Source organism: Saccopteryx leptura, chromosome 4 (genome assembly GCF_036850995.1).
Source record: "Saccopteryx leptura isolate mSacLep1 chromosome 4, mSacLep1_pri_phased_curated, whole genome shotgun sequence".
Lineage (NCBI taxonomy): Eukaryota > Metazoa > Chordata > Mammalia > Chiroptera > Emballonuridae > Saccopteryx > Saccopteryx leptura.
In genome coordinates this window covers 118,785,779-118,852,817 of record NC_089506.1, presented here as the reverse complement: position 1 = coordinate 118,852,817, position 67,039 = coordinate 118,785,779, and the positions used below count along the sequence as shown (strand labels likewise).

The window sequence follows — 67,039 nt, the reverse complement described above, 5'->3', positions numbered from 1 at the left end:
AACATGTGGAAATGTTTATCAGCTACTAAATGCCAGAACAGAGTGGTTTTCCTGCTGCCAACAACCAATCTATCAGAGTACTTAGCTCTTCGTGCTCTGGGCCCACATGCCATTTAGGAATTATGAGAAGTGTAAAAACAGTTTAAGATGTCATCATTTCATAGAGGCTTTTGATCTGACTACAAGACAAAATCAGCATACTTGAAGTAATTTAAAAATCAATAGCGCTAATGCATATGATATTGGTAATAAGTATCACAGAAATCTCAAGAAAAGAAAGGATTAAAATAATAATACTTACCATTTGAGTGCTTAGTATTTGCCAATTTGTTATCATTATTTCATATAATTTCTCCTCAAATCTTATGAGCTAAGCATTCATATTTTCATTTTACAAATGCAGAAGACAAGGTTAAAAGATTAGGTAATTTGTCCAAGTTCTTGAAACACAGGTAGAAAATATTGTCATTTATCAGATGCATTTCTGATCCCTGTGGCACTGATTCCACCTCTGAAATTGTGAATTGTTCCTCTGCACACAACTTCAGTAGTTCTTGACTATCTCAACTTCTGCATGTGGCATTCATGGCCTTCCACAATGTGTCTACAGCAATCTGCCCTTCCAGCCTGATGGCCAAGTACTTCCTGTCTCTTACTCTAGTCAAAGAGGACACCTCAGGCCCTGTCGTGTGTGTGTGTGTGTGTGTGTGTGTGTGTGTGTGTGTGTGTGTGTGTGTGACAGAGACAGAAAGAGGGACAGAGAGAGGGACAGATAGGAAGGGAGAGAGATGAGAAGCATCAATTCTTTGTTGCAGCACCTTAGTTGTTAATTGATTGCTTTCTCATATGTGCCTTGACCCAGGGGGGAGGCTACAGCAGACAGAGTGATCCCATGCTCAAGCCAGCGACCTTGGGCTCAAGCTGGTGAACCTTGCTCAAACTAGATGAGCCCACGCTCAATCTGGCAACCTTGGGGTTTTGAACCTGGGTCCTCTGCATCCCACCCAGTCCGATGCTCTATCTACTGCGCCACCGCCTGGTCAGGCCTGGTCCTTTTTATAAATTCCAACGTTTAGGCTTCTGTGACCTACTTATCTCTTTTGGTTATAAGTAACTGAAACCCACACACAAGCAAAAGAGGGAGAGCTTATTATAAGGATAGGAAGAAATCTCATAAAACCCATAAGCAGAACTTCTGGGCAAGCTTCATTAAAAATTGGAACTTGGACCTGGGAAACGCTGGCCCTCCCAGCAGCCCTGTGGTCCCATCTCCTCCTCTCTAAGCATCTGTTTTATTCTCCCTCTTCTCCTGCATGTTGGGTATATGATAAAGGATTGCTGTATTACATTTCCAAGTTCAAAATTCTCTGTTGCAGAGGTAGAGATTAACCAGTACCTATGAAACCTGATTTCAAATTCACAGGCAAGAAAACTGAATGGCAGCTTGTGTCAAGTGTCGTCTGTGGCCAGGGAAGGTAGGGGGGTCTCATTGTGCAGACACGGCTATTGCAACCCTGCATGTGGGGCTGTGGTGGGGAAGGGGTGCTTCTTGAGTAAAGGTAACTAAAAATTAATCCAGTCAAACCAAATCCATTGCATTTTACCTTGCCTGCCTTGCCCTAATAAAAACCCTAACCTTCCTTCCAATCTCGGCTTAAATGCCACTTTTTGGATATTTTTTCCCCTAGAAAGACAGAAGCTACATACTTTCTCTAACTTTATGGCCTCCTTGCCGTATCACAGTTCCTTACACATAACAGTTACTCAATGACTATGAGTTGAATTGAGTTAAGCAAGAGGGGTAGAAGAAGCTTTTGTGGCAAGTGGGATTTAGCCTGGGCCTGAAAGTCAGAACAGGGAAGTCATCGTAGTCTGGGGAAGTAACAAGTAAGACTCCAGGCACAGAAGAGCAGTGAAGAGACCTTACTGAGTGGACTGTCCTATGGGCTGTAGGGTTGACTCAGGAGGCTGAGACCTATGGGAAGCCTTGGAATGCAGAAGAATTGTGCTTCACACCGTAGGCATCCGGCAGGCAGTCTGAGAGCAGGACAGTGCATGGCTTTAGTGAAAGAAGAAAGTGACATGTGGAGCTGGAAGAGGGGAAGGCAGTGCTGGGGGCGCAGGGCCCGCCTAAGGCTGACTGTCCCGTTGGAAGGCTGCAGCAGGGACTCGGGCTTGGGCAGGCGAGGGACAGACCAGGGGAGGCTCCTTGGCTGTATGAACAGAAAGGGAAAGTCAGAAAGGGGTTTCAAAGAGAGAAACTGTAGAACTGGGTCTGACAATTTTACTGCCACTATTACGGATTATGCAAGTGCAAGGCATATTTTCTCATCTCCTATTTGTAAGTAAGATAACTAAGGTCACACAGATAAGAAAGGGTAAAGCCTGGATTTGGACCCTTTCCTGTCTGAAGCTAAAGCACCTGCCCTAACCACTGTGCTCACTGCCTGGTTATAGTGACTGAGTTTTCTGAGCACTGTTGACTTCAGCCAGTGAGTTGGAGCACAGGAACTCTATCTCAAGGCCTTGAAACTTCATCCCTATCCTGCAGAAGTCTCCAGAAAATGGTCAGGCCAGGTCTACAAGGATGAGATGGAGGCAGTTAAGTAAATTACCTCACCTTTCTGAGCCTCCAATCCTTCATGCATGAGAGGGGCATGAAAATGAGGGGATGTTACTTCTTTCCTTTTCCTTTTCCTTTTCCTTTTCCTTTCCTTTCCTTTTCCTTTTCCTTTCCTTTCCTTTCCTTTCCTTTCCTTTCCTTTCCTTTCCTTTCCTTTCCTTTCCTTTCCTTTCCCTTTCTTTCCTTTCCTTCCTTTCCTTCCTTTCTTTTTAAGTGAGAGGAGGGGAGATAGTGAGACAGACTCCTGCATGCACCCTGACCAGGAGCTTGAATCAACTGAGCTATCCTCTTCGTCTGAGGCCGACGCTCGAGCCAACTGCACCACTGGTTCTGGGAGAAGATGGAGAGCAGGGGGAGAGGGAGGGGACGGAAAGCAGATGGTCACTTTTCAAGTGTGCCCTGACTCGGAATCAAACCTGGGATGTCCATAAGCTGGGCCAACACTCTATCCACTGAGAAAATTGGCGAGGGCCTGAGTGTTACTTCTAAGATTAGACTATAGCCCTAGCTCACACCCTGACTCCAGCCTAATGAATGACCCTGAGCCAGAATTGCCCCCTAAGCCATGCTTGGATTTCTGACCCTTAGAAAGTGGAGAAAATAAACATTTATTGTTTTATGCAGCTTGATTTCAGGTAATTTGTTACACAGCAATAGATAACTGATACATTCCATGAGTTGACAAGATTGATAAGAATGTGACAACAATGTGGACAAGGGCCGTGAAAAGTCTCCTTTTGGTCTCTGTCTATCATAAATGTCAGGGCACATGAGAGAGGAAATAGCCTTAAAGAGTAACCTGTCTAAGGTCCTGCAGCTGGTGACCAGTGGGTCCAGGATTCAAACCAGGCAGTCTGACTACAGAGACAAATCGTGAACAGTGTAAATTAATGCTAGTGAGTGGCCCTAGCCATGTTCTTTTGGCTGATTGCAGAGGAAAGAAGTCAGGAAACCCCAAGAAATCAGGGTGGGATTTGTTCATTCACAAACATCAAGGCTCCCACTTTTTTTTTTTAGCGGGGGGGGGGGGCGCGGGGGGGGGGAGAACCCACAGGAAGGGAGAGAGATGAGAAGCATCAACTTATAGTTGCAGCACTTTAGTTGTTAATTGATTGCTTTCTCATATGTGTCTTGACACGGGGGGTAGGGGGTTCCAGCCGAGCCAGTAACCCCTTGCTCAAACCAGCCACCTTTGGGCTCAAGCCAGTGACCCTAGGGTCATGTCTATGAGCCCGTGCTCAAGCCGGCGACCTGGGGGTTTTGAATCTGGGTAACCAGCATCCCAGGCCAATGCCTATACACTGCACCACCTTCTGGTCAGGCTTAAACAGGCACAATTTTTATTTGCCAACTAAACCTCAATAAAGCTGGAAAAGAAGCGAGTTTCACAGATTTGGTTAATTATAGAATCATAAGTGTTTTAATCTGAAACTGATTTTTAAGGCCCCAAGTTCAATCTCTCCATTTCACAGAAATAGAAAAGATAGAAATAACTTGGTACAGGTGGCACGGCAGGTCTGGAAAAGGATTTGTGTTCCCCTGTCGCAGTTGAGTTTTCTCGGCTCAGTTACTTTGTCTTCTTGCTGCAATAGCTTAGGCTCTTCAGCAGTTTCCTTTCCCTCCTGCCCCTCAGTTACTAAGGCATGGGATCACCTTTCCAGAGCTGGGCAATGGGTGAGATTTCTCCTGCCCGACAGATGTGTGGTTCTGAACTTGCTAGGATGGAAGAAAAGTAAGAGAGCCAGATGACCTGTTTTAGGAAAAAATGAACTTTGAAGCCTGCAGCCACAGAGCACAGTGTGGCTGTATATTGCACACCCCGGTCTTTATAGCTTGGCCCAGAAGTCTGAAGAAATGACCCTGTCTCTGTTTGGGCTGCTATAACAAAATATCACACTCTAGGTGGCTTTTAAACAACAGAAACTTATTTTTTTACAGTTCTGGTGGCTGGGAAGTCCAAGGCCAAGGTGCCAGCAGAATCTGTATCTGGAACGGGCCCACTTTCTGGTTTAGCACATGGCCGTCTCCCTGCTGTGTCCTCTCCTGGCAGAAAGGAGAGACAGCTCTCTTGAGGCTGTTTTATGAGGATACTAACTCCATTCACAAGGGCTCTGGCCTCATGATCAAATCTCTTCTCAAAGGCTCCACCTACCAATACCATCATGTCATGGAGGGGTTAGGATTTCAACCTATGAATTTTGGAGGGCCACAGACATTCAGTTCATAATAGACCCAGTCCCTTACAGCCATACAGAATCCTCCCCACTTTATGTAAGCAGACACAGGTGTGTATGAGTACCACATGCTTCTCTGGTCACTGACAGGGTTACCAAGATGAAAATGTCCTGGTTTCCTAGGGATGTTCAGTCCCGCTATAAAGACAGCAGCAATGGCAGCAACTCATTCTAACAAAAAGAAGATGAAACTTAAGTGTCAAGCAGAGAGGAAATCAATGACGTGCGGAAGAAGCAAGCCCAGAGGAGGAATGGGTTCACATTCACTCCTGGGAGAGGTGCTGGTGTTTGCCCCGACCTCAGAGAACAAGCAGGATTTGGACAGATGTGTAATGTGCTCAAGGAGCCTGGGAGACTCCGGGAGTCATCACATGCCTTTTCAACACCCGAACCTCTTTGCGACACATGGATAATTAAGATCAGTTGAATGTCACGGCCAATTCCCAAACAACAACATGTCCTCTTGTTCCTCTCTGATTCAAGATGCTATCTAAAATTGGGTTTAGCTGGAGAAGTCAAGCTTCTGTGTGAACCCCGAGGTCACAGGTTGACTATGAAGTTAAGCATGCATGCAACTTTTTTTTTTAGGTGAGAGAAAGAGAGATAGTGTGGCAGACTCCCACATGCACCCCAACCAGGATCCACCTGGCAACCCCCTCTAGGGCTGATGCCCGAGTACTGAACTATTTTTTAGCACCTGAAGCTGATGTGTTCAGACCAACTGAGCCATCCTCAGTACCTGGGGTGGCTGCGGGAAGGAGAGAGAGAGAGAAGGGGGAGAGAAAGAGAAAGAGAAGCAGATGGTTGCTTACACTGTGTGCCCTGACCTGGAATTGAACCCAGGATGTTCATATACTGGGCCAACATTCTATCCACTGAGCCACCGGCCAGGGCCATCATGTAACTTCTGTAAAGATTCATTAATTAAAGTTTCTCCAAGTGAAAGAGAAAGAAGCAGCCTAATCCATGGATGATGGAATACCCTCATCTTTACCCTAGGCTTTGGAACTAAGAAAAAACGCAAGGAAAGTCCTTTACACCTGTGTTCCGTAGATATTCCCACCACGATATACCTACTTGCTATGGGCTGAGCAGTCTGCTCTCAGGTCTGCTCCCCTCTGCCCTGCTCTGTTAGGTAGGAAACACCACTTCCCGGCTCCCTCGCACTCTAGCCACTGGGTAGCACCACAGAAGAGAGAAGCCGTGTTTCTCCTACAAGGGCCCGGTATCCTACAAAAGCAGTACCTCCCACATCCTTCCATCTTTGATTGGACACTTCTTACTTCATGGTCCCAGCACTAACTGACCTCCCCCCCAGGCTCTCCTCCCCTATGCCAAACACTAGCAGTCAGCCTGGTTAAATCACCTCGCCCCTGTGTCCTTCTCACCCTAGAGTGGCACTGACAGGTTCATGCTATTGCTAATCTCTCAGTTGATCCACTGTTCCTTGTTTGACTCCTTGATGCTTCCAACACCTATGTAACCAGTTTCTTGCGCTGGAATGTCTGTTTCCCCGACTGGAGGTAGAGGACGAGACAGCAGAGAACACTGTTGCAAAGGTGCAACTTCTCTGTTGTATCATACTTTACTAAACAGTCAAGTGAGTTTTGCACTAAATCCCAGAATATATCAGTGTCTGTTTTAATGTAAAAAACAATGTTTTCTGCCTGACCTGTGGTAGTGCAGTGGATAAAGTGTCAACCTGGAAACACTGAGGTTGCCGGTTCAAAACCCTGGCTTGCCTGGTCAAGGCACATATGGGAGTTGATGCTTCCAGCTCCTCCCCCTTCTCTCTCTCTCTCTCCCCCCCTCTAAAATGAATAAATAAATTAAAAAAAAACAAAAACAAAAAAACACACAATGTTTCCTGCCTGACAGGTGGTGGTGCACTGAATAGAGTGTGGACTTGGAATGCTGAGGTCACTGGTTTGAAACCCTGAGGTCACTGGCTTGAACTTGGGCTCCTCAGCTTGAGTGCAGGTTCGTCAGCTTGAGCCCGAAGGTTGCTGGCTTGAAAGCCCAAGGTAACTGGCTTGAGCAAGAGGTCACTGGTTCAGTTTGAGCCTGAGATCTGATCCTTGGTCAAGGCATATATGAGAAGCAATCTATACACAACTAAAGTGAAGCAACTATGAGTTGATGCATCTCATCTGTCTCTCTGCCTCTTTCTCTCTCTCTCTCAAAATAAAAGTAAATAAATAAATATAATGTTTCCCCCAAATCTCAGTGTGAACTTAAAGCTGCAAAAAATGCCTCATTTTGGTCTGTGGGACTGTTTCTTCAGCTCCTGAGTGTGCTGATAGAGACCTCCCCATGTAGTCACTGACCATCTGTGTTCCTCTGCTTGGGCTGCCACAATAGACTACCACACATTGGGTACTGGCTTACACAACAGAAATTCATTTTCTGACAGTCGGAGGTTGGAAGTCCAAGATCAGGTTGCCAGAGGGTTGGTTTCTATGACAGCCTCTTCCTGGCTTGCATGCAGCTCCCTTCTCTATGTGTGCTCACATGACCTTCTCTCTGCATGCACCTCGCCATGTCTCTTTTTCTTAGAAGGACACCAGTCCTATTGGATTAGGGCCCTATTCTTATGATCTCATTTAACCTTAACTATCTCCTTGAGGGCCTAACTCCAAATACCTTAGGGGCTAGGCGGGCTTCAACATATGAATTCTAGGTCAGCCCATAGCACTGTTCTTGTCATCTTTAAGAAAATTGTAGATAATTCATTCCCATTTGGAAGATTATTTTGACATTTCCAGGCAGAACCATTGTCTTCCTAAAAGCCATTACTAAAAATGGAATGGTAAGCCTTGGCCAGTTGGCACAGTGTATATAGCCTTGGCTGGCTTTATGGATGTCCTGAGTTTGATCCCTGTCAGGGCACACCTGAGAAGTGGCCTTCTACTCCCCCCCCTCCCCCTTCTTTCTCTCTTCCTCTCTCACAGCCAGTGGCTCAATTGGTTCAAGTGTTGGCCCCAGGTGCTGAGTATGGCTCAGTTGATTCAAGCATCAGCCCCAGATGGGGTTGCCAGGTGGATCCTGGTCAGGGAACATAAATGAGTCTGTCTCTCTATCTCTCCTCCTCTCATTTCAAAAAGAAAAAAGAGGAAAAAAATGAAAGAAAATGAAACTGTCATGTAGGAACCTAAGACTATTATCTCCAGTGTTCTCTTAGCCATGAGCAAATTACCACAGGAGGATGATCATGGGAAGAGAAGGGGTTTCAGGGGGTGGAGAAGGGGAGTTGAAGAGGAATTACTCATGAAGCAGACAGCAGGCTGGGTTGAGCTGGGGATGTGACTGTGAGATATCCTTTTCTCCATTTTATCCTATGGTTTTTTCCTCTGTCCTTCTTTTTTGTCTCAGTTACCTCCCGGTATGATGAGTGCACCTGAACAGGGAGAAACCTTCATGGGTGCTATTCCATAGGGGGCAGGTCGCGTGTCTGCTTGCTCTGGGAACATGGTCATTGCCACACACCCCACCGAGTCTATCTCCCTCTGTCCAAAACAGTTACGTACAAAAAGTGCGCACATGCAGGCCCAGGCCTGGGTCTGGCGATGCGGTGAACAAGAGTGTACAACCTTGTTGATGAACTCAGCTCCCCTTTCAGGTATTATAGCAGGGTTCACTTTACCCATAACTTTAGAAAGCCAAGAAAGCAATGTATTGAATGCCTATAAAGAGTGAAATTAACCATATTCACTTTTTTTGAGGGGAAGTATTTAAACCAAGTTGAAAATAATAGAAAATTAAAAGGGCCATGTTAACCCTTTATGGAGATGTTATTAACCCTTAATTAGAGACACTAGGGATAGTTTTCTGTAGAGTATAATTTGTTTGCCCCCATACAAGCTGTTGTCCCCTCACCCTTTGCTGTGTTGTGCTGGACATAAAGAACTTTAGACCTATCACCCTAAACTCATCACGAGTCAGCGGCAACACGTGAACTGGAAAAGACATCGGGTTTCCTGACACCCCACTTGCCATCAAACTTTAAAACACAGTTCATCTTCTGTGGGAGACTGCGAGTTGACAAAGATCCTCGCAGTTTAAGACTTAAGCCAAAAGAATAAGCTCTTCCCCACAAATCTCCGAGTGTTAGATTAAGTTGCTGAAGGCTATGCCTTTCTCCACACCTCGGTGCTAGTTGTGAGGCTGCTGGTTTCCATGTCCCATCCCCCATGTCCTTCTGAGAGACTGGAGGCAGTTTTCCTTTTACCCTTTGTTTTGTGAAGTTAAGATGTTATACGTGGTGGGGGGGTTTTCTGCACTTGGCAGAATTCTTGGTTTGCCCCAGAAATGTGACTTTGTATCAGAAATCTCTTTGTTTTGCTAAAGGCTTTGCTCTTTGCCCTATAAATAAAGCATTTTGAGGGTGGAGACTTACTCTTGCGAGCCTTCAGCTTGGCAATGGGTCCTCCCAGTCCCATCCTTTTTCTTTCTGTGTTTATTTTCTAATCCTCCACCGTTCCCACCCAGACCTACAAAATTATGAATTGCGCTGGTTCATGACAATCTTCCTCACCATGACAACCACATTCTGGTTTTCTGTGTGAATGTTCACTGTGAAGTCAAGTGGCCATGTCAGCTGCTGTGATGGCGCATGTCTCCATACTTCTTTTTTTTTGTATTTTTCTGAAGTGAGAAGCGGGGAGGCAGTCAGACTCCCACATGCACCCGAACGGGATCCACCCAGCATGCCCACCAGGGGGCAATGCTCTGCCCATCTGGGGCGTCACTCTGTTGCAACCAGAGCCATTCTAGCGCCTGAGGCAAAGGTCATGGAGCCATCCTCAGCTCCTGGGCCAACTTTGCTCCAGTGGAGCCTTAGCTGCGGGAGGGGAAGAGAGAGACAGAGAGGAAGGAGAGGGGTGGGGTAGAGAAGCAGATGGGCACTTCTCCTGTGTGCCCTGGCCAGGAATCAAACCCGGGACTCCCACACGCCAGGCTGACGCTCTATCACTGAGCCAACCAGCCAGGGTCTTCATACTTCTTGATAGTTATATTTATTTTCTCTCTTTGTTGTTGTTCTCATGTTACATTTCAAAATATATGTAGACACATAGTTCTACAAAGCACTGTGCAGTAGTTGGTTATTGGCGTAACATTCCTCAACTGTACCCTGCTCTTTCCAAATATCTTATGTATACTCGAGGAGCAGGTTAAATAAACAGAATTTTAATCTGCGTAACCCTTCATACTCTCAGTTAAGTATAACACTTAAGAGAGAGTCTCACCTCTTCCCAGCTAAGGAGATGCTGTACATCTGAAGCACAGTAAGCCTGTGGTTTACAGTGATTACACAGCACAACGGGTTGGAGCACAGAGAGCATCCTTGTACGGTATCTTCATTCTAAAGGTATGCTACTAATCTCATCATTCATTTGTTTTTGCTGAAGCTGGATGAACAAAATATTTAAAATTCTGTCCCACACTGGCCAGTTAGCTCAGTTGGTTAGAGCATTGTCCCGATACTCCAAGGTTGAGGGTTCGATCCTCAGTCAGGGCACAAGCAAAAATCAACCAATGAATGCATAAATAAGTGGAACAATGAATCGATGTTTTCCTCTCTCTCCAAAATCAATAAATATAATAATTTTTTTAAGTTAAAAAAATTAAAATACTGTTCCTCCATAGGAGGAAAACAGCTGACCAACATTACAGCAAGCTGTTGTAAGAAGTGGCCAAAAGGGGCAGCCTCTTCACCACAGGCTGAGAGATAATGTGGCCTTCTTCCTTCCAGGATCCCACTGGCCACTTGGCTGCTAAACCCAGAGGTGGCAGATGGTGTAAATTCACCTGGACACATACTGACTTTGGAGCATGGTGAGGCATTGGAAACTTCCAATGACCCTGGTTTCAAGAAGCAAAACCAAACAACCTTAAAAAACTTATATTTAGCACTGTTTTTTTTGTTTTGTTTTGTATTTTTTTCTGAGGTTGGAAACGGGGAGGCAGTTAGACAGACTCCCACATGCGCCCAACCGGGATCCACCCGGCATGCCCACCAGGGGGCAATGCTCTGCCCATCTGGGGCGTCGCTCTGTTGCAACCAGAGCCATTGGAGCGCCTGAGGCAGAGGCCACGGAGCCATCCTCAGCACCCGGGCCAACTTTGCTCCAATGGAGCCTTGGCTGCGGGAGGGGAAGAGAGAGACAGAGAGGAAGGAGAGGGAGAGGGGTGGAGAAGCAGATGGGCGCTTCTCCTGTGTGCCCTGGCTGGGAATCGAACCCGGGACTCCTGCACACCAGGCCGACACTCTACCACTGAGCCAACCGGCTAGGGCCTAGTACTGTTTTTAAAAGGGAAATTAGGCCCTGGATGATTGGCTCAGTGGAAAGAGCGTTGGCCCGGCATGTGTTTGATCGCCAGTCAACGCACACATGGGAAATGACCATCTGCTTCTCTTCCCCTACCTCTACTCCATCTTTCTCTCTTCCTTTCTTGCAGTTGAGCGTTGGCCTCAGGTGCTGAGGATAGCTTGGTTGATTTGAGCATCAGCCCCAGATGGGAGTTGCCAGGTGGATCTTGGTCAGGGCGCATGTGGGAGTCTGTATCTCTATCTCCCCACCCACTCATTAAAAAAAAAAACCAAAACATAAAAAAAAACAAAAAGGGAAATATATATATATATATATTTGATAAAAGTAAAAAATATATATGAATAAAGTATATATATGACAAAAGTAAAAAATATATATGAATACATACATCTGTGTGTACTTGCATGTGTGCATGAATATATAACTGAAGTTAATGTCTTGTGCCAGGATTAACTGGTTATAAGCAACAAAAACGGACTCTGGCTAACCTGAAGGAGGAAAGAAGGGGAGATAGAGGAGGTGTTGAAGGGACAGCTCACAGAATCAAAAGAAGGATTGAAAGAACAGGTCTGGGGCACTTAGGTGGATCTCAGGCTCTGTTTCCAGATTGCCTTGAGCCCCTCTGTTTCTGCTCAGTATTTATATTCTAAGGAGAGAGTATCTGACTGGCGTGGTGATGGACCCAGTTCCCACCTGCCTGATAGGAGTAGGGAAGGCCTCTGAGGTTGAGAGCCCCACCAGAATTAGATGAAATGGGAGCGATGGAGTGGGGCAGTTCTGCAAAGGAAAGGATGCTGGGCCAGTAAAGAGAAAATTCCCGATGCCCTCTTCTGTGAGTCAGTGCCGTGGCAGTGAGGATGAGTGTTGGTCAGCCTGTGAGACTGAAGGCAGCCTAAAAATGCCTCACAGCTGTAAGTTATTTGTTTTTGTTTGGTTTTTTTGTTTTTTTGTATTTTTCCGAAGCTAGAAACGGGGAGAGACAGACAGACTCCCACATGCGCCCGACCGGGATCCACCTGGCATGCCCACCAGGGGGCAACGCTCTGCCCACCAGGGGGCGATGCTCTGCCCCTCCGGGACGTCGCTCTGCCACGACCAGAGCCACTCTAGCGCCTGGGGCAGAGGCCAAGGAGCCATCCCCAGCGCCCGGGCCATCTTTGCTCCAATGGAGCCTCGGCTGCGGGAGGGAAAGAAAGAGACAGAGAGGAAGGAGAGGGGGAGGGGTGGAGAAGCAGGTGGGTGCTTCTCCTGTGTGCCCTGGCCGGGAATCGAACCCAGGACTTCCGCACGCCAGGCTGACGCTCTACCACTGAGCCAATCGGCCAGGGCCGCTGCAAGTTATTTGTAACTGAACTTCCAAGATATGGGACAGACAGCCTCACCACTCTGTATTGACCTTGTGGGTCCCCGAAAAGAAAGACATAACTTCGGTTACTATCCCCTGGGAGGAAGTTTGGTTCAGTCATTGTCTGTTGAGATTGGACAGGGTGAGGTTACGACTGCCTCTGGCTGTGGGTGGGATTGGAATGACTGTGGAATGGAGTTTTAAAGATGAGGCCAGCCTTCCTCCTTGCTCATGAAGGCTCTGCCAGGCATACCCTGCTTCTGACAGGCCTCTGACAGGCCTCTGACAGGCACCAGGGGAGGCAGTACATGTGGTGGTTACCCAGGTGTCCCCTTTTGCCATTCTTTTCTTTTATCCAGTGAGAGGGGAGGCGGTAGAGACAGACTACTGCATGCCCACTGACCGGGATCCAGCCAGCAAGCCAACTAAGGAGCGATGCTCTGGCCATCTGTGGCATTGCTCCATTGCTCAGCAACCAAGGTCTTCTTAGCACCTGAGGGTGAGGCCAAGTAGTCATCTTTAGCACCCAGGGCCAACTTGCTCCAATCAAGCCATAGTGCAGGAGGGGAAGAGAGAGAAACAAGAGGGGAAGAGGTGGAGAAGCAGATGGGTGCTTCTCCTGTGTGCCTTGACCAAGAATCAAACCTGGGACATCTATACTCCGGGCTGACATTCTACCATTGAGCCAACTGGCCAGGGTCCCCTTTTACTATTCACCTAAAAACCTAGAGATGTTATTTTAAAACTAAGCTGTCCGTGGAGTAAAGAACACACAGGATTTGAGGGCTTATTATGAAGAAAAAACAACAAAATATTTATTAATAATTTTTATTATGTGATGAGATATTTTGGATATATTGAGTTTAAAAAACATTAAAATTAATTTCACCTGATTTTTTTAAAACATGGCCACTAGAAATTTTAAAATTGCTTATGTTGGGCCCTGGCCAGTTGGCTCAGGGGTAGAGCATTGGCCCAGCATGTGGAAGTCCCGGGTTTGATTCCCAGCCACGGCACACAGAAGTGCCCATCTGCTTCTCCACCCTTCCCCTTCTCCTTTCTCTTTGTCTCTCTCTTCCCCTCCCACAGCCAAGGCTCCATTGGAGCAAAGTTGGCCCGGGCGCTGAGGATGGCTCCATGGCCTCCACCTCAGGCACTAGAATAGCTCTGGTTGCAATGGATCAACGCCCCAGATGGGCAGAGCATTGCCCCCTAGTGGGCATGCCGGGTGGATCCTGGGCGGGCGCATGCAGGAGTCTGTCTCTCTACCTCCTTGCTTCTCACTCCAGAAAAATACAAAAAGAAAAAAAATTGCATATGTTGTTCAAATTGTATTTCTATTGAACAGCGTTACATTCTAATATCCTAGCTTGGCTTAGCTGTGAAGGTTGCTTCTTTTGCTCATCTCCCTACGGAGATGTCCTTAACAGAGCAGGTGCTCAAAATTTTTTGTTGTACAAGTCAATAAATTATTAAATTTATTCAAAGTAGTATTTATGCTACATGTAAGGTTCTTCACTGGAGAGATAATAAGAATTAATAAGCCATATAGTCAGTATCTACCTTTTGCTAGTATGAAGGTTAAACCCTTCCCTGAATAGCAAGGCTAATGCACTCCATCTGTGAGACTGGCAAACTCTTGTGCCCCCTTTTTGTTGTCCCCAAAGTTGCTTTGCTTCAATAAGAAGACAAGCCCTTCAAGGTTTAGATGTAGCTTAACTGACATTTTGTTGTGCAGCAAATAAATGTTTACAGAAACAAAGAGTCTCTATAAATGAGGTTGCTGAATGGTCAGGTTGGATGGGACTGTTTTCAAAGCACTCTGAGGTCTGGGGAGATGAACTCTGAGAACAGCCCAAGGCCACACAGCCTGTGACAGTAGAGCTGGAACTAGACTTCCAGACTTACCTGAGATAACCTTCCATGGCACACAGAAGAGAGAGGTTGTCAGGTATGGGCTCCTTTGGCTTTCCTCCGCCAACATCTGTGATACCTGCTTTTTCTTCCTGCCTTACACAGAAGGTGAAGGCATGTCTTGACTCCTTTCCAGGGTTCATCTTGCCACCTATGCCCGAGGCCCCGCCCTCTTCGCCATCATGGGTCTTGCTCCAACAATCATCTTCTGTCCCTGATGTTTCCCTCCCCACCGCGACTTTCCTATTGCCTTGTCAATATGCCCAAGACCTCCTTGCCCTGAAAACCTTGCCTTGGATCTTGGAACCCACCTCCCCTTTCACCCTCCCCTTCAGGTCTGTTTCTGCTACCCCATCTGTGAGCATGATCCTCCCCTACTCTGTCCTCACTTCATCCCCTCATGATCTGACTTTTAAGGTGCTAGCTTCTCCTTGCCATCTCTCCTGCACTGATCTCCAAATTCCTGTTAGTCATTTCTACTCAAATATGTCACAGGGGCCTAACATTTAACATGTCTAAACCAAGTGGATTCTCTGCAGATCCACTACCTTTCACCCGCACCGCCATCTCCTTTACACAGGGACTCCAGTCACATCCTGTACTTCTTTTCTGTTCTCACATTTCTGTGCTCCTCCTCCTCCTCCATCTCCTCCCTGCCAGCAGCTACTGCTTTCTTCACCTTTTCCAGAATGCACTTCTTTATTCCGCATGCGGCACATGGAGCGCTAAGCATCATGCTAGACCCTGAGAATACCCTGGTGACCTAAAGGCATCTCTGGGACCTGAGCTTGAGCTGACCAGATACAAGCCTTGTTAGTCAGGTTAGAGTTTGGAAGTTGTTCCAAGCGCAGTCATGAGCATTGAAAGGGTATAGGGCGGGATAGAAATGTGATAGGATTTGTATATTAGAAAGGTCACTCTGGTCTCTTCTTCATGTAGTGAACAGCAGGGAGAGAGGCCAGACTAGAGATAAAGTCCCAGCTGTCAAGTTGTGGCGCTAATCTAAGAAAGATGCAGTGGAGTCTGAACTAGGGTAAGTAGCACACATGGATTCATTTCTAACCCTGACTTTCTTTTTTTGTTTTATTTGTTTGCTTGTTTGTTTGTTTGTTTGTTTGTTTAGAGAGAGAAAAGGAGAGAGACAGAGACCGGGATAGACAGACAGGAAAGGAGAGATGAGAAGCATCAATTCTTTGTTACTGCATCTTAGTTGTTCATTAATTGCTTTCTCATTTGTGCCTTGACCGAGGGCTCCAGCCAAGCCAGTGACCCATTGCTCAAGCTAGTGATCCTTGCTCAAGGTAGTGACCTTGGGCTTCAAGTCAGCAACCTTTGGGCTCAAGCCAGTGACCATGGGGTCATGTCTATGATCCCACGCTCAAGGCAGCGACCCTGCTTTCAAATTGGTGAGCCCCCACTCAAGCTGGATGAGCCTGCACTCAAGCCAGATGTGCTCACGTTCAAGCCAGCCACCCTGAGGTTTCAAACCTGGGTCCTCAGTGTCCCAGGCCAATGCTTTAGGCCCTGCTCTGTTTTAAATTAATATTTTTCCAAAAGATATTTTAAAGCCAGTTCAATATTAGTAGTCAAATCTTTTTAAATTGATAAAAATACCTTGTTGATTTATTTTCTAAAACAAAACAACATAGTACCTCTAGTTGTCACTTCAGGAAAACAACTGAAATCACATGTGTTTTCTAAAACTGTTGAAATAGGTGCCTTGACCAGGTAGCTCTGTTGGTTAGAGCATTGTCTGATACGCCAAGGTTGTGGGTTTGATCCCTGGTCAGGGCACATGCAAGAATCAACCAGTGAATGAATACATAAACAGAACAACATGTCAATGTTTCTCCCTCTCTCTCTCAAATCAATAATTTAAAAAATAAAACCGTTAAAGTAGAATATTAAATATTCTCTGATTGATGTTTTCACCCGACTTAAGAACCTAACTGAAGATAATTGTGCTTTTCCCCATAGAATTCCTCTGGTTTTTACTTTTATAACAAGGCAAGAGGGAAGAAGGTCAGTGTCCCTGAAGTCATAAAAGCTACCTCAGTCAAGGTCGCCGGCTTGAGCAGGGGGTTGCTGGCTTGAGCGTGGGATCAGAGCTATGACCCCATGGTCACTGGCTTGAGCCCAAAGGTTGCTAGCTTGAAGCCCAAGGTCACTGACTTGAGCCCAAGGTCGCTGGCTTGAGCAAAGGGTCACTCGCTCTGCTGCAGTCAAGGCACATATGAGAAAGCAATCAATGAACAACTAAGGAGACTAAGGAACCACGATGAAGAATTGATGCTTCTCATCTCTCTCCCTCCCTATCTGCCTGTCCCTATATGTCCCCCTCTCTGTCTCTCTCTCTGTCTCTTTCACACACACACAAAAACTACCTCAGTCAATTCTCTGTAGTTAGCAAAAAAAATACAACTATGAATGAAATACTGGGGTTGCCAGGCAAATAACAGTTTCCACAGAAATTCCTATTTTGAGAATGGATTTTTGCCCTGGCTGTTTGGCTCAGCAGTAGAGTGCCAGCCTGGCATATGAAAGGCCCAGGTTTGATTCCTGGTCAGGGCACACAGGAGAAGCACCATCTGCTTCTCTACCCCTTGCTCTCTCCCTCTTTATCTCTCTCTTCCCTCCCACAGCCATGGCTCAGTTGGGCATTGAGGATGGCTCCATGGCCTCACCTCAGGTGCTAAAATAGCTTGGTTGCCTAGCAATGGAGCAATGGCCCCAGATGGGCAGAGCATTGCCTTGTAGGGGGCTTGCTGGGTGGATCCCTGTCAGAATGCAGGTGGGAATTTGTCTTTCTACCTCCCTGCCTCTCACTTAATAAAAATAAATAAATAAATAGCTGAATAAATAAATAAGAGAATGGATTTCGCCTAACCTGTGGTGGCACAGTGGATAAAGTGAAGACCTGGAACACTGAGGTCGCCGGTTCCAAGCCCTGGGCTTGCACGTACAGGAAGCAACTACTACAAGTTGATGCTTCCCACTTCTTGCCCCTCTTTCTCTCTCTCTCTTCTCTCTAAAAATCAATAAATAAAATCTAAAAAAAGAGAGAGAATGAATTTCAGTATACAATTATACACCAACTCTAAGAAAGTAATGTGTGTGTGTGTGTGTGCTGTTTGTTTTTGTCTGTTTGCAGCTATATATAAATATCTTTTACTTTGTGAGACAGGAGCCATACAGAGACGTTGCTGAAATTCTCACTGTTGTCACCACAACATCTTGATGATGAGACAGACTTTGTGAAAGGCAGACCTCATGGAGTTCAGCATCAAATGAAGTGAGGGGGTTTCGTTGTGTCAAGGATATTTCAATTGGCCGTCTTGCATTGTGTGGACTCATTAGATAATTTCTCCTTCACTTTGTGTTACACAGAACTGGCTGCAGAAGACGGCGTTTGGAAAAGTGCTCACTAGGAGGAAAGGTTGTGGGACCACAAAGGGAGAGAGAAGGGGGAAAACCCAGAAGGAGGAGCCAGAGTTGGGAAACAAAAGGCACTGAGACTTGAGGAAAGCCAGTCAAGCAGGGTGGAGTGAGCAGGAGGGAGGTGGCACTGAAAGCTCCCTCCTAGGCTGAGGTTCAGAGAAGACAATGAAGACATGTATGTACATCGACAAGTAGGATTGGGACAGACAGGAAACTTCGACAGAAGTAAGTAGTCACAAAGAGCGACCTTACAGTGGACAGGAGGCTGCAGGGGTTGAGGTAAGAGGTAACTTGGGTGCTAGCCACTCTTTGTCCAGAGGGCTCTGAAAAAACAGAGGGCTGGAGGGTGGCAGTGGGGAGGGCGGTCCATCCTTCTATGGAAGGGAGGCCCATGCAGGGCAGAAGTGGTGACCCTGGCCCACTAGGCACAGAGGCAGGTTCCAGAGGAAATGACTTCTGACCACAGTACACCAGGATCAAGACAATCATGGATGGAGACTAGGTAGGCGTGATGGGCAAGGAGGCGGCTCAGGCAAGCCCAGAGTGAGATTACATGGCCTAGGCGCAAATGGCCATGATTCCTAAGGTGGTACTTAAATCAAAGGAAAAATAAAAACCAGTATCCTCAATGTTGGATTCCTCATCTTGCTCTCTGGAAAGTTTTCTAAAAAGTAAACATATTAGAAATTCAACTCACATTGTAAAGAAGTCATCCAACATGTAGTAGAAAAAAAGGAGTGGATTTACCTAAATATCCATCAATTAATAAAGAAACAAACAAGTCATGGCACTCAGACTTGTACTGTGAAGCAGCTAAAACAAGAGAGAGGAGCATAGATCGGAATCGGGTTCCAGTGAATGTGCGTGTATGTCCGAGTGGCAGCCACGGAACGTGCCCCTCAAACTGTGGACAGTGGTGATGGATTGGGGGGGGCAAAGGGGGGGCAGGAGAGGGAGAGGAGGCATCTTGATTTGTTCTGAATACTTTGTGTTTGTTTACTTGTGAAAAGAAAGAGAAGAAGGAAGGAAGGAAGGAAGGAAGGAAGGAAGGAAGGAAGGAAGGAAGGAAGGAAGGAAGGAAGGGGAAGGGAAGGGAAAGGAAAGGAAAGGAAAGGAAAGGGGGAGGGAGGGAGGGAGGGAGGAAGGAAAGAAGGAAAGGAAGGAAGGAAAGGAGGAAGGAAGGAAGGAAGGAAGGAAGGAAGGAAGGAAGGAAGGAAGGAAAGGAGGGAGGGAGGGAGGGAAGGAGGGAGGAAGGAAGGAAGGAAGGAAGGGAGGGAGGGAGGAAGGAAGGAAAGGAGGGAGGGAGGAAGGAAGGAAGGAAAGGAAGAAGGGAGGGAGGGAGGGAGGGAGGGAGGGAGGAAGGAAGGAAGGAAGGAAGGAAGGAAGGAAGGAAGGAAGGAAGGAGGGAAGGAAAGGAGGGAGAGTCATGGTAAAATGGCGCAGAGGCAGAAACAGTTGTTCTGACTTTGTAGGCAGGTTGAGGAGGGAACACAGGAGTCTGGGTGTCTGTGGGGAGAAGTGTCTACTGAGCCTGGGAGGGGGCTGAGTCTGGTCTGGGAAGGCTGTCCTTTTCACTGAGTGGGAGCACACTAGAAATACGCCATTGCAGTTCATAACAACAGTCTGTTGGGGCTTGTCGGGGTCTCAAAACAAGTCTTCACGCTCCCAGCTCTTCCTGCCCTGGGGCGTCAGGCTGACAGTGCTGACCACCAGAAAGTTATGGGCTGCTGCTCAGGCTTCTCTCTGAATCTGTAGGAACACTGAACCTTAAAAGCTAAGTTAGAGCCCACTCGGGCTCTAGAACAGGTGGCCTCATGTTGTCTTAGAAGTTTAGCTCAGAAAGCCACCTGTGAAAGGAGCCCGCTGGCCCCGTTTCTGCTGTCATTTCCTCGGGGCCGCCCTCCCTGGCCCCTCCAGTCTCAGTCATTTTGCTCCACTGTTTCTCAGTCTCATTGCCCCCCGACACACACACACACACACACACACACACACACACACACACGCGCGCGCGCGCACGCACACACACACACACACACACACACACACACACGCACACACACAGCTATTATTATGGCTGCATTGGGATTTCTACCTTCCCAGGCTTCCTACCTCCACCAGGCTCATGCTTTGCCTGAACGAGGCCTGCCCGTCTATCTGCTCTCCCCAGTGTTTCCAGAAGAGGTTGGTAGAGTCTTCACTGTGAGTCCTTCTATTTCAAACTGGACATTTGAAACTCAGTGTTCAGCAGGTGTTCCCAGAAAGGTGCTGACTACATTGCTAAAGCAGGTCAGCGGTGGATGCTTGACCTCACAGCCCAGAGGGCCCCAGAGGTGTGTGCTGCCCAGTCCTCTCGGCCTGGCGGTTAACTGTCTGATGAGACGAACGCCGGCGCACACCCAAGACTCCCGCAAGCTTGGGTGGTACAAGTGTCACAGCGGCAGACCCAAGAGGGGAGGCTGTGCCCGTCAGCCCTGTGGCCTCGCCAGCCCCAGGGGAGTTAGAGAAACAACAAAGTTGTTGCCCAGGGGATGCCTGCACCCCTCTTCCCTCTCACCCGCTGCTAGGAACAGCCGACCCCATGGAAATGGCATCCTGAAACCCCTCTCGGAGGCCAACGGAGTTTTCAGCTCTTCTCATTTACCTTAGAGGAGGGTATTCCCCAACCCTCCACTGGGGAACTCCACTGGGTCCCTCCCATCCCTGAAATAAGGAGGAACAATGGCAGCAGCATGTAAACACTGTTTCCAAGGTGGAGGGCTGCGTCTCCCACTCATATTCCTGACTTCCTGTGGGTGGAAAAGGGAGGCATAGGGTACAGGCAGACTGAAGGAGGGTGGGGGCCTTACGGGTGCCCCCATGGCACTGAGAAACTCTTGTGTCAGAACCGGGCTCTGGGTGCTGCCTCAGGTCAGGGGCTTCCTCCTTCCACCCCTGGCCTGGTCGGTTCTACTTCACAGCCCCGTGTAGAGAGAACCTCTCTTGGAAGGCCCACACCTTGCTCTGTGCAGGTTGCTCTGCACCTGTAACCTCACCTGCATGGGCACCACCTGGGCCTGCTCCTTGGCCAGACAGGATGACTCACTGATGATTTCCATACTCGGGGACTTCTGTGTGCTCAGCCTGTACTGCCTCCCTGTAATGTCACTCAGGTTCTGCGTTCTGCTCCCTGAAACCACACAAAGTTCTGTGTGACAGCCTCGCTAGCATTCCGGGCACTGTCTGTTTGTTCCCAACGTCACCCATCTAAAGCTGTAAGTAGAGAGTGACAGAGCAGCCAGGGACCCTCGAGGTAGAATGCAAAGGTTTTTCTCCCTCTGGCTGCTCAGGCAGGAGCTTCCTCTGATTTACTGGATCTCAAGGAGAACCACCTTCCCATACACCCACCACCACTACCTGCTGTGGAACATTTTAAGGTTTTTTTGGTGGAGCTAGACAGCATTTTCCAATTACTGACAAAACGTCTGCATCGTAGCATTTCTGGATATCAGAGAAGCAAGAATTCCTCTCGTAATTCTACAGATAAGGAAAACGAGGTCACTTCTCAAGAAATGTGCATTTTGTCAGAAAACACTGATACAATGGAAACAGCAAGGCAAAAAACCATAAGCCAGGGACGATTGAACCAAACAGCCCCAGAGCTCAGAGGAGGTCAGTGGGTATGTGTTCCAGGGAGGAGAGACAGCCAACCCCAGACAGTCATACTTGAATGACGTCTTGCCATTAGCTTCCAAAAAGGGACCATGAACTCAGTGCTGGGATTCAAATAATTTAACAACCGGTTCTCTGCCCTAATGACCATTTTAAGTATTAAAAAACAATGTACTGAAAGGTATTAATAGTTTATTATTTCATGCATTTAATACTTAAATAAGAAGAATAAAAGAGGTACACAAAACTAGATTATAAGAGTTTTAAAATATTAATGAAAGAATATTAAATAATACCTGACAAAAACAATAAAACTGTTATTTAAGGTATTTCCACATTGCTTCTTGATTGGCGTCCTCACTTGCAATTTTATTCACCTATGGACGGAATGAACATTACTGTGGGCACTTAGAATACGTTGTTGTGCAGATGAACAGTAAAAAAGAATAAGGAATGTCAATTTGTGATTTCCACATTGGGCGGCTGCCCAGGTGCCCACCTTAGAGAGAACCCTGATGACAAGTGCATTTTAACAACCAGATCGCTGAACTCAACAAAAAATTAGGTATCAATTCTGTCGAACGGGTGCGAAGCAGCTGAATCCCACCACCTGAAGCACCCGGCAGTGTGGCTCCTGAGAGGTCACCTCCTCACGCCAGCTGGTGTTCTGAGATTTCTAGACCTGGGTCTCTGTCTATAGCCCGACAGCAATATCTGCTCTGCCTGCCTCCCGTCATGAGCCATCTTCTCCAGCCTCGGTGGACTTGTTTGTATCCCAAAGCCACAGCAGATAATCTGATGAGTAAGTGAAATAACGTAAGTGTGAATGCCCCCAAAAGACAGTGGGAGCTCATTAATATTACTTTCCCCTTTTCTTAAAGTGTTCACTCAAAGAAACATGGGAGCGAGGGAAGTAGTGACTGGCTGAGAGCATAGCCCCTCCACCTGACTTTGGCGATGCCAGCTGCTGCTCTGGTTTAAGGATAGATGTAGGTTATCTCGGCCTCCCAAGATGTCGACATTACTAGTTCTATTTTCTTCCAGCTAAGGACACTGAGGCTCAGAGAGATGAAATAGCTTATCCACAGTCACAGAACTCATCAACAGCAGAGCTGGACTTGACTGAGGATCTCATCCCATCACTCCCCTCCTCCAGCTCTGCAGCAGGAAGCTCCAAAGCGGGTGAAGGACACACCATCTTAGGGTTTAGTGCAGCACACTCATCTTAGGGTTCAGCCCCACGGACCTCGACATACTGTTTCCGGGGAGGTCTACCGGCCACACATAAGACCACAGCGGTTCCAAGTGAAGGTCAGGGGCCAGCTGAACGTGGGAGGCCGTGTCTTTAGCTGTGATTTAGCCAGAGAGCGGAGGAGACCATGGGGAAGGGTGATGAAGCTGGTTAATTGAGATGGGAGGTGAGGGTGGGGGTGGGGGGCCAGACACTGCCAAGCTTTTAGATCTGGTGCCCTTCTGGTAAACAAGTGCAACCTTCAGCCTTTCAGCTCCCAGGAGGGCCTGGGAGCAAATGTGCGCGTCTGGGCCTGGTTCCCAGCAGCTGTCTGCAGGGGGACGAAGGCCTGCCTCTCTGCAGCCTCGCTCCAGGTTTCCCAGCCCCCAGCTCAGGAAGTTGAGTTGCTGAGACTCTCTCCTCCCTGCTTGCCTCCTGCGGTGAGTGTCCTCTGTGCGAGCATTTCCTGGACTAATTAAACTGGGTAATGAGTAGCTAAGAGGGAAGGGATAAACGCCCTAGGCGGCTTAGAGCAAGACAGTTTATGACAGGGGCGTCTGCAGCTGGTGACACTCTTAGGAAAGTTGTTTCTCAGAACCCTGGGAAGCTGCATGCTGTTTCCACAGCAGAGAGAGCCCCGAGGTAAGTGCAGAGACTTCTGTGTCTTCAGGGAGCCTGGCTGGGGTCTTGTGAGGGGATATGGAGGTGATACCGTGGGTCTGGGGGGAAGACTGATCTAAGCTGCAGAGCAGCCTGGAGCCACCCTAATAATGACCTTGACTTACCCCAGGCTGGGGTGTCCTTGGCGATTACATGTGACTCCCAGGGCTCGGGTTTCATGTTCCTCACTTGAATGATAGTACTGTGCACTGTGAGCAGTTTCCTAGTAATCTGTCCGGCTCAGAGAAAGGCCATCTGAGCTAAGTCATGGATCCTGACTCCTCTTTGGTCCTCTGTTAAGGTGCTAAAAGTTGTGTCCTTGAATAGAACTAGGTGCTGAAGAAGCCAGGAATGGGCTGGGGGAGCTCCCAGGCAGGCGCCCTGTGGGAGGGAGGAAGGCTGACACTAGGCCTGCCTTTTCAGAGACACTCAAGGACCCAGAGTGGACTCTTACCCCCACCCCTGAACCTCTGTCGCAAGAACTCAAAACTCACCCCAGCCCCATGACCACAGCCTTCACCCCCAGTCGCCTTCTGCTTTTGCACTTGTATCTGTTTTATTTGTTTCTTCAATCACTTTGCTCTCTGCCATCAGTTGGCCAGGGCACGGCTGTGGCTGTGGTGTGTGGGAAGAAGCACCTGGGAAACCCTGGGTTCTGGAGAAATTTCCACCATTCGGCCTCCAAGTGAACTTGTGCAATCATGTCGCCTCTCAGCCGCGGTATTCCCACTTGCTCTTGAGGGCTCTGGAGATGCTCGCCTTCAGTATGTGGTAAGCTTACAATCTCCACTGCCCACGTGTGGTGGGAAAGGCCACCACTCCCAGGCCTCTCAAATTGGGGAAGCCAACATGCATTTTCCACGGAGGAGCATAGTGCCCCGACTGTCTCACCAGGCAGACCTGGACCCAGTGACCAGTGCCTGGGCTCCTGCACTCCCACAGTCAGTGTTTGGGTCTTTTCTCAGTTTCTCAGGAAGACCTGTGTGGGCCCTGTCCTCAGCACACTCTGGGTAGCTAGAGTTCAGGGTCAAAGGGAATTTCTAGGAATCCTTCCCTTCTCTCTCCTCCCCTCCCTTTTCCCTTTGCTGTTTTCATAATCCCATCTACTCTCTCTGCTTGTCTTTCTTTTTGCTCAGTCTAAGTGACTTATAATTGACACATGATGTTGTATAAGTTCAATGTGTATAACACAGTGATTGGATAGATGTGTATACTGCCAATGTTTCTCTTTCTCAATGACCACAGTCAGATCACAATTAACCTGTCGTTCCCCATTTCCCCCTCTTCCCGTAGTTGTCCATGCAGTGGAAGGAGACCTGTGGCCAGATGCCTGACCCGGGGCTGCCCCACCTCTGCAAGCATGTCTAGTGCTCTCAGAATTCCTGGGGGAGGGTCCCTGCAGTTCAGGAGAAGGGAGAGCAGACACAAGAGCTTCCATTCTGACTCTGCCCATCCTCCAGCTGGGCAGCAGCTGGGCAAGCCCATGTGCCAGCTCACTCTGAATGTGCAATCCTGGTTAAAAAGAGAAAGGGGCAAAGATCTTGTCATTTCCCGGGACACAGACAACTGAAATCTGATACTCTTGGTGAAAGGCATCTTTTCACTGAGAAAGGCAGGGATAGAGAAAGGAAAATAGGGAAGGAAGGTGTGTGTGTGTGTGTGTGTGTTTGTAAGAGAGAGAGAGAGAGAGACCTTTTGGGACTAGGAGCCTGCACTGAACACGGGAGGCCCTGAGTACAGCTAGGACGTGGGCACTCCCCATGGCCCCCGGCCCAGTCCTCGGCCTGGCACGACTCTCGGTGAGAGAGAAACTGTGGCCCAGTGTGAGTAGCAGTGGCTTCCAGAGGCCTGTCTGCCATGCATGCACACACCAGTCTCTGCTCCTTAGATCCTCTGTCCCCTCCGCAGGAGGGTGGGAGATCCTCCTTCCTTCCCTTCTCTACCTTTTGTATGGAGGGTAAAATAATGCTGTTGAGAAAAATGTGTGCAGAAACCTTCCCCACAGATCAATAAGAAGCAGTTTTTCCCTCCTTTCACTCGGCAAATATTTGTTGGCTAACCAAATGAATGAAACCTCTATGTGGTCAAATACATGACCAGACTTGGAGGGGCCAGGACTGTTCATCTTCATTCAACTACAAAGACTTGTGGGTATTTATTAGGCTAAAGCCACAGCAATTTGGGGAGGGTGCTTTGGAAAAAGCTTTGTGCTAGGTGCTGTTCTGGGAGGCACAGACATATGGCAAAGCATCTGTCCCCAAGGAATCAGGTGCCGTCTGCCCGGGACAACCATGCTTTCAGCCTGTACAATTAAGGGACGGTATACAAAGACGTCCAGCATGGAGCCCACATGTGTGATCAGGCCAGCGAATGGTCCCGTAGTTCAGTCCTGGTTTTGCCTTTTGGAGAAAGCTTCTTTCAAGGTGAAATGGTCCCTAATGTTACTCTCCAAGTTGGTATTGGGCTCCCACAGGGTGCCAGGCGCTGGCCTCCTCACTGGGGACACTGCTGTGAAGACAAACTATTGCCACCCTGGGAGAGCTCATCCTACAGGTTCTCACTTCATTCTCATCCATGTGCTTTCACATTACATAGTTCATTTATTCATTTATTCATTTACACGCTGTCTGTATCCAGAAAGGAGTCAAGGCAGTTTACAACCAATAGCACCAAACCCTAACCCTGAAAATAAAAACCTGGTTAACAGGTTGAGGTCCAAGGGTGTAAAGGAAGTTGGGGCTAAAGAGTAATTACGGCACACCAGAAAGCCCAGATTTAGGCTAATGCTTCACGTCTGAGCCTAAAAATCAGCTCTGAGCTTCCTGGTGGTTGGTTGTATCAAAAGGAAAACAGAGTGTCTGATCAAAAGGAAACATTTCCTGCGCAGGTAGTCGCCCATCTTTGGGGGACTAATGTGCAGGCTCACTTCTCCCACTAGCCCCTCACAATCGGCCTTGCTCAAGGGCACTCGCTTCTGCGGGTGCACAGATTGCAGGTGTTCCCCCGTCAGGAATGTCCTGCCTCCTGAACTTGGGCGCAGACCATTGGCCATGCTTCAGGACCTGGCACAGATCTTACTTCCACTCAGCGTCCTGTGGTCAGGGCCCTCCTATCTGGCTCTGCCAGAGCCCTCTCAGGGCACTGTACATGGTCCTTGTTTCCCTACCTTCTGGTGAGCCTCTCCAAGGCAGGAGCCCTGTCCCTCGTCCATAGCTGCCCAGGACCTATCAGAGTGCCTGGTGCAGAATATTCAATAAAAATTTGCTACTAACAATTGATTATGTGCCAAGCACTCTGCTACATTTAACTCTTACAATTACCCTGCAGCCTAGGTGCTGTTATTATGCCCATTTTACAGATGAAGAAATTGAGATTAAGCGATTTGTAGGAGGGCTCACAGTGGTTGAACCAGCTGTCAAACTCAGTTTGCCTGACTTTAAAGCCATCAGAGACCTCTTATTGGAATTATTTTTCTCTTTAGCTAGATTGTGAGCCCTTGAAGGAAAGAGGGAAGCTCCTCTTTCTACCCCCCACCCCCAACCCAGTGGCTAGCTAGCACAGTTCTTTCCATACAGTAAGAACTTGTCAAATATTTTTTGACAATGATAGTTCTTACTAACAAAGATATATGGAGAATGACCCTGCCGGCTTGTGGTATAGAAAGATGGAACTCCACAATGCCCTGATTACCCAGTTGGTTTAATCACAGTGGTGGTGACCACAGGCCTTTGGGCTGATATCTGGAAGGGACTCTAGAACTCAGGGACTCCACTCCCACACTGCACAAAGAGGCCGTTGCTGAGAGACAAGACAGCACGCATAAGGGCATACAGCTAACCCAGTGGTAGTCAACCTGGTCCCTACTGCCCCTAGTGGGCATTCCAGCTTTCATGGTAGTCAGTAGCGGAGCAACCAAATGCTATAGTAAGTTGTTTTATAAAGATTTAATCTGCCAAACTTAGCAAAAATCCGACATAAAGTACTTGGTAAGTAATTATTATTATATGCTTTAACTTGCTGTAACTCTGCTTTATAAATTTTATAAAGTAAAGTTACTTCCCTACTTTATAAATCACCATTACTGTGGAACCGGTGGGTGGTTAGAAAATTTTACTACTAACAGAGATACAAAAGTGGGCGGTGGGTATAAAAAGGTTGACTCCCCCTGAGCTTGCCCGTTAGTTGAGTCACAGAGCGAGGGCAGAAACAGATCTGACTCCTGTCACCCTGACTAATTTTCCCGTGTGATTAAGAATTCACCTCGGCCTGACCTGTGGTGGCGCAGTGGGATAAAGCGTCGACCTGGAACACTGAGGTCGCCGGTTCAAAACCTTGGGCTTGCCTGGTCAAGGCACATATGGGAGTTGATGCTTCCTGCTCCTCCCCCTTCTCTCTCTCTCTTTCTCTCTCTCACTCCTCTCTCTCTAAAAAATCAATAAATAAAATATATATATAAAAAAAAAAAAGAATTCACCTCAATTCTGGAAACAAGGCAAGACAGAAGACCAGAAGTGGGAAACTTCCACGAGGCAGTGCCCCTGGAGGGCACAGCTGGGAGACACTGCTTCTCCGTCTCTCTGCTCACATGGGCCTCCTCAGGGCCTGCAAGAGTGCACCCCTTAAAAGAAAGGTGTGGTAACAGCCATCCTTCTAGCCTTTACTGACTCCCTACTATGCATACAGCCTGGTCCCCCTCACCCCCATCCCAGGGGACATCTGGCAGTGTCTGGAGACATTCTGATTGTCATAACTGGGAGGAGGGGTAATAATGCTATCTAGTGGGTGGAGGCTAAGGCTGTGGCTGAAAATGCTACAATGCACAGGTCCTCACAACAAAGACTTTTGGGGGGCCCTGGTCAGTTGGCTCAGTGGTAGAGTATCAGCCAGGCGTGTGTCCCGGGTTTTATTCCTGGTCAGGGCACACAGGAGAAGTAACTAGCTGCTTCTCCACCCCTCCCCCTTCTCTCTCTCTCTTTCTCCTCCTCCTGCAGCCATGGCTCGATTGTTTGGAGCACATCGGCTGGCTAGCTCTGAGGATGGCTCCATGGAGCCTCCGCCTCAGGTGCTAAAATAGCTCAGTTGGGCATGGCCCCAGATGGGCGTAGCATCGGCCCCAGACCGAGGTTGCCAGGTAGATCCCAATGAGGGTGCATGAAGGAGTTTGTCTATCTCCCCTCCTCTCACTTGGAAAAAAAGAAGAAAAAAAAAAGAGTTACATATGTGTGGTAAATGTCATTTCCATTTTATCAATGAGAAAACTGAGGCTCTGAGAGTTTACGTAATTTGTCAAAAGTCACATCCATTGTCTGGTGCTCAGTCCAGGGCTCCTGCTACTTCCCCAGTATGACACTGAGCAGTGCAGACAAACTGGAAACAGTTGACAAATGGAAGGCAGTTGTACTTTCCTCAAACAAATCCATGCCTTGCCTCATCCACGAAACAGTGAAGACAGAGCTCTGAGGAAATATGGAAGCTTGGAGGGAAAGACAGGCTGGTTGAGCCAACAGTGACCCAAATTTAAACTCTAAATTGCCAAGGAAACCTCCGGGGGATCCCCACCACCAGCTATGGCACATGGCCTCCTGGAGGAGGCACTGGGTTCCTCTCTTGTCCCCATGGAAACCTCCGGGGGATCCCCACCACCAGCTATGGCACATGGCCTCCTGGAGGAGGCACTGGGTTCCTCTCTTGTCCCCATGTCATTTGTTCCCCGACCACACCGCTAACATCAGGCTCTCAGGAATGCCTTCCACTGGCACTGGGGACTTATTAACAGAACCAGCTCAGAGCTTTTGACTACCTAACCCAGAGTCTGTTGTGACAACCTTTATTTTGTTAATAAGAGCATACTGCGCAGGCACACACAAGTGACTAGAAAGGTGGCCTTTATTCAGGGTTTAAACTGCTTCCTGCTGCCCTCATCTCAGGGATGGCCTCCCCTCTGCCTCCCTCAGCCCCCCTCTGTTTGGTTATTGCTGGGCCCTCCTGTTTCTGCTAGATTAACCCCTTCCTTCCAGCTTTCCAGTGCAGGGGCTCTGGGCCAAGTGGCTAGACACTCACTGGTTCCAGGACTGTGGATGCCATAAACTCCTTTTCCTTGGGGACCCCAGAGCTCCAGGAATTAATTTCTGAAAGCACACTGTTTTGTTTGAAATGGCTCCGGGAGGAGGGAGAGCCCAGGGCTCTGTACACATGTTCCTCATTTGCCATTGGTGGGAGCAGGGGGGTGGAGGGGCTGTGCTGGGGGCTTTGGAGACAAGCACAGGAGGGGAGAGAGCTGGCTGCAGCAGCTGCTGCTGGGAAGTTTGGCTTCAGGGAGGGACGGAGGAGGAGAAGGCAAGGGAAAAGGGGTGGGACTTGGGGACAGGAGTAGTGTCATGGGGGAGGAGGGAGCAGGTGGTGACTTGTTTATCTGCTCAGCTGTTTTGTGTCCAGGAGCCTGAGAGACAGAAGCAGCTGGGAAGAGAAAAAGCAGCTCGGCCAGGGGCCTATTGGTCTTTCTGCCTCAGCCACAGGTTCTGAAACTAAAGCAAAACCATCGGAGAGCGACTTCTGGGGGTATAGCCGTTCTCCACCTCCTCGGCAGGGTTTCTTCAGGCCCCTGTGCTAGTTTCTGCTATGCAAACACCTTGGCAATGCCCTCTTGGCCATGTTGGCAGCCCCACTGGGTTAAAACTGGCACAGACTCACGTATTGCTGGGTCCCAGTCTCCTATACTCTCACATGTGAGTTCACACAGTCCTCGGTGACCTAACCAGCTAGCCCCTAGTTTTGGTATCATCCTGGACCAAACCAATGAAAACTGTTCCCAGTGGAAATGGGATGCCCACTCTGGTCCCTCTTCCCAGTGCCTCCCTTCACTTTCAGGGTTTCCCTCTTCAATTGATCAAGACCTGTGCGGGCTAGTTGGTGTGGTTCCCTTTGCCCAGTGTCATGTCTCATTTGCACGCCAAGTGGTTTGGAAACAAGGTCGGGTAGCAGTTTAATTTGCCTGAAGTCTTTTGACCATGTTAATAAATGCATCACCCCTCCCAGCGCATGAAAATCTGGAAAGCAGTTATACTCTAATCACAGTGCGATTTCAAAAGGATGTTTGTTGTCCATCCGGGTAGATCAGTTGGTTAGAGCGTTGTTTTAATACGCCGAAGTTGTGGGTTCAATCCCCAGTCAAGGCACATACAAGAATCAAATAATGAATGTATCAATGAGTTGGACAACAAATCAATGCTTCTCTGTCTCTCCGCACCTTCCTTTCTTTCTTAAATTAAAAAAAAAAAAAAAGCTTACTTATCTTTCCCACACATACACACCTTGGCTCTTTTTCCCTCTTATCATTTTCTTGTGGTTTCTTTGTTTAAAGGAGAACATTTGCTGGGACTTCCACAGACAACTCCCTCTCCCTCCCCCCAGAGGCCAGTCTGATACTAGGGGACTGTTTCTGACTACTCCTTGGTACACAAAGGGTCTGCTTCTGTAGCAATGGGCCTGGCAGTAGGGAACAGTGTGAGAAACACAGATACCTTTTGCCTTGTCTTTGATGTAGTGGATGGCTGACAGCTCATTTAAGCGGCTAAAACAACTCAGGAAGTGCACAGCTCCCAGCCACTGCTGTCTGAGTGCGATGTCCCTCTCAGACTTTATGGTGTCCACAGGGCAGGAGGAATGGGGAAGGCTGTGAAGGATTGGTTCTGAGATTTGGGGAAGGAGGATTACTGACACTGTCTGCATGTCCGTCTGTGAGTTGGTGAGCAGAGGAGTTGTCTCCTGGGGTAGGCTGGCTGGAGTTGTCTCCTGGGGTAGGCTGGCTGGAGTTGTCTCCTGGGGTAGGCTGGCTGGAGTTGTCTCCTGGGGTAGGCTGGCTGGAGTTGTCTCCTGGGGTAGGCTGGCTGGAGTTGTCTCCTGGGGTAGGCTGGCTGGAGTTGTCTCCTGGGGTAGGCTGGCTGGAGTTGTCTCCTGGGGTAGGCTGGCTGGAGTGGGAAAAGCTGAGAATATGAGGGCAGAGGCTTAGCCTCTAGTTAGTACACCTGCTTTGCTGCTAACATGTTCAGTGTTCCTGGCCGGACATGTCTCTTCTCTGGGCCTTCCTGTGTAAAATGCTGAATTGGAGGTTCTGTTCTCAGGGTTCTTCCCTATTTTGCAAATTTTCTTGCTTCAAAGATGCTAAATTATGTTTTTATAGTCCATTTTTTTCCTCCATAGACCAGGTAGCCCCATAAAAATCATCCCTTAAAGGTGGCTGGTAACGCGAGCTGGGTGACTGTTTTCCTGAACCCAGTCCCCCAGCTGTCGCCCAGTTAGAACTTTCATCATGAGGAAGCCCTGGAAACTTCCCTCTTTCAGGTCAAGTGTTCTGAAGGGAGCAGGAGCCAGGATACCACCTCTGTGTGCAGTTTCTGTGGAATCAGTGGCTCCTCTACCAGACCTGCTGCACCACCTCACCTCCCTCCAAGAGAAGCTCCTTGAGCTCCACTTTATGTGAAGGTCAGTGTTCTCTGCCTTCAGGCAGTTTCATTCAATTTACCAATTTTTGTTGTTGGGTACTTAGTCTGTGACGGTATCGTTGGACTCAAAGGAGCACAGGAAACCTGTATGACCTAGTCCTGATCCTGATAGAGTTGATTGATCTGTTGTCGGTAAGCCAACACTTACTTAGAGGACAATTCCACCATGCATTTCCTGTTTCGCCTTTACAACTTTAGAGAATGTGGGAAAAGAAATTACTAAACTAACTAATACATGTGTCTCAAAGGTGATAGTGGAATTCCTTCCTTATGTTTCAGAAAGCCAGCTATGCGGACTTGATTCTGGCAGACTGGCACCTGGCAGTGCCCTCCCTGTAACTGCGTTTGCAGCCATAACAGTAACACCTACTGTTGTTTACGGATGCTCGATGCTCGCTGTGTGAGCCATGCATTGTGGTGGGTATTTTACATATATATTATCTTACTGGAGCCTTTTACAGGAGCGGCACTATTAAAATTTCCATCTTAGATGAAGAAATTTATGTTCAAAAAACAAGTTTTTGGTGGAGCCCATATTCTGACTTGTATCTACCGAGCTCCAACGCCAGGGTGGGCATTCTAGAGACATTTCCAGCAGGGGCTGATCCTCAGTTGTAAGGGGTGTTTGCCTCAGCATCTGTGATGCAAACACCCGAAGGGCCCCGGACCCTGTGGTCCCTACTTCAGCCACTGGCACAATGTCATGAGGAAATCCAACCCTGATGAAACTGATTGCTGAGTTTCTTGGGTCTGGCTTTTAAGGGATTTGAACTTGGTTCTCTTGCTGCCAGTGCTCCTGCGACCCCGTGCTTCACAAGGCTGTCAGTGCGGGGTTACCTGGTCAGCAGAGGCAACTTGGCTTCTGGGGTTGACTTCAGTGTTTGCTTATTTTAATTGGATTTAAAAAAGTTTTTCAGTATCTGTTGTGTGTAAGACCTTATGGTACTGATGGGGATATTGGTGTCAAGAGACCAGACATAGTTCTTCTCCTCAAGGAGCTTACAACCTCCAAAAACATTCTTCAAGTCCATATTTCTGGCCCACTTTCCCCTTATATGTTATGTGTTAATTTTTGTCAAGTTCATAAAATCTTTCACTAGTATTTTATGGAAATTGTGCCAAGCCTGTTCATCAGAGTCGGGGAACATCAACCTGACTTTGATCGTTAATGCCAGGAACAACTTTCTACTCTGGTCAGTGGCTCTAACTTTGGGGCCCAGTCCTCTTGCTGATTATTTCACTATGTCATTTCTTTTTTTCCAGCTTTACTGAGATGTAATTGACACATAACAGTGTGTAAAATTAAAGATATATATACATATATTGATTTGACACACTTGACTCCTACCTGTGCTTTTCACTCTGTTCCTCTCCATGCTGCAGGAATGCCCAGGAAGGGCTCTTGCTTTCCTGTACAGGGTCTGTTTCTCTCCAGAGCTGCCCTCATGGGACAGATGATTACCTTCTTTGCTAAGTAGCAAATGAGGAATCCTACCTTGATGTGTCTGGTTGGTCTGGTTCTAGGGAGCTCAGCAGTTTCTAAATTCACTCAAGCCTCAGAGTCCAAGCTGAAATAGCTGGGGGGGGGGGGGCAACAGCTCGAGAGAACACTGAGAAAGGGGACCAGGTGGGCGGCAACACTTTGCCAACAGAGGCCCCTACCTTCTGGTCTCCATCCCCTATAGTCACCTTCATTTAGTTGGTAAACTTTTGTTATAAAATTTCAATTTGTTATTATGTTTGAAACATACACAGTAAAATAGAAAAAATAGTACAAGGAATATTCTTATTTCCACCACCTAGTTTCAACAATAGTTAACATTTTTTATTACTTTTATTTGTTTAAGACTTTATTGCCTGACCTGTGGTGGTGCAGTGGATAAAGTGTTGACCTGGAATGTTGAGGTCGCCAGTTCCAAATTCCAGGCTTGCCCGGTCAAGGCACATACCAGAAGCAACTATTACAAGTTGATGCTTCCTGCTCCTCCCCGCTCTTTCTCTCTCTCTCTTCTCTAAAATCAATAAAATCTTTAAAAAAAAAGACGTTATTTATTCATTTTAAAGAGGAGAGAGAGAGAGAGAAGGGGGAGGTGCAGGAAGCATCAACTCCCATATGAGCCTTGGCCAGAGAAGCCTAGGGCTTTTTGTTCTTTGTTTTTTTGTGACAGAGACAGAGAGAGAAACAGAGAGAGGGACAGATAGGGACAAACAGGCAGGAAGGGAGAGAGATTAGAAACATCAATTCTTCGTTGCAGCTCCTTAGTCTCCTTAGTTGCTCATTGATTGCTTTCTCATATGTGCTTGACTGGAGAGGGGGGAGGTAGGTGGGGGTGGAGGTTACAGCAGAGCAAGTGCCCCTTGCTCAAGCCAGCAACCACGGGGTAATGTCTATGATCCAATGCTCAAGCCAGCGACCCTGTGCTCAAACCAGATGAGCCCATGCTCAAGCCAGTGACCTCAGGGTTTCGAAACTGGGTCCTGTGTCCCAGTCCGATGCTCTATCCACTGCGTCACCGCCTGGTCAGGCAAGCCCAGGGTTTTGAATTGGTGATCTCAGAGTTCCAGGATGAATAGGATTCCAGGAACTCCTTTATAAGGGCTGCTCAGATGGCAGAAACACAGTGCAGGAGGCAGTTCAGTGCAGGCTTCTTCCTGAAGTGCAGTTTGCATGAAACGCCCTTGTGCAAAATGAAAATAGTTACCTCACTTAATCTAATAACAAGGCTTTGTTAAGATTCTTCATTTGCCCCTAAATATCTGTTGAAGCTGGTTTCTTGAAATGAAGACCCAATCAAGGCTCATGCATTGCATTTTATTTATATTTCTCTCAAATTTATTTTAATCCCGAACAATCACTGCTCATTTTGCAGTGCCTTTGACTTGTAAACCCTGAAAAAGAAGACACCTACCAAGAAGGGCTGCTGGTGACTAACTGAGCTCAGATTAAAAACAAAAGAGTCTGAGGCCCCGGCTGGTTGTCTCAGTGGTAGAGCGGCCTGGCGTGCAGAAGTCCCGGGTTCGATTCCCGGCCAGGGCACACAGGAGAAGCGCCCATCTGCTTCTCCCCCCCTCCCCCCCTCCTTCCTCTCTGTCTCTCTCTTCCCCTCCCACAGCGAGGCTCCATTGGAGCAAAGATGGCCCGGGCGCTGGGGATGGCTCCTTGGCCTCTGCCCCAGGCGCTGGAGTGGCTCTGGTCGCCGCAGAGCGACACCCCGGAGGGACAGGGCATCGCCCCCTGGTGGACAGAGCATCGCCCCTGGTGGGCGTGCCGGGTGGATCCCGGTCGGGCGCATGCGGGAGTCTGTCTGACTGTCTCTCCCCGTTTCCAGCATCAGAAAAATACAAAAAAAACCCAAAACAAACAAACAAAAAACCAGTCTGGCAGCCACTCCTACACAAGGGCGTTTCATACAAACTGCACTTCAGGAAGAAGCCTGCACTGAACTGCCTGCCTGCACTGTGTTTCTGCCATCTGAGCAGCCCTTATAAAGGAGTTCCTGGAATCCTATTCAACCAATAGGACTGAGGCTTTTTCCGTACAGCTGGAAGATGTGCAGCTATATCCCTAGACCCTTATGTACTGACCAATCAGAACAGCTTTATTCTGACCAATCAGGACAGCATCTTTTGGACCAACGAACTGTGAGGATTTGGAGTCCTCATTTGCATGTGGGTAGACAAATCAGGGGCCAGGGGAAGGGATTTCTGCCCATATAAGCCCACTCTCCTGTGGCTCTGATTCTTTCTTGGGAAGAGTAAGACCGTGTTTTCTTTTCTGACCTGAAACACTGGAGATGTATTGCTGGAGCAGAGTGGAGCAAAGCAGTGTAGGCCAGAGCAAACTGGTACAGAGTGGAGAGAGCAGAGCTATCTAGCAAGAGAGGTGTCTAGCCTCAAGGCTGGATCACAGTTGTGCTGTTTTCACAGTTGGGCTGTATCAAAATTGAGCAGTTTTGCACTGAATAGTTTTCTTCCTCACCTCACCCCAAATTGGGGATTCCTGTTAGTGTTGAATTGGCACCAACAACTATCTGTTGACAGACTCTTGAAGAGATAGATCAATTCTCATGCATAATAGTCCATATTGTGCCCTGGCCGTGTAGCTCAGTTGGTTAGTGCATCACCCCAACACACCAAGGTTGCAGGTTCAACCCCCAGTCAGGACACATACAAGAACCAACCCAGCATGAATAAGTGGGACGTTTATCTCTCTCTCTCTCTCTCTCTCTCTCTCTCTCTGCTTTCTTCTCTCTAAAACCAATAAATAAAGTTATTTTTAATCTTTAAAAATATTACATCTTGTGGATTTGTCTGATTATTTTCTTGTTGTGTTATTTAACTTGTTCCTTTATCTGTATGCTTTTTGTAGATTGAAAGATCTTAAAAGCTTGCTCAGATTCTGATTAAAGTGTCTTGGCAAGAATGTGTGGCTCTGCCCTGGCCGGTTGGCTCAGTGGTAGAGCATCAGCCTGGCGTGCAGAGGTCCTGGGTTCGATTCCCGGCCAGGGCACACAGGAGAAGCGCCCATCTGCTTCTCCACCCCTCCCCCTCTCCTTCCTCTCTGTCTCTCTCTTCCCCTCCCGCAGCCGAGGCTCCATTGGAGCAAAGATGCCCCGGGCGCTGGGGATGGCTCCTTGGCCACTGCCCCAGGCACTAGAGTGGCTCTATTCGCAACAGAGCGATGCCCCGGAGGGTCAGAGCATCGCCCCCTGGTGGGCAGAGCGTCGCCCCCTGGTGGGCGTGTCGGGTGGATCCCGGTCGTGCGCATGCGGGAGTCTGTCTGACTGTCTCTCCCTGTTTCCAGATTCAGAAAAATACAAAAAAAAAAAAAAAAAAATTGTGTGGCTCTCTCTTCATAATGGAGGCTCTTTCCAGGGTGGAGGACAGGCAAAGAGGAGGCAGGAGGTATGCTGGGTGGAGGCCTGGCCTTCCCTCTGTAGGCGACCATACCAAACCTCAGAATGTAAGCCAGTATGGAAGGGTTTTCCTTCACCAACTGGGGCTTAATTAGGTGGGCTTGGGCTTAGTACTTGTACTCTAGTTTAAGAGCCTCAGTGCGCCCTGGCCGGTTGGCTCAGCGGTAGAGCGTCGGCCTAGCGTGCGGAGGACCCGGGTTCGATTCCTGGCCAGGGCACACAGGAGAAGTGCCCATTTGCTTCTCCACCCCTCTGCCGCGCCTTCCTCTCTGTCTCTCTCTTCCCCTCCCGCAGCCGAGGCTCCATTGGAGCAAAGATGGCCCGGGCGCTGGGGATGGCTCTGTGGCCTCTGCCCCAGGCGCTAGAGTGGCTCTGGTCGCAATATGGCGACGCCCAGGATGGGCAGAGCATCGCCCCCTGGTGGGCAGAGCGTCGCCCCTGGTGGGCGTGCCGGGTGGATCCCGGTCGGGCGCATGCGGGAGTCTGTCTGACTGTCTCTCCCTGTTTCCAGCTTCAGAAAAATGAAAAAAAAAAAAAAAAAAAAAAAAAGAGCCTCAGTGCAGGAAGCAGTTGTCCAGAGGACCATGAGCTGCAGCTCCAAGTTGCTCCCAGGAGCTTAGTGACAGCTCTGGCCTCCTTGTCCTGGCTCTGGGTCCTGTGCAGTATGGTGTAATGAAAAAGGGCAAACTCTGGAGACAGATGAAGCTGTGCAATTTGTCAGCTTTTTGGTCTTGGGCAAGTCACTTGAACTCTTTGAGCCTTGGTTTCCCTATCTGTGAAATGGGCACTGTAATTATCCTACTTACCAGAGGAGTTTTAGGGATTAGCACTAATGGACCAGAGACACCTGGCACACGGGTGGGTGCTCAGTAGGCGGAAGCTAATGTTAATAAATAAAGCTTTGGGCACAGTAATAGGCCAATAGCTAATACTTGAGGCTGCCCCCTTTATACTCCAACAATAGGATCACTGAATACTTATTCCCCCAGGTGTTGGGGTGGGGTGAGCTCAAAGCAGCTATAGCCTTCCTAACATAAGGGACTATTAATTCTCTAATTAAAGCAAGCCAGTGGGTGAAGGCTAGCAGCAAACAAAACCATTTCAGAGGTCTTCAGAGCTGGCCATCAGTATTTGGTTATGCAGGGTGACCTGTTAATTTAATCCAGGATTGCTGGTGAAAGTGCGCCTGCTGTCGCAAGGTCCGTGCCTTTGTCATGTGTTTCCTTGGTTAACCTCACTGTCTTTTGTAATACAGTTCTTACGGCATATAATTTGCACATAAACTCTAAAGTTAAGATGAAGAAGAACCCATCTCTTGAGAGTTACAAACAAATAAACACCAACATTAAAGGGTTGAAAATAGCTTTATGCATGAGAAACCCACCTCAAATATGGTTAATGACTTAAGCAATGCTGGAAGCCAGGGAATTATCCTAATGTTGGCAACAGGATTCCTAATGAGTCTTGTCAGGATGCTTTTGGCTTCAAATAACAGAATGTGTAACTAGAAGTGGCCTAAGAGTAGGGCTCATCCTATCTCATGTAACAAAGTCGTGTTTCTCAGGAAGCTCAGATTTAGGCTTCCTTTTCCTTAGGAACTCAAGGAGGGTTGATATGTCAACCAATGGTAGCTGGCGTCAATTCAACACCACCAGAAATTCCTAATTTGGGATGTGGAGAAGAAGGAAACTTTATCTGGTGCAAACAGCTTACTTGTGATACAGCACAGCTGTGTGACCAGCAGGGCTATGGAACAGCTCAGTGGTATTACAGCTCAATTTTGAAGCAGCATGGTTGTGAGGTGGCTCTGGGGTGAGGTGGCCCTGGGGCCAGGCCCCTCGCCAGCTGTATAACTCTGTCTGCTCTGGTCTGCTCCACCTGCTCCGGTCCAGTCCACTCCACTTTGTCCTGCGCTAGTCTTCAGTGTTTCAGCTAGCTGGGGAAACACAATCTTCAGCAGAAAACCAAACGCACTCTCCAAGCTGGAGGGGAGCTGACTTACATAGAACTTCCCACCTTGGTCCCTAATTGGTCTGTTCTTATGCAGATGAAAACTCCAAATCTCAAGTTTGATCCTGTCCAAAAGGGACTATCTGATTGGTCAGAAGACAGTTGCTCTGATTGGTTGGTGAAAATGCTGGTGGGGAGGGGATATAGCTTCATATCTCTGATTGGATGGGGAAAGCCTCAATCCTATTGGTTGAAATACAATTCAAGAACTCCTCAATAAAGGCTAGCTCAGGTGGCCCTGGCCGGTTGGCTCAGCGGTAGAGCGTCGGCCTAGCGTGCAGAGGACCCGCGTTCGATTCCCGGCCAGGGCACACAGGAGAAGCGCCCATTTGCTTCTCCACCCCTCTGCCGCGCCTTCCTCTCTGTCTCTCTCTTCCCCTCCCGCAGCCAAGGCTCCATTGGAGCAAAGATGGCCCGGGCGCTGGGGATGGCTCTGCGGCCTCTGCCCCAGGCGCTAGAGTGGCTCTGGTCGCAACATGGCGACGCCCAGGATGGGCAGAGCATCGCCCCCTGGTGGGCAGAGCGTCGCCCCATGGTGGGCGTGCCGGGTGGATCCCGGTCGGGCGCATGCGGGAGTCTGTCTGACTGTCTCTCCCTGTTTCCAGCTTCAGAAAAATTCAAAAAAAAAAAAAAAAAAAAAAAAAAAAAGGCTAGCTCAGGTGGCAGGAACCCAGTGCAGGCAGGGAATTCAGTGCAGGCTTCTTCTTGAATGCTGTTTGTATGAAAGGGCCCTGCATAGAAACAGTTGCTAGGCTTTTTTTTTTTTTTTTTTTAAATCTGACCCCAGTTAGTTACCAGTCTTTCTTGGTAGGTAACTTCTTTCTCAGGATCCACAGTTAGAATTCTTCTGTTCCTGTTGTTAAAGCCATATTCATGCCGAATCAATGTTTTTGATGAACTGCTAGTATCCTTTGGAAGTCAAACACCAGAAACACAGGGAAAGTTAAATGAGGGTGCTGTGACCTGACAGTCTCCTCCATGCAGTTAGTTTTTCTGTTGGTCTCGAGCAGTGGCCTATGTGTTAAGATGAGCATTAGCTTGGGGCCAGCTGGAGTTTTAGGGCCCCCAGGTATGGGCCAGCTTGCACTTGTTATCTCCACTTGTTTGATTTTGCCCTTGGATCTCCATTCCATCCCAACAAATGCCTCTAAAAAGGTCATGGGACACTCACTTTCCCAGTGCAAGGGAATTCTAACTTCCTTGGTTCTGACAGGTTTTGAAGATATTTCGAACCTGAAATGAAGGTACTTTGGCCATTACTAGGAACGAGTCACTACCCCGTGGACTTCTGTGCATAGAGGGGAGGGAGGTCCCACCCAGGGGAGCCTTCAGCATACCTGAGAGACCAGGCAGCAGAATTCCCCAACCTACCTGTATAGCCATAAATTGAGGGTAAAAACAGAGGGTCTTTCAGAGGAGTGTTGTGGGGTTGGAGAGCGATAGGACAGCCTCCCTGCACTCCCAGAGCAATCTGGATCCTAGCCCTAGAAACTATGAGGAGAGACTATGTGTCAGGCTGGACAATTTGTTTGTTCTGGTTCCCAGTGCCCTGTCCTCTCGCTGTCTAATTCTATAGGCTCCTGCCTGATCTGTGGTGGCACAGTGGGATAAAGCGTCAACCTGGAACACTGAGGTCGCTTGTTCGAATCCCTGGGCTTGCCTGATCAAGGCACATATGGGAGTTGATGCTTCCTGCTTCCCACCCCTTCTCTCTCTTTCTCCTCTCTAAAATAAATAAAGAAAATCTTAAGGAAAAAAAAAAGATTTTAGTTCTATAGGCTCCTTCCTCTTTCTTCCTCCTTCCTTCCCTTCCCACATTCTGTCAGCTGATGCCCTGTGCCTCCTAAACCAACCAGGGGATCATGACCAGCAATTGAATGCTGCCAGAGGGTTGAGAGACCTGGAGTAAGGTGGGAATGGGATGCAGGTGTGAGCTCCATTGTCCTGTCCTCTTTTTTTTTTTTTTTTTTTGACAGAGACAGAGAGAGTCAGAGAGAGGAACAGATAGGAACAGACAGGAAAGGAAAGAGATGAGAAGCATCAATTCTTTGTTGCGGCACCTTAGTTGTTCATTGATTGCTTTCTCATATGTGCCTTGAATGGGGGGCTCCAGCAGAGCGAGTAACCCCTTGCTCAAGCCAGCGACCTTTGGACTCAAGCCAGTGACCATGGGGTCATGTCTATGGTCCCACGCTCAAGCCAGTGACCCCGTGTTCAAGCTGGTGAGCTCACGTTCAAGCCAGCGACCTCGGAGTTTCAAACCTGGGTCCTCTGCATACCAGTCCAACACTCTAACCACTGTGCTACTGCCTGGTCAAGCTGCCCTGTCCTCTTGAAAGTGCTCTGTCATCCATGTCTGCAGAGGGGATGGGGAATCCATTTTCTCACTCACCCCCAGGGGTGGAAAACTGAGTGGAGAGAGTTTTCAGTTCGTATTTTGTGGTGGGTGGTGGTTGGGACTATGGTGAGCAGAGCAAGACCCACAGTCGTCTTGTGATTTTAGAAACTTGAAATGAAACTAGTGATCTTGAGGTGTCCATGTGATTAAGGCTTTCCGATCAGCTTTTACTGTCTGAAACAGAAAAAACTGTAGTATAACAGTGGCTCAGACTAATGAATACTTCAGTCTAAGTGATTTATCTGTTGTCTCCCCGCTGCCTCATTGATCTTCCTCATTCCGAATTCCAACAGCAATTGAAGTCTGTGCCACACAATTTAGACGCAGGTATGTATTGCCTATGGTGTTCCTGTTGTCTCATAGGAACTTGTGTGCCCTCCCCAACAAAAAGTACAAGCTCTTTCAAGACTGGCATCAAGTCTGTCTTGTATTCCTTTTTTTATTATTATTATTATTATTTTAATTTATTGACTTTTTAGAGAGAGAGGAAGAGGGAAGGAGAGAGAAACATCAACTTGTTTTTACACTTTAGTTATGTATTCATTGGTTGCTTCTTGTATGTGCCCCAACCGGAGATTGAACCCACAACCTTGGCTCAATGTGGACAAGGCCCTAGCCAACTGAGCTACCGGGCCAGGGCCTGGGATTTCCTTAATGTCTGCCACTTAACAAATATTTCTTGATTAGGTCAGACGATACCTGCACTGTGCTGAGGCCTGGTCTCTCATCTTTTATGGTTTTACCTTCCCAACGCATGGCCCAGAGTGGTGCACAGTAAATGGTTTCTACATGGAGAACTGATTTTTTTTTATATTCACAAAGGAAAAGATGGAACTTTCTGAAACCTTGTGGGAGCAATTTGAATCTAAACTTATTTGTTGATTCTAACCCATCTCTGCATTCTCTCCACAATCACTCCCTTTAGCTAGGGTTAGTGCTCCTTACTTGGTTTGTGCTGTACCCCTCAGGCTGATACATTGAAACCCCTAATCCTCAGCACTTTATTTATTTATTTTTTTATTTTTTATTTTTTTTTTGTATTTTTCTGAAGCTGGAAACGGGGAGAGACAGTCAGACAGACTCCCTCATGTGCCCGACTGGGATCCACCCGGCACGCCCACCAGGGGGCGAAGCTCTGCCCACCAGGGGGCGATGCTCTGCCCCTCCAGGGCATCGCTTTGCTGCGACCAGAGCCACTCTAGCGCCTGGGGCAGAGGCCAAGAAGCCATCCCCAGCGCCCGGGCCATCCTTGCTCCAGTGGAGCCTCGCTGCGGGAGGGGAAGAGAGAGACAGAGAGGAAGGAGAGGGGGAGGGGTGGAGAAGCAGATGGGCGCTTCTCCTGTGTGCCCTGGCCGGGAATCGAACCCGGGACCTCTGCACGCCAGGCCGACGCTCTACCACTGAGCCAACCGGCCAGGGCCTCCTCAGCACTTTAGACAGCGACTGTAATCGGAGATTAAACCATTAAAGAGAAAATTCAATTAAAATGAGGCTTTTAAGATGAGTCCCCACCTGATCTGATATCTGTCCTTATGAGAACAGAAGACATTTGGACATTTGGACACAGACACCGGGTGCACGTGCACAGAGGATAGCTCAGTGAGGACCCAGAGGGAAGGCGCCATCTCTAAGCCATAGAGAGAGGCCTCAGGAGAAACCAAACTGGTAAACCCTTTGGTTTTGAATTTTTCACCTCCAGAACTGTGAGAGATAAGTTTCTGTTGTTTAAACCACCCAGTCTGTGGTATTTTGTGCAGCAGTTCCAGCAAACTAGTAGAGGTAGAGAAGTTGCAATCCCTCAGAAGGGAAATAGCTTCCATCATAGGGTCAAGGCCCAAGCTCTCCAGAAGTTCTCCTCTGTCATGTGTCCACACCTGCTTGAGGTCCCCAACAAGTACTGCTGTCCAGCTGCGCCCTGGGTTTGCTCCTTCTGATACTGCCCTCAAACAAACCAGAAAAAGTGTTTCTGTCTCCATCCAGAATTCTTCACATCCTGGCCTCTCTAAACCTTTTCCTAGGCTCTCACGCTCTGTCCCCACACCTGCGTCACTCATATGAAAAAACAGATGAGACATAATGGGCAAAAGATCAAAAGGTGACCAGTGAGTGGAGGCCTGTTCAGGCCACTGGAGAATGGCCCATTTGTCTAAGAGCTCCAGCAAGAGGCCTGGGCCCTGTGAACAGTGCTGGGCAGACTGAGCCACAATTTGATCCCCAGAGCCCTTTCTTTGTCTGTCAGACTCTGTTCTTCCTTAATCTCCCACAGGCACCTGGAAAAGCTGTTTCAACTAGTTCCCACTTCCCAAAGTCAGCTGCATCACACTCTGCTGATTCCTACCTCACTGTGTAGAATCTGTACTGAGTACACAAACACCTGTTAGGTGCTTAGAGACATTTTACAGTGAGTGATTGTAGGCACCTCTTGGGCCTGCTTTGTTTGTGATCTGGAACAATGTTTCTAGTGGGCCTTTAACTGACAGAGAGCCACACTGCTAAGCATGGACTATACCACACTCTGCTCAGTGCCCCTCCCAGCGTGGCCCACGGGGTGTTCATGAGCTGTCTGCAAGCATGGTGCAACAGCTGACTCTCCCTCATCACCTGCCAGGTTTGTCTAACATAGCAGCGGACACTAGCACTATGTTTGCACTTATTCTTGAGACTTTGTGGCCGTTAGGACATGTCTTAGACCCTCTCCATCTTCTAAAATGCCTCTCTTTTCTCCCTCTACCAATTCCATCCCTCGACCTAGATATTTATAGGAAGGTGGTATACAGGCTAGGACATGTAATGGTTCACAGTCATGAGCATGCATCAGAGTTCTCGGGGGGGGGGGGGGTCCTTGAAGCACAGACACCTGGGCATCACCCCAGAGTTCCTAGTCAGTAGGTCTGGGAAGAGTTTAAGATTGTACATCTCTAATTAGTTTAAAGGTGATGCTGATAAGTCCAGACCTGGGCCTAGGCTTTGAGAACCACTTTGCATTTGATTTTCCCACACCTTTATGAACATTCTCCAGTGAACAGATCAGGGTTGCAGATAGAAGTTTACACAATAGAACCAACAACAGGTGTTTGGCCCTAGTTTGTCCGAAAATGTAGATGGGACTGAGCCTGATCTTTTGCAGGCCTCTGTAGTGGAATAATCCATTGCACGGCCTTGGATGAAAACACAGCCAACAAGAAAAGAATGTTTTGCCAAGAGAATTGTTTTGTGACTTGAAGGCGGGTCACTGAAACAGGTCTATGTGACTGAAGGCAGTTGCTGGGCTTTTTTCTCAGTAAAACATTCTCATAAGATTTCTGTTTCTTTCAAGGTTATCCCGTGAGATAAAGAGAGGAATGTTGTGGGAACCATAGAAGCAATAGCAATTAATGACTTTTGATATTATATTGTTATTAAGCTATCATGCACGTATATTCCATGTATCTTTAAGTAAAAGTTACACTTGATGTTATGCCAATTTCTCAGTAAACAAGCTTTTTGAAGTCTTGTGAATAAAAATAGGACACAGTGTGAACTCGGGGCCATTTGCCTGAGCGAGCAGTGGTCCTTTGCTAGTCCATAATGATTTCGTCTGCTGATCTCTCTATCTGCACCCCCAACTCATAACAACATTTGGCGCCCAACATGGGGCCTTAAGAAGAGATTAGGAACATCGGAACCCCGAAAGGGTAAGTTGGACATGCTATGTACGTGAAACTTTTGGAAAACTAGCAAAGTCATGGGATATTCCCATTCATTATTGGACAATGATGTACAAGTTTTAAAATCCCTTTTAAAAGGGTCTGGGATTCAGATAAAAAACAAAGTTTTGTTACATTTTTTAAATGCTATTCAGAAACATTGTTATTGGTATACTCCTGAGCATCATAATCAATTGAATTTGAATGTTTGGCAACAAGTAGGAAAATCTTTACGCTGTGTTCATCAGCACGCAGATCCACTCGATGCTGAAATGTGGGCTGCTTATAATCTTATTGCTACAGACCTTAGCCCTTTGCAATCAGATGGAGATTCTGTTAAAGACTTGAGTGAGGTTATTTATAATGAGCCTGAAGAATTTGATTCAGCACAGAATGAACAGAATAATGACTTGGACAATACTGTCTCTGCTTCTGAAGTTACTGATAATGTTAATGAAATTCAGCCGTCCACAGGCTTTCATCCCTCTTTCTTAAAAAATGAGGGAGCCCCTATGGATGATGTTGCCTGTCTAAAACATTTATTAAGTAAACTACAATTTACACTGGAACAACAGGAGATTGGAAATCAGTAAACTGCTTATCCTGTTCAAAAGCAAGATATATGTGAGCCTACGGCTCCTCCAATTCAAGGTCAAGAATTAATTAGTACTGGCAGGGGAAGGATTTTTCAATTCCCTGAAATCTCTGAAATGCAACAGATGCTTGTGCATTATGATGATTTAGAATCTAATTCTAGTAATTTTTCTGCATCTATTTTTCCAATTATTCAACAGCCTTTTCCTCTTAATGCTCCAGATCCTGGGGGAGGGCATAATATCCAATTTGACCAAATTGAATTTACTTTCTTTTTTTTTTTTTTTTTTTTTATTATTTTTTTTATTTTATTTTATTTTTTTTTCATTTTTCTGAAGCTTGAAACAGGGAGAGACAGTCAGACAGACTCCCGCATGCGCCCGACCGGGATCCACCCGGCACGCCCACCAGGGGAGGTGCTCTGCCCCCCAGGGGGCGATGCTCTGCCCATCCTGGGCGTCGCCATATTGGGACCAGAGCCACTCTAGCGCCTGAGGCAGAGGCCACAGAGCCATGCCCAGCGCCCGGGCCATCTTTGCTCCAATGGAGCCTTGGCTGCGGGAGGGGAAGAGAGAGACAGAGAGGAAAGTGCGGCGGAGGGGTGGAGAAGCAAATGGGCGCTTCTCCTATGTGCCCTGGCCGGGAATCGAACCCGGGTCCTCCGCACGCTAGGCCGACGCTCTACCGCTGAGCCAACCGGCCAGGGCCCGAATTTACTTTCTTAAAGCTAGTCAAACAATCTGTTGCTACATATGAACCTCAATCCTCATATGTTCAAAGTCTTATCTATTCCTATTGTAATGATGATTTAATGATTAAGGAATCATTTAATGATTCCTTTGGATTGGGATTTACTTGCTAGTATGGTTTTGGAACCAGGACAATATTTACAATTAAAATCTTGGTGGAGAGAGGAGGCTCTTCACATATCTCGCATGAATGCCAGAAATAATCCCCCAGGAGCTACTTTTGAAATGTTCATCAGCATTGGCACTTATGCAGCTGTGGGACAACAAACTGGTTATACTGATGCTATTATAGCTCAAATTAGATCACTTGTCTTAAAGCCTGGATGAAGATCACTGGAGTTAGACACAAGGAAGAAAAGCTTTCAGTTTTAAATCAGTTGGTACAAATTCAATTAGAATTAGGACATATAGAAGAATCATGAAGTCCTTAGAATTCTCTAGTCTTTGTAATAATAAAATAAATAAATACTGATTTTCTTTGGTGTTTTAGCTATGGTCCTCTGAACTATCATTTCTTTCTTATTCTTTGTCTGAAAACTGAGGTGGGGGACATGTGTTAGATCTGACTATAGAAAATATCCCAGCAGCTGCCAAGAGAATTTTCTTGGGGAAATTTTGTTTAGTCTCATCCATTGTCAGTCCCTCTGTCAGAAAATGCCCTGATTAAAATCAGGCAGGCATCTTTCTAGTCTGACTGTGCTCTGAAATCCCGGGTTTCTCTTTGGTTTGTCTGGTCTGGTTTGTCTGATTCTAATTTCTGTTTAGTTTTTGTTTAATGTTGTCTAAAATGTGATTTTTTAAGGCCTGAATTAAGTGTTTACATACAAAAATTAAAAATGCCAGCTTTTCTATTGAAAAAATAGTTTCATCCTTATATTTTTTGCTTTAAAATTAGAAATTATAAGGAGCACTCATTTAAATTTAAATTGAATAGAATATGGATTCTTAAGACTTGCTAATTTGGTTAATAAATTGTAAGGTATATTCAAAGTTTGAAATCAAATAAGAATTCAAATATTAGGATTAATTACAATTATGTTATACTTGTGTTTCTGTGTTGAAAATTGTCTTGTTTGTGTGTAAAATATGCTAAAATTTGTAAAACTAAGGAATTAAGTAAAATTAAGACATTTTAAGAATTTATCTCAAGCTGCTTCAGACAGTTGGCTGCTTGTAAGGCAACATCCTGAAAAAGGAGGCACTGAGGAAAGCGGGAATTTAGTTCCTCTGATGCCCTATAATAGACTTAACAATACAAAAGACTTTTAGATACAGAAGCTAATGCATCTGTTATTACTAAGCAACATTTGTTTTCTTTTTAGCCCACTTAGGCAGTAGTCACTAAACTGCATAGCTTAGGGAAAGTCCCTAACAAAGCTCTAAAATATTTTTACAATAGGAAAATAACAAGGGTCATTTGGCCTCTAATAATGAAAAACATTTATCTTATAAATAATTAAAAGAGCAACTTTTAAAATTACAGTCTAAACTTTCTGACAGGAAGTTTTTTATACTCACTATGACCAAATTTCTGTCAAAGCTCTTAAAGAGTTAAAAACGACTTGCTCCCAGTATAAAGCTGTCTTTATACACAGGAACTGCTATCCTCCTTCATGGACTCTGAATGTTTTATTTCAAAAAATTTAGAAATATTAGCTTAGACTGTCCTTTCAAAAGCAAAAGAGTTACAATTTATGACTTAGTAGGAGAATCAAGCTTGTATTCAAGCTAATAAAAATACTAATGCTAACCCTCTTATTAATATTACACAACATAAACTTTTTAGATAGACAGTTTGCTAATTTATAACAGCAATGTAGGCAAAATGTAGGGGTGAGGATTTGCTCTTATCTCCACAGATACAGGAGACCAGTAGATACCTTCCCGAAAATTGAAGCCTTGGCATAAGTTGGAAATAGAAAAAAGGGAAATTTGACAATTAAATAAACTTACTCAGGAGGCAAAAAAAATTTTTTTTTTAATTTTATTTCAATTTTATTTTTTTTCTGAAGCTGGAAACGGGGAGAGACAGTCAGACAGACTCCCGCATGCGCCCAACTGGAATCCACCCGGCATACCCACCAGGGGCAACGCTCTGCCCACCAGGGGCGATGCTCTGCCCCTCCGGGGCGTTGCTCTGCCGCGACCAGAGCCACTCTAGCACCTGGGGCAGAGGCCAAGGAGCCATCTTTGCTCCAATGGATCCTTGGCTGCAGGAGGGGAAGAGAGAGACAGAGAGGAAGGAGGGGGGCGGGGTGGAGAAGCAAATGGGCGCTTCTCCTATGTGTCCTGGCAGGGAATCGAACCCGGGTCCCCCGCACGCCAGGCCGATGCTCTACCACTGAGCCAACCGGCCAGGGCCAAAAATTTTTTTAATTAAGACTAAGACTTCAAAAAACATCTTTGACTCTGCTTCTAACAATACTAGCTGTTGTGTCTATAACAATAAGCAGAACTAATTATTCTTACTAAGTTTATATTACTTAAATAATCAATGTTGAATAGCCCAACACTGTATCAACATTATGTAAATCAACCTTTAGAAAAAATTCATTAAAAATATCCTCAATCAGCCCTGGCCGGTTGGCTCAGCGGTAGAGCGTTGGCCTGGCACGCGGGGGACCCGGGTTCGATTCCCGGCCAGGGCACATAGGAGAAGCGCCCATTTGCTTCTCCACCCCCCCTCCTTCCTCTCTGTCTCTCTCTTCCCCTCCCGCAGCCAAGGCTCCATTGGAGTAAAAGATGGCCCGGGCGCTGGGGATGGCTCCTTGGCCTCTGCCCCAGGTGCTAGAGTGGCTCTGGTTGCAGCAGAGCAACGCCCTGGAGGGACAGAGCATCGTCCCCTGGTGGGCAGAGCATCGCCCCTGGTGGGCATGCCGGGTGGATCCCGGTGGGGCGCATGCGGGAGTCTGTCTGACTGTCTCTCCCCGTTTCCAGCTTCAGAAAAATGCAAAAAAAAAAAAAAATCCTCAATCTTTAATAATCCATTATATAAATGACATATTAATAACTTGAAAAAATAATACTGAACTTTCAGTCATCCTTAAAAATGCTTCTGAAACCTTAAATCAATGTAGTTTAATTGTAGTTGAAGACAAAATTCAAACATCCTATCCTATTAACATTGTTACTAATTCACAATATGTAGAACATACAATTAAACTTATAGAAACTGTTTATATTTTAAATAATAGTTCTAGATTGCACAAATTGTTTCAAAAGTTACAACTTTTATTGTAGGAACAAAATTTGCCTGTCTATATAACTCACATTTGTTCTCAAACAGCTTTACCAGGACCTATGTCTACTATAAATAATAAAATTAATCAATTACTCATTAAATCAATAGAAATAGCTACTAAATTTCATACAAAGACTCAAACAAATAAAAAAGGTTTAATACAAAAATTTAAAATAACTAGGCAAGAATCTCGGAGTAATGTTGAAAACTCTCCTCAATATAGTATTATAAATGCTCCTCCATTACCGAGAGGAATGAATTCTAGAGGGCAACACAGTAATAACCTATAGCAAATAGATATTACTCATATTTCTTCTTTTAGAAAACTATCCTATGTATACTGTTCTATTAATATTTAATCTTCCTTTCAATAGGCCATACCTATGCCTAGAGAAAAGGCTGACTGTGTCATTCAACATCTTACTGAAGCTTTTAATGTTATATGCATTCCTAAAGCAATTAAATCTGACAATAGTCTGACCTATACTTCTGCTAAATTTTAACAATTCTTAGCATTTTAGAATATTAAACATACTACTGGAATTCAATATAATCCACAAGGACAAGCAATTATTGAACGTAGTAATTGCACTCTGAAAAATATGTTACTTAAACAAAAAGCAGAGAGAAGAAAAGAGATTATCCCCTAGAATTATGTTACACAAAACAAAGATTTATTTACTTTAAATTTCTTAAATACAGGAGAAGATAATATTTTTTTTTTGTATTTTTCTGCAGCTGGAAACGGGGAGAGACAGTCAGACAGACTCCCTCATGCGCCCGACCGGGATCCACCCGGCACGCCCACCAGGGGGCGATGCTCTGCCCATCCTGGGCGTCGCTATGCTGGGACCAGAGCCACTCTAGCGCCTGAGGCAGAGGCCACAGAGCCATCCCCAGCGCCCGGGCCATCTTTGCTCCAATGGAGCCTTGGCTGCGGGAGGGGAAGAGAGAGACAAAGAGAAAGGAGAGGGGGAGGGGTGGAGAAGCAGATGGGTGCTTCTCCTGTGTGCCCTGACCGGGAATCGAACCCGGGACTTCTGCACGCCAGGCCGACGCTCTACCACTGAGCCAACCGGCCAGGGCAGGAGAAGATAATTTGACAGCTGCAGACAGACATTGGACTAAAAATAACAGTTCTAAGATTAATCAACCTGTGCATTATAAAAGTGAGTTGGATCAATAGGTACCTAGTGTAGTACAACATTGGGGAAAAGGGTTTGCTTGTGTCATTGCAGAATTCGGTGAAGTCCTTTGGAGTCCTGCTCGCAGAATTAAACTAACAACATGAATAAGAACAATAGATTCTTTCCATATCTGCCCATTGCTGATATGGAAGAAATGAATTTCAAAAGAAGAATCTTAAAGGTGCTGCTGCTTGGTATTGAAAGGCTAAAATACCAAGTTGAGGTCAACTTAAAAAACTGACCTTTAATGGTAAAACAATGCTACAAACTACTAAAAAAGAAGAAAATGCTACTAACCTGTTTTTAGCAATGATTGCTTTGGTATCAATTCTGGTAAGTAGAACTGAAAATTTTAGTTATTAGGCATATGTCCCTAATCCTCCATTAAGTGGAGCTATTCATTAGGAAAATAGCGCCTTTCTTATTTTTGTTAATAACTCTAATTAGCTTCCAGGACCTTTTAATGATAGAGGTCCCTTAGCACCTTTGGAAGAAGGCACGAAATTAGAAAATTATACAACAGGAAGGAGTTGAGGGATTACCTATATGTATAGGACATGAGCCACATTGTTTAAACATAGAGGCTCAAGCTTGGCTCTCTATTGTCAAAAATAACAGTAAAGAAAAAAAAATCATTTGTTACAAGGATATAGATTTAAAAGTAATACATCTGTACATAAAATGTTATAGATTAAAGCCCTCATAGCTCCGCCCAAGTTAAAGGGCAGGGTGCTGATTTAAGGTGGCATAAGAACAATGGTTTAATTACAGCTGGTAATCAAAGTAATCATACTATCATATGGCATAGAGGAGGGATGTCACCTCAAGCTCCTCATATAAAATTTGGTCCTATACAATATCATTTGTGGAAAGTAGCCATGGCATTTAAACATATATCAGCATAGAAAGGAAAAATCTAGAGAAATTATCCTTCTAATCATATTATGTTAATCTTTAAGAAAAATGAAACACATTTTATATCTGCTTGTGTTAGATTGCCTTATATGTTTATTATAGGTGAAACCAAATAGACAGCTGAAAATTATTCAATAACTTGCAATAAGTGTGCTTTTTATACATGTATTAACTCTTCTATTCTTTTTAATAAAAATAGTCAAAGTCTTTACATTTTAAGAACCTGAACAGGGTTTTGAACCAATGACCTCAACATTCCAGGTTGACTCTCTATCCACTGTACCACCACAGGCCAGGTTCTCATTCCCTGTTTTTTTTCCACCCGATTCCTCTCCCATCCTTACCAGCTAACCACTATTTTCTATTTTTGTGTATTCTTCCAGAGTTGGTTTTTATAAACATGGTCACAAATATGAACACTGTTCTTCTCCCTATTTACACCAGAGGTAGCATACTGTACATGCCTGTGCTTTGATTTTTCTCTTTTTCTTTTCTATCATTTAAAAAAGTTTCTTGATTTTTAGAAAGAGAGGAAGGGAAAAAGTGAGAGAGAGAGAAACTTCAATTTGTTGTTCCACTTATTTATGCATTCATTGGTTGATTCTTGTATGCGCCCTGACCGGGAATTGAACTCTCAATATTGGGGTATCGGACAATGCTCTAATTAATTAATCTACCTGGCCAGAGCCACATTTTTTCTTTTTAAAATTAAATGTAATTTGGAGATATTTTTCTTACAGTTCATAGAGAAAGTTCTTCCTCTATTTCTATAAAGCCTAGTACTTCTTAAATTGGTGCTATAATTTACTTACCCTGTCTCCTGTTGATGGACTGCTGATCTGTTTCCAGTATTCTGTCACATAATCAATAGCTGCCAGTGGCTAACATCATACAAATGTTATTCTTTCATGTGACCACTGGTTTTTTTTTTTCAGGTTCTAACATCTCTAAGGTTAATGACAAGTTAGCTTGATGACAGTCTCCATAGGCGGTTTGGTGGCCCGGAAACAGAGGCTTGAGCTTCAATTTGTGAATCTGCATCATTGCCGTACCTGGCTGGTTTCAGCTCCTTCAGAAGCACCATCTGCTTTTCCGCAGGACCTCTGAGCACCCTGCACATCCTGGCATTGCTCCCCCACACTCCACACCTCCAGGGTGCTACTAACCTCAAGGTGATGTGAGTTATGCCACCAGGGAGGGTAAGCTGCCACCCTCTGACCAACCCACTCTGTTCCACCCTGTTACTGTGATTAGAAGGACATTCCGTTTCAGGTCCTCCACTATTATTCCCTCTGATCCTGTGGTTGGTGTTCATGCTCTTACCCTAAAGGGTCACTTCCTTTGCCACCCTGGATGTCTCTGGCTTCCTGGCCAGTCCCTCCTTCTTTTATACCTTCTCTGAGTTTTCTTCAGTTGTCTGGAGAAGATACATAAGCTGGTTGTTCTTCACCTGCAATAGTAAATTCAGCTGACCTCAGGGCTTGGGTTCTCAAGGCACATACCTTGGGCCTCTTGCCTTAAGTTAATTTCCTGTCCAACTTCCCCCTCCCCTCCACCTCTGTGTACAGCCGGCTCACCTCTGCCCCTTCCTATTTGGTTCTGCAGAGGCCTTGACTTCCAGCTTCCTTGTGAGACGGAAGTGATTGAAGCCTCTTAAATAGTTCTTGGCAGGAAAGGTGGGGGGGTTGTTCATTTCTTCAGGTTCTGGTGACTCATAAGCAATGGATCGTTGCAAAAAAAAAAAAAAAAAAAAGAAAAAGTCACTATTACGAATTACTAAGGACTCCAGGCAGAAGTCATGGTACACTCAGTATTGGACAGTCTTCCATGCCAGGGAGGGGCAGGGCTGCCAGCTAAGTCATGGTCAGGGGCTGGAGGAGAGCAGACTGGGAAGCAAAGATGGGGGCTGGTAATGGGGAAGGTCAGAGCAAGACGAGCAGTGGGCCTAATGCAAACCTCCTTTCCATCCGCTGGCAGCAGGTGGGGCAGGGCCTTGAGATGGGACTCTTGTGGCTGTCACTTCTCAGCATCGCATGAAGCTCTTTGCTTGCTTTCTTTGCTGCCAACCTCCCTCCCTATGTCCTTCTCTCAGTCCCTCAACTTTCCACTTCAGGACCTTGCACCTGTTTTTCCTGGCTGAGTCTCTCTATTCAGATCTCATTTTAAATGTCATCCGTGAGGGGAAACTGGGTTGGTTTTCCCTCTTATGCAACTCTTATCTTTCCATATGCTATGTGCAATTATTTTCATGTATATAGTTGGTTGACCATTTGTTCATGTTCATTCTTGCCCTATAGACTGCAGACTTCAAGAGATCAGGGACCAGACCCATGATACTGCCTGACACATAGTAGATCTCAATAAATATTTGGTGGATGTGAATGAATGAGCAGAGGGAAAGCAGAAGCAAAGAATCTATGGTTTTGGCCCTGGCCAGTTGGCTCAGTGGTAGAGCGTCGGCCTGGCGTGCAGAAGTCCCGGGTTCGATTCCCGGCCAGGGCACACAGAAGAAGTGCCCATCTGCTTCTTCACCCCTCCCCCTCTCCTTCCTCTCTGTCTCTCTCTTCCCCTCCCGCAGCTGAGGCTCCATTGCAGCAAAGATGGCCCGGGCACTGGGGATGGCTCCTTGGCCTCTGCCCCAGGCGCTAGAGTGGCTCTGGTCGCAACAGAGCAACGCCCCGGAGGGGCAGAGCATCGCCCCTGGTGGGCGTGCCGGGTGGATCCCGGTCGGGAGCATGCAGGAGTCTGTTTGACTGTCTCTCCCCGTTTCCAGCTTCAGAAAAATACAAAGAAAAAAGAATCTATGGTTTTGTTTTTTGTTTTTTATCACTGAGCACTTAATATATGCCAGGTGCTGGGAATTTTAAAGTAAAATTCAACATAGTTTCACAATCAATAAATCTACCATTAAACACCTTCTTGGAAAGGAAGAGCTAGGTTTGCCCTGACCAGTAGCTCAGTGGAATAGAGCATCATCCTGACAAGCTGATGTTGCGGGTTTGAGCCTTAGGGCACATAAAACAAGCAACCAATGACGGCATAAACGAGAGGAACAACAAATTGATGTCTCTATCCGTTCTCTCCCCTTTCCTGTCTCTCTAAAATCAATAAAAATAAAAAGATTTTTTTAAAAAACTAAAGAAGAGCGAGCTTGACCAGGCGGTGGTGCAGTGGATAGAGCGTCTGACTGGGATGCCTAGGACTCAGGTTCGAGACCCCGAGGTTGCCGGCTTGAGCGTGGGCTCATCTGGTTTGAGCAAAAGCTCACCAGCTTGGACTCAAGGTCACTGGCTCAAGCAAGGGGTTACTCGGTCTGCTGAAGGCCCGCGGTCAAGGCCCATATGAGAAAGCAATCAATGAACAACTAAGTTGTCACAATGCGCAACAAAAAACTAATGATTGATGCTTCTCATCTCTCTCCCTTTCTGTCTGTCCCTGTCTATCCCTCTCTCTGACTCTCTCTCTGTCTCTGTAAAAGAAAAATTAAAAAAAAAAACCAAAAACTAAAGAAGAGTGAGGTTTGAGCATGAGGAGTACTGGAGGAGCAGAGCCAGATGCTAAGGCAGAACACTGCGTTTGCTGTGAGTTACTGCGTTCATTTTCTGAGAGGGTACATTCCTGTTCTGTTTTCATCTCAGATGACCTTTTAGTTATGGACTCAGGACTCTGGTTCTTTTTCTACATGCTGGTCTGCCCCTAGAAGTTTTTCATCAACTCCTCAGGACTTTAGCCTGCCCTTTTGATTTTTTTTCCTCAGCCTTGGTGGTTTTTTACTATGCACTAGGGTCCACCCAGGTGACCCCTTCCCTCCAGCGGGAGTCAGTCTGTTTATTGCCCTGACAATAACTGGCCCTTAACGGTTCATCATTTTCATTTACATATAAAAGGTCATCTTTTTGGTCCAGGGGCAGTCTTTTACTTGTGTTGCAACTTTAAAAATATTTATGGCTCCTTCATTTACATTTCAACACAGACCTTCCCAGGTTCTGCATTTGGGGAGGAAGTCACCCCAAATCCCTCCATTTAATTTAGGGGTAAAGAAATGTTGCACTGTCGTTCCTATAAAAGAGTTCCAGATGTAAATTGATGTTCTTGGTTAGTTGGGGGCAAAGGGGCAGTACCCACGGGCACACACAGTCCGCAAGCCCTGGTCTTAGCCCATGGATACAGACCCTAACCTAGTCACCAGCCTGACTAAGAGATTGGGAGAGTATTAGCGGGTGGCTTTGGTCAGTCTTGGATGTGCAAAGTATATTCTAAGCCCTATTTGGGGATGGTTTTGAAGGTAGAGATGGCCCTGTACCCCATCTTTGCCTACCTCCTCCATTTGAACTTATTTCTGAGGTAACTTACTCTCAGCTTGGAGCTTCCCAGTTTATCCCTGTTCACAGGTTGTCTTCCTCCTAGCACCCTCACTTTTTCTATGAAACAGAGATGGAAGCACGTTTCCATCAGCATTTGGAGAGGGGACTAAGGAGGAGGTATGATGCTCACAACACAGAGCCTGGCCTCACACCTCTGCCTGGGGAAAGCTGTGGCCCCTGGAGGCTGTGAGACAAGAAGTCACTTTTGCTAGGTTGCATCACCAAACCAAAATTTAGTAACCGCCTGATTGTAGTTTAAGCTTCTCCCAGGAGTGAACTTTTAAACCAATCAATCTGTCACTGGCTGATCAGCAGAAGGTAGGTGACCTGTGTTATATAAACACAGGAAAATAAGTTGTGGAAATATTAATAGGAAAAGTTGTAAATAGTTGGAATGAATTCAAAGTGAAATTAAAAATATTTATGTGCTGGGTGAACAGCCAAACAAAGAGTGCAAAGAAGTGAAAAGAGTCAACCTTGGCAACAGCCAGATGTTTATGTGGTTTGTGATAGCCATATGGTGAGAGGTGCTGCATGTGAAGGGTTTTTAGAAGGGGCTCCTGAGTCACAGTCAATCAGTCAGTCAGTCAGTCATTCAGACTCCAACGTTGAACAAGGACAGCCAAGAGGAGCATGCGAATGGGGCCCCCTTAAGCTGTACCCAGGCACGCCATAGTATATGTGAGTAATAAACTGCCTGTGTGATTCTTGCAACTAACTTATGTGTCAGTCATGTCTTTCCTCTGGTGGCAATTGGTCTCACTACCAATAAGTAGAATCCTCAGAGCCGCCTCAAGAATAGTCTCAAAGAGGCTGCCAGCCCTGCTGTTAAGCAGGAGTGTCTCACTGCATGGGGAAGTCGAATTGGAACAGCTGATTGACGTAGAGCTCTGGCTCTACTGGGACAACCTGCCAGGTAAGACTCCCTGCCTTTCCCTCAGGGAAGCTGTCCCAGCCTGAAACGACCCATTCTCTTTCTCCCTATAAAACCTTCCATCTTCTTTTCTTTCTTTTTCTTTTTTTTAGAGAGACAGCAAGAGAGACAGAAACATCAAGCTGTTCCTGAATATGCCCTGACCAGGGATCAAACCGGCAACCTTTGTACTTTGGGACGATGCTCTAACCAACCGAGCTATCCAGCCAGGGCTTTATTTTTTGTTGATTGATTGATTTTTTTAGAAAGACAGAGAAAGGGAGAGAGGGGGCAGGAGGAAGGAAAGCATTTATTTGTTGTTCCACTCAGTCGTGCATTCATTGCTTGTTTCCCATGTGTGTCCCAATGAGGGATTGAACCTGTAACTTTGTCATTTCAGGATGACGCTCTAACTGGCTGAGCTAACTAGCCAGGACCAAAAACCTTTCATCTTGTACTTGTAAAACTCCTCAGAGCAGTCTTCTAATTGATGGATGAGATGCTGCCGATTCATGAGTTGCTTAATAAAAGCCGAATAGATCTTCAGGTTCACTCAACTGAATCTTCTCTAATATGGCGTTCCTTTCACTGTGTGCTCTGGGAGCAGAGGGGCCAGGCAGGCAGTGTCCTCTAAGGTGTGGCTCCTCTGTGGAAAGTTCCTCATTGGAAGCACAGTACGGAGAGCTTCCAGGCAGTGGAGGGAGAGAGCACAGGGGTTTGTTTGGAGGTGGGCAGAGAAGCTCTGATTATGTTTTATAGGAGTTTATTTGAGCCAAGCTGATGACAGATACCGGGAACAAAATCTCAAATGCTTCCACAGAAAACAGTTTTGCAGTTAATTTTATGCATTTGAAAATTAAAGAGGGGATGTAAAGAAGATTACATGGAGATAAGTGAGAGCTAGGCTGCAACTGTATTATAGGGTTGTAAGACTATGTGTTCTCTTGAGGGGTCTTCTCTTATTAGAAGAAGGAATTTGAAAAGAGGCATCTCAAAGGTGTGTTAACCTGGGAGTGCAGAGAAAATGGGCAGGGCTTGCTTGAGGCAAAGATAAACCTTTGAGTGAAGAAATTGTGTGACTGGGGCGGGAACATGTACTATGACTTGCCCAGTTAGGAATTTATGATCAGATCACCCTGTGAAGTTACTTTCCACAGAACCTCCTTTTACTGTACTGTCCACATATTCAAACTCACTCAGAACTCTGCCTGGTTGGCCTTTGCTGACCCTCCTTCCCAGTAAACACTGCAGGGCAGCAGACTTGTTGGATGGGCCAATGGCAGGCACACTCCTCAGGTCTTCCTCCTTCCTCCATGCCACTGAGGGTCATGTCAAGTCTCACCTCCTTTCCGAGGCAGCCACCAACTCCCTTCCAGACTACCAGGGAATCTGTGTCGTTTTACGTGTGTAGATAATACCATATGTTGCTATTTGACTTCTTCAGGTGCACCTGTCTCCTGAAAGTGGTGGTTTTCAGCTCTGGCTGCACATAAGAAGGGCTAGGGAACTTAAAACAAACAAACAAAAACAGTGCCTGGTACCAAGCCCGGGTACTCTGATTTAATTGGTCTAGGGTAGGATACCATCGTCAGTGACTTATAAAAGCTTTCCAGGTGATTCTAATTTGCAGTCCAGGCTGAAAAGTTGAGGACTGGAACCAGCATTCAGCTGGACTTTCTTAAGTCTCTGTGGGTAGAAGGGTTTGTCACAGCACCTTTTGGAAAACAAGTGGCGGGAGGGGGAGGGTGGCCTCCGGGCAGCGGGGGGGGGGGGGCTGACGCTGGCCTCCGGGCAGCGGGGGGGGGGGGGAGGCCAGCGCGGGGGGGGGGGCTGACGCTGGCCTCCGGGCAGCGGGGGGGGGGGCTGACGCTGGCCTCCGGGCAGGGGGGCGGTGACGCTGGCCTCTGGGCAGCGGGGGGGGGGGGGGGGGGCTGACACTGGCCTCTGGGCAGAGGGGCAGAAGGGCAAATAGAATGTCGGTTAGAAGGTGGTGAGGGCACATGTGGTGGGCATTATTAGCAAACACTGATGGAGTAGTTGTGATGGGCCAAGCTCAGCGCTCAGCTCCTCGCCTGGGGATCAAGACATCCTCTGCTGTTCAAGAAGGTGTATCCTTGGGGTAGAAGCCTACAGGTACCTGGAACATTCCATGCAGTGTGTTGGTGCTAAGAGGAGGCTGAGCAGAGGAGCAGCATTTGACCAGCGCCTGACCTGGTCTTGCCCTGGGGAAGGGGTCAAGACTTCCAGGAGTAAAAAAAGTCCAAGCTGAGATTCCTGTTGGCCAGGTGAAGAGGGAAGGAAACACTTTTCCAGGCTCAGTGGACCTGTGACTATGTGCAGAAGCTGGAGGCCAACAGGAGCTTGTTTGGGGAATGACAATGGATTGTGGGGTGAGCACTAGGGTAGTGAGGAGAAATGACCTGATTCGCATCACTGAAGTTTCTCCTCTAGATAGAGGAGAACTCTGGACACCCCACTTGTGCTTTATAAGCCAGACAAACAAGATGGAGACTTTGGTGTAGGCAGTGTTCAGACAGGTGGGTATTTAGGCTTCAAAGGCAGCTGGCCCTTTTCTTCCCCTGTTCAAGAATAAGCAAGACTGTGAAGTGTGGGCAGTTCTACATGAAGTGTGGGCAGTTCACTGTTGCTCTGTGAACACATGGTAAGAAAAGTCCTTCACTTCTCCCCAAATAAACTGGAAAAAGAAAAATCCTTCTCCCCAGGAGGCTAAGGTCCCCATGTCTGCAGTAGAGAAAATGCACAATCACTAGAGGCCGTTTCTTGTCTTTGGACATTAAACCTACTGTGAAGGTTGCAGGATGCTGGTATTGGCATGACTCATGATGAATTCCTGAACTAGCCAGAGGGAAGGACTAGATAAAATACAGGCTCAAAAGGTGTAACAGGTATAATAAAGAAAAAGCCCTTGCCCTGGCCAGTGGTTCAGTGGATAGAGCATCATCTCAGAGCACCTAGTTCATTGGCTCGATCCTGGGGTCACTGTCTTGATCCTGAAGGCACTGGCTTGAGTCCTGGTCAGGGAAATGCAATCAGTGGGTGCACAACTAAATGGAGCAACAAGTTGATGCTTCTCTCTCTCTCTCTCTCTCTCTCTCTCTCTCCCTTCTTTCTTTTTTTCAAAACAAATGGAAAAGAAAAAGAAAGAAAGAAAGAAAGAGAGAGAGAGAGAGAGAGAGAGAAGGGAAAGAGGGAGGGAGGGAGAAAGGGAGGAAAAAAGAAAAAGCCCTTTTCCCCCACCCCCATAGGAAAATAAAAATAAGAATAGAACAAAGAAAAGTATTCAGGTGCAAAGGTAAATGTTAGTGTTTGCTAAGAGTGTTCTAAAGACTGGAAACAAAACAATGGGAGACAGGGTGACTCAAAGACAAGGCTCAATTCCTAGGGATGCTTCCATGTTTCCCCCAGATGGAGAAAAACTAAATACAAACAAACAGGACATGTCATTGGCATTTACTATTGCCTCCCAAGCTGCCATGTAAGGTCATGCAAGTTGAGCACAGCCCATTTCTAGGGGCACTTTTTACTTCACTGACATAGGCTCATCTATTTATTATAATCATTGTTGAGCAGGTGGCACGCAAAGACCCCACAGACCCATGTCTGTGCTGACTGGCCATCCTTTGCAGGACACTGGTCTCATTTAACTCCTGCCCATTACAGCAGGTTGAGAAGACCCAGACGTCTACCTCCTGCAGCAAATGCTCAGAGTTTTCTTTCCCTCCATATTGTCTTTCATTTATTTACTCATTACTGCCTGCCCACCTACCTGCTGCAGGTGTCTGCTCTGAGCTAGGCACTGTGGAGAAGGGGGCATGGTGGCAGCAGCCATTCAGAAAACCCTCAGACAGATTTCAATTTTCTATGAAGACATAGGTTAGACAATCATGAAGATATATAAATACAAAATTACAAATAGTGGTGCCTTCTGTAGAAGATAAGAAAAGGATGTCATGGGCCCTGGCTGGTTGGTTCAGCAGTAGAGTGTCAGCCTGGCATGTGGAAGTCCTGGGTTTGATTCCTGATCAGGGCACACAGGAGAAGCGCCCATCTGCTCTCCACCCCTCCCCCTTCGGTCTCCCTCTCTCCTTTTCTTCTCTTTCTGTCAGCCATAGCTCAAATGGTTCGACCAAGTTGACCCCGGGCAGTGAGGATGGCTTCATGCCCTCGCCTTGCCTCAGGCTGCCTCAGGCGTTAAAATAGCAACAAAGCAGCAGCCCCAGATGGGCAGAGCATCACCCAGTAGGGGGCTTGCTGAGTGGATCTCAGTTGGGATGCATGTGGGAGTCTGTCTCTCTGACTCCCCACTTCTCACTTAAAAGCAAAAAGAAAAGGATGTTATAAAGGGTGCAACAGAAGGACTATGTTTATGCTAGAGGGTGTTCGTTGAAAGCTTCCCTGAGGAAGACACATTCATCTTTAGGCCTGAAGGATCAACAGGAGGAGGTGACCTGCTTGCAAGAGGAGGGGAAAGACCACTCCAGGAGAAGGGAATTCCACTGAAAACCTTAGAGGTGCAAGTGTTCCCCAAATCTGAGATGCTAGAGGAAGGCTGGTCAGTGGGTAAAAGGAAGCAGGAGGGGAGAGAGCATGGAGAGATGGCCACTCTCCACTCTCCAAAGCTGGATAACGCATGGCCTACAGGCCAACAAAAAGTTTGGATTTTATTCTTAATGTAGAATGACAGTTTCCAGCAGAAAGGGGCAGGAAGGCCGTGCTGAGATCTGTGCTCTTAGATCAGGAGAATAAATTGAAAGGGACAGGGTGGAAGCTCTTGAAGTGGACTTGTGGAGAGAAAGTAGGGGCCAGAATCAGGGTTGTGATGATGGGAACAGAAGCAAATGACTTGAGAGCCACACCGGAAGGGACTAGGTAGGGTCTGGTGAGGGGTTGGTGTGGGAGATGTGGACAGCATTAGCCAACTCATCTTCTACAGTAGGACTCAGATTTCTGGCAGAAGCCATGGTGTGCATGGATGCGCCTTTACTGAGAGGGAGAAAATTGGAAAAGGATCATGGTTTTTTGGAGGGGGAGGGCGGAGGTAAAAAAGTCCATCTGGGCTAACTTGAGTTTGAGATCTGACTTTGCTCCATCACTCTGTCACAATATCAAGAGGCATGAGCTTAAGGGACATCTCTTGTGAGGTCTCCTTTGGAATGTGTGCATCCCAGCAAAAGGGACAATAAAAAAAATATTTGTTGAGCATGTACTATTTATGAGCTAGCACTGCACAGGGTACTGGAAGTGCAGCAGAGGACAAGGTAACGTGGAAGGAAGGTGAATGTTCTGGCGGCATAATGCACAGCGTGATGACTATAGTTAACAGTACTGCAGCGTTTCTCTGAACATTGAGAAGATTAAGTCTTGGTCCCTGGCCCGATAACTCTGTTGGTTAGAACATTGGCCAGAAGCACAGAGGTTGTTGGTTCCATCACTGCTCAGGGCACAAATAGGAACAGATCGATGTTCCTGTCTCTTTCTCTCTGGCTAGGCAAAAAGAAAGAGTAAATCTTGGGTGTTGTTAACCGACACACACACAAAGGTGAAGTATGGATGTATTTACGACTTTATTATAGTAATTTCACAATATATACACATATTAAATCATCACATCTTGTACACCTTAAACTTACAAATGTTATCTTTTGATTATATCTCAGTGAGACTTGTAAAACATGCAAATAAAATTTAAAAAATGATGTGAGAAGGAGAACAGAGTGGTGGGGAGCATGGCCCTGGGGTCCATCAGCCTGGTATAAAATATTTTGCTGAGTCTGGGCCGTACCTCTGCCTCTGTAAATGGACAGACTACCCACCTCAAAGCCATCCTAAGGACCACAGGAGACAATCGTGGGAAAGCATTTGAGTATAGGACTGGGTGCACAGTAAATGCCACATAAGTCTTAATAATTTTTTACAAAATATTTAACAAATGTTGCGATCTAATGGGAAATCTAGATACTGAGCAAATAATTTCAAGAGTAATGAGTGGTTGCACCTCTCAGTCTGACTTTTCAGAATTTCCCTCTTAAGAATTATGAAGCCTGACCAGCAGTGGTACAGTGGATAGAGCATTGGCCTAGAATGCTGAGAACCCAAGTTCAAAACCCTGAGGTCACCAGCTTAAGCATGGGCTCATCTAGCTTGAGCCTGGGCTCACCAGCTTGAGTGTGGAGTCGTTGGCTTGAGTGTGGGATTGTAGACATGACCCTGTGGTTGCTGGCTTGAGTCCAAAGGTCACTGGCTTGAGCAAGGGTCACTGGCTCAGCTGCAGCACCCCCCATTGTCCCCCTCCCCATCAAGGCACTTATGAGAAAGCAATCAATGAACAACTAAGGCAGTGATTCTCAAACTTTTTGAAGTCAGGCCCATTTAAAATCCTACAAATAATTGTAGGTGCATTACATAAAAATTTCTGAGAAATATGTTATAATAATTAAGTCAAATATTAAAGAAAATATATAAAGTTCAAGTGTGCTTTAATGGTAATTAAATGAAATAAATACAAAATTAAATTTATTTTGACATTAAAAAACATTTTTATGTTACATTTTTTGAGTTATCCTTTTCAGAATTCGTAAAAAAGAGGGGTTAAAAAATTTTAAAAATGACAAAAAAGTTATTTTTTTATATATATAGATACAGTCTTAGTAAGATTTAGTAAATTCAGCAGGTCCCAGCATGAATCTGTAAAGTTTTTTCATTCTTGCATTTATGAGAAACATGAGCCTGATGTGTCCTAGCAATTTCTTCAGTGTTTGGGCATATATTTGAAAGGCAAACTCTCATTTCCTCATCAATACATTGAAGAATTCCACTCTTTTTGTTCTTAATTGTGTTGAGTGCAGAAAACCCCCACCATACATATCATCTTAACTTTACAACAGACAAAGGATAGAAGAAACTTGCCTCCAGTCTTTCCAGGGAACATGGGGGGTAGTGTAAACAATCCAGCACCTAGCTTAACAGCCTTTTGCAACTTAATTAGGCAAGTGAGGTGGGGGTTGGGCAGATTGTCAGCTTACAGCCAATTCCCCACACCTCTGTCCCCCAAAAATCTAAACTCCAAAAACCCTATTGGTTTTTTGGTCCCCAACAGTCACATACGTATTTCTCTGGAATGCCATAGGGCACACCTGGAAATCTTCTAGGGCGCACCAGTGTGCCCTGGCACAAACTTTGAGAACCACTGAACTAAGGTGTCACAGCTATGAGTTGATGCTTCTCATCTTCCTTCCTGTCTGTCCCTGTCTGTCTGTCTGTCTCTCTTTAACTTAAAAAAAAATCATGAAATTCTGGGCAGGAATCCTTCACCCCTTTGTTAGCAATGATCTGTTTAGCTCTGCCGGGGTGTAATGTCTGTGGTTTGTGTGTGACAGCATTCATTTCTCCATTCACTCCAAGGCACTTTACTGGCCAACTCCATAGCCTGAAAAACAGGAAGAAGACCCTGTAAGTGGGGCCATGTCCTCACTCCTGCCCACCTGCCTGCCTGTGGTTAGAGATTCAAGAGTCCTCCAGGTTGACCCTTATCCTGTAGCCGCACACCAAGCATTCAGAGGTAGTGCGTTCCAAGTCTTTTAGCCTCTCCCTTCCTCTTCTTATCTCTCTAATAGGCTGCTATTCTTTTTTTTTTTTTTCAGTTGTAGGCAGTAGCTGTGGGCTTTGCACTACAGAAGGTGAAGATTTAGCTCTCTCTCAGTTCTGCCCCCTGCTCCTACCACCACACACACAGTTTTCTATCGCTCCATCATCCCACCATTTCTATGTCTCAATTTTGTTAGCTCTCTGTTCAATGCTGTATTTGTTATCCTACGTAAACCACCAAGTTATGTCATTCGCTGGGATAAATTTTCCTTTTCTGCACAGCTCTTTGTATTTCATGGAATCAGTAATTGCCCTTTTTTTTCTCTTACTTAGGTTTATACATCTTTTCCACTTATTCATTTTCAAACTCTTCCTTGGTTATGTAAAACTCGTATTAATACAAACAAACACATTAGGCATCCTACCAGTTTCATCTTGGGAAATGTCTCTCTCAGGGGCTCCGTCACCATCCCAGCTGGTCGAGAACTGACTGGCACCCGGGGTCTCTCCCAGGGGCTCCGTCACCATGCCAGCTGGTTGAGGACTGGCACCCCGGGGTCTCTCCCAGGGGCTCCGTCACCATCCCAGCTGGTCGAGGACTGGCACACGGGGGTCTCTCCCAGAGGCCCCTTCACCATCCCAGCTGGTCGAGGACTGGCACCCCGGGCTCTCTCCCAGGGGCACCTTCACCATCCCAACTGGTCGAGGACTGACTGGCACCCGGGGTCTCTCCCAGGGGCTCCGTCACCATGCCAGCTTGTCGAGGACTGGCACCCGGGGTCTCTCTCAGGGGCTCCGTCACCATGCCAGCTGGTCGAGGACTGGCACACGGGGTCTCTCTCAGGGGCTCCGTCACCATGCCAGCTGGTCGAGGACTGACACCCCGGGGTCTCTCTCAGGGGCTCCGTCACCATGCCAGCTGGTCGAGGACTGGCACCCGGGGTCTCTCCCAGAGGCTCCGTCACCATCCCAGCTGGTCGAGGACTGGCACCCGGGGTCTCTCCCAGAGGCTCCGTCACCATCCCAGCTGGTCGAGGACTGGCACACGGGGTCTCTCTCAGGGGCTCCGTCACCATGCCAGCTGGTCGAGGACTGACACCCCGGGGTCTCTCTCAGGGGCTCCGTCACCATGCCAGCTGGTCGAGGACTGGCACCCGGGGTCTCTCCCAGAGGCTCCGTCACCATGCCAGCTGGTCGAGGACTGGCACCCGGGGTCTCTCCCAGAGGCTCCGTCACCATCCCAGCTGGTCGAGGACTGGCACCCCGGGCTCTCTCCCAGGGGCACCTTCACCATCCCAACTGGTCGAGGACTGACTGGCACCCGGGGTCTCTCCCAGGGGCTCCGTCACCATCCCAGCTGGTCGAGGACTGGCACCCGGGGTTCTCTCCCAGGGGCTCCGTCACCATCCCAACTGGTCGAGGACTGGCACCTGGGGGTCTCTCCCAGGGTCTCTGTCACCATCCCAGCTGGTCCAGGACTGGCACCCCGGGTCTCTCCCAGGGGCTCCGTCACCATTCCAGCTGGTCGAGGACTGGCACCCGGGGTTCTCTCCCAGGGGCTCCGTCACCATCCCAACTGGTCGAGGACTGGCACCTGGGGGTCTCTCCCAGGGTCTCTGTCACCATCCCAGCTGGTCCAGGACTGGCACCCCGGGTCTCTCCCAGGGGCTCCGTCACCTTGCCAGCTGGTCGAGGACTGGCACCCCGGGGTCTCTCCCAGGGGCTCCTTCACCACCCCACTGGTCGAGGACTGACTGGCACCCGGGGGTCTCTCCCAGGGGCTCCGTCACCATCCCAGCTGGTCGAGGACTGGCACCCGGGGTCTCTCCCAGGGGCTCCGTCACCATGCCAGCTTGTCGAGGACTGGCACCCGGGGTCTCTCTCAGGGGCTCCGTCACCATGCCAGCTGGTCAAGGACTGGCACCCCGGGGTCTCTCCCAGGGGCTCCGTCACCATGCCAGCTTGTCGAGGACTGGCACCCCGGGGTCTCTCCCAGGGGCTCCGTCACCATGCCAGCTTGTCGAGGACTGGCACCCCGGGGTCTCTCCCAGAGGCTCCATCACCATCCCCGCTGGTCAAGGACTGGCACCCAGGGTCTCTCCCAGAGGCTCCGTCACCATGCCAGCTGGTCGAGGACTGGCCCCGGGGTCTCTACCAGGGGCTCCTTCACCATGCCAGCTGGTCGAGGACTGGCACCCCGGGGTCTCTCTCAGGGGCTCCGTCACCATGCCAGCTGGTCGAGGACTGGCACACGGGGTCTCTCTCAGGGGCTCCGTCACCATGCCAGCTGGTCGAGGACTGACACCCCGGGGTCTCTCTCAGGGGCTCCGTCACCATGCCAGCTGGTCGAGGACTGGCACCCGGGGTCTCTCCCAGAGGCTCCGTCACCATGCCAGCTGGTCGAGGACTGGCACCCCGGGGTCTCTCCCAGGGGCTCCTTCACCACCCCACTGGTCGAGGACTGACTGGCACCCGGGGGTCTCTCCCAGGGGCTCCGTCACCATCCCAGCTGGTCGAGGACTGGCACCCGGGGTC

At 47.3% G+C, this 67,039-nt stretch overlaps 1 long non-coding RNA gene across 2 annotated transcripts; it reads left to right on the top strand.

The window, feature by feature from the left end:
* Positions 1-23,213: 23,213 nt before the first annotated feature.
* Positions 23,214-57,445, top strand: LOC136402986 (uncharacterized). Of its 2 annotated transcripts, XR_010751060.1 has the most exons (7): positions 23,214-23,407; positions 24,020-24,196; positions 31,766-31,906; positions 32,206-32,343; positions 52,558-52,794; positions 53,920-56,902; positions 57,013-57,445. It is a non-coding gene; the product is annotated as an uncharacterized lncRNA (long non-coding RNA). The 2 variants fall into 2 exon arrangements; XR_010751061.1 differs by lacking the exon at positions 53,920-56,902.
* The last annotated feature ends 9,594 nt before the right edge of the window (positions 57,446-67,039 follow it).